The sequence below is a fragment of the Scophthalmus maximus genome, chromosome 5 (assembly GCF_022379125.1).
Source record: "Scophthalmus maximus strain ysfricsl-2021 chromosome 5, ASM2237912v1, whole genome shotgun sequence".
NCBI classification, from domain to species: domain Eukaryota; kingdom Metazoa; phylum Chordata; class Actinopteri; order Pleuronectiformes; family Scophthalmidae; genus Scophthalmus; species Scophthalmus maximus.
The window spans coordinates 5,226,476-5,298,564 of NC_061519.1; the positions used below are offsets into that span (position 1 = coordinate 5,226,476).

Consider the following 72,089-nt stretch of genomic DNA (forward strand, 5'->3'; position numbering starts at 1 on the left):
CTCACTGTGAAATTTTTTTTCTCAGAATATGCTGTTTGCTTGCTACTTGATGGGTTAAGACAAACAATCCAGATCTTTTGACATAGAGATCTGTAATGCCACAGCCATGGAAGAAACTCATTTCTGAAGATTGCATAATGGAAAACATCAAACAAAGACCTATAGAGCACAGTCTGACCACTGCTATGAATTAGTACACAAGGTATGTTAAACTGCAGGTAACCATAGCAACAATGTTTCTGTTTGAACCACATTGAAGCCAGCATCCTTTCCTTTACATTCTTACGCCTTTTTACCTCCTCACACGGAAGTTCGTGATGATATCAGTATTGTAATGTGAGCGGTGAATCATCAGTCACTGGGAGGAATTGGTTACTTCACTTCAATTTCAACAGTCTAACGATCTCTTCACCAGCTGCGTCGCTCAGCATCACCCTTTGTTTCGTTAATCTGCTGTGAAGTACGGGATACACATCTGTGACCTCAGCACTTCATACTTTACTCCGTGTTTTGAATCACTAACACTGTGTGGACTTGTTGAAAAGCGGGCAAAATAACCACTTTGCATACAACACCCACACAGAGGCTCGTGGCTTTCCAAGTTAAAATGGGGTTCAGATTATTTTGTTTTTTGTATTTTTTTTTGGGGGGGGGGGGTTTAAATTGGGAATAATGTGCCGTAGCTTTAGAATCCTTTAAATCAATAGAATCAAATAAAAAAAGAAAGTTGGGTATGGACACCCATGCATTACAGCTCATGTGGTATATTAACAGTTCCATGCACCAATATTGAGTGAATTGTACCGGCGTTATATGCAAATCAGTTTTTTTGATCATGAATGGAATATGAATCAGTTTATGAAGACTTTTGATGATATTTTCAATGTTTTCAGGATTCTTTTATTTAATTCCGCCATCATGCTTGTGTTGTGTTGAAATCCAACAAAGCTCCATGAATCAAAAGGTAAGTTTGACGTATTACTCTTGATTAGAGATGGTTCAGTTTATAGACCGATCTTGGAAATGGTTTGGTGAGATTGCAATTGCTGCAGAGTGTTGGAGAGGACACAGGCAGCTGTCTCTGTCTTATACACCTTTTAGGGGATGAGTTCTTTAGGGAGTAGTTAGTTTAATCTGCACTAAATGGAAAATTAATTAGCTCTAAAGCGAAAACTCCAATTTTCTTCTATCTTAGAAAAATACATTTTGACTGCAACAGGGGTTTCGGCTGAATTTGCCTTAATGTATGCAGTTACCTCAAAGGTGTGATCTCCTTCCATTATTACCATAAGCTCACTGTAATGTGGATGACGAGCAGGCTCAGACTGGCCTCATGGAGCCCTTCGAAAATTCCTTGTGGCCTGGCCAATGCGAAAAAGAAATAGTCTTTTTGCAATCACTCAGAACTGCAGAGCTGTCAGTCCTCCCCACCTGCTTTTAATGTGACGTTATGACATCTGCCTGTCATCACACACAATTGGTTTCAATGCAAGCACTGTATGCATCAACACAACGCTCAGCGAGTTCACAGAGGGCATGTGGAACAGCGGTGTGGAGAAAAAGTGAAGGTAAATGCTGGAAAATTACAGATATGCTCACGCAAACACGGTTAGCTGCAGGCAGCTGGGCAACTAACCTTTCTGAGTCGACTCTTTGTTTTTTTTAAACCCTATGAATGGCATCAACATTTTCATCATGCCATATAGGAAAAGCATGTATGCGCGGATGTGATAGGAAAAATAAAGAGCTCAGTTGTAGTTACTCGGATGTACCAGAGCTCCATGATGATCAACACAAAACGCCAGGTGTACAACAAACATGAATATTTATGCCTGTGACTTTAATTTCGAAAGTACAGCTGACTAACTACCGAAACTGACGACAATTGGCTGTTTTGAACTATTTTAGATTGTTACTGGATGTTATTTGTGTGTAGTAATGAAAGTAAAAGAACTTCCAGACATAAACAAGAGAGACTGGCCTGGGCTGACGTGAGAGATTCATTAGTCCAGTCCAGCTGTGTCTATGGGCAGCTATGAGTCCTTTGTGGCCATATGTTTCTCCTGACACCTGAAACATCCCAACCTGCAGACAACCCTGAGGGAACCAAACTGTGACCTCCTCTCTATGTTTTTAGGTGGGGGGAAATGTATTTAAAATGTTTATTTACAGTTGAAATCGTGTAGTGTAGTAGTCCGGCACATTTCAGTAAAGATGCATTCTTATGTCAGACTATAATCATCACAGAGACACAATAACTAATTGTATCATTTGCTAACCACTCACAAAACTTAATCCTTGGATTTCCATTCCAGAAGGGACAGATTAGTAGTCGCACTGTTTCAGTGAAAAATGTCAGTGTTTTCCTCTCATATTTACTGACAGGCCCTACACATTATACAGCACCGTGCAGTTTATGCAGATGCGTACACCAGTACAGGGCTCGCATATCAGCCTACAACCTTTGTCAGATCACAAAAATTCCATATCCTGTGAAATATGGGGACGTCTCTGAACTAGCTGCAGAGGAACATGGGAGATTAGGGAGGAAAAGTGCATTAAGATGCTCCGGTTGTAAATATATACGAGGAGGGAGCGAGTGCGAGGGAGAAGGAGTGTAGGTTTTTTAAGTTGCTGTCACCGGGCTGTCACCATGTCTGTCAGAACAGATCCATCACGGCTCTGACACGTCAGGCATCACATTTGCATGGAGTGCAGCAGGAGCCCGTGCTTATTATGCATTCTATCTCACACTAACCTTCCTCTCTACCAGATGAACTAACTAGCATCCGAGAGGCATATTTTATAGGATGGCATGAGCTGGGGATGATGGAGAGATGTTATTGGCTCTTCTGACAGTGTGTGTGTGTGTGTGTGTGTGTGTGTGTGTGTGTGTGTGTGTGTTTGTGTGGAAGCTCTGGGTGCCGCCATCTTCCCAGGTGTACAATGATCAGCCATCTTGTCAGGTGAGCTGCTGCTAACTAACTGTGTGTTGCTTTGTCTCTCTCGTTCTCTCTCTGCAGGCTGAGACCACACACACAGTAACCAAGGTTAGGGGGCAATGAGGACACCGTTGTGTGTGTGTGTGTGTGTGTGTGTGTGTGTGTGTGTTGGGGGGGGGGGGGCGCAGTATGGCAGTGCAGATGCAGTCAGTCCCTCAGTGAGGAAGCCTCCACTGGGACAGACACAGCTGTGGCAAGGCATTGGGTTGCTAACGAGCCTTATCACACAGGCACTAGACTAGAAACACACACACACACACACACTCTCTCTCTCTCTCTCTCTGATATGCACACTCACACAAATGCAGGAAGTTGAGCACAAATACACGATGATCACAAATCTAAGGCATGGGGTGATACAGTAAACTGGTATAAACTCTGTCTTACACACTCTGATAACACACACACACACACACACACACACGCACATACAGACACACGTACATGCTGAAAAAACACATTGTTTCCACACACACTCATACATTGTGTTATTGAAATACATGCAGTATGCACTCAAACTCACCCAACCACATGCAGCTACACATACATTCAAATCCACATACAGCACATGCTCTCTTATGTACACATGAACATGCACACCCATATATAAATAATCTTTATACCGCTGTTGCGCTTTCTGTGTATCACCTAGCAGGAGATACCTGTATGTAACCCTTAAATGTAAGTACTGAAGTGAATCAATTGAAAAGTTGTCCGTCTAAATAGTTCTAGTTATTAACACAACAAAGAGAAAACATGTCCCCTTACTTCACTTTACAGCCTGGCTTCTTCATAAGCTGACCCAAATGTTTTAATTACTGCACACAAAGGGGCAGTGAGGAATTACTTCAGACATTTCAGGTTCATTCTGTTTCAGTGTTACCTCCAAATTTAGACACAGTGGTAATTGTACTGTTGCACTGTCGCCCTGTTTCCAGAATCCTGCAATTATTTAGTTGAGTATGTTATCATAAGTGCTAAAAATGATGGAACAACTAAAACTACTAAATTGTAGTTGACCATATTTTTTGTTTTCAATATCCATCTTGCTAGTCTTTCGCAATATCTGGAATCATCTTAATGTTTTCTGTCACCATATTCCTTACATTTTTCATTTTAATCTGTCTGCCCAAATTGAGGATCTTTGAGCAGTGAGTGTCACATATTGTATAGATTGTAAGGCCTTATAGGGCAACTTTGTGATTTGTGATGTTGGATATACTGTATGAATATTACTAGAACTGACTTTTCATAGTTTGGTAGTGCATTCACAGGAGATACAAGGTTTTCACCTCATAGCAATCACGTATGATTATGAAATAACAGAGACACAAACAAAAAAAGCATCTATGTTCTTATTTGTTTTTTATTTTACGGTCACCAGATGAGCAGATACATCATTTTAGAAAAGAAATTGATATTTGCAAAAAAATTATAATACAATTTTTCTCAATATAGAATATATACAGAATGAAATGTAGTCAGACGGAAATAGCATTCTTCCTCCTTGTCATCAAGAAGAGAAAGCAGTGAGGGGTCTGTGCGGTCCTCCAAGACCCATCTCCCTAACCAATAAATATAAACTGTATATATTAATGTACGCTGCACTCAGCCGGGCATGGACGATACCAGGGCAAGTTAGTTCTCAACAATATTCCCTTAATCAGTTCTTGTACATAGCTGTGCTAAACACACGCACACACACTCACACACCCACGAGAAGCTTAACACACAAATGCACACAGGCCAGAGAACAAATTACAGTTGGGTTACAATAATGGGCCATCTTAACTCATGAAAAGATAAATGAGGAAAAGAAAAGAAATGTGTATGGAAATCCTCGTCATCGTCCTTGATCAGGGGGGAGAAGTGGCTTTCTGGTCAAAGCTCTATGGAGCTGGCTGAGTAGCACTTGACATTTGGCCCGACTCAAACAGCCAATTCTACACAAAGCAACCGAGCTGGAAAATCTCTCCCAGCTTCACAGATCCTGCCTACTCATCTAGCTCCCTACCTCCCATTCAGCGTCTCGCTGTATCTGTCTATACCTTTCTTCTCTCTCTTGTTCCTATTCTCTCTAACTTGAGTGGGACAGGTGCCAGGACAAGGATTGGCAAATGGCCCCTTTTCCCATTTTCACTCTGGGAGCGCAGAAAATAAAATGCACACGAAAGCTCCTATCCACGCTGTTTTGAAACAGGACAGACAACTGCACAATCACGGAACAAGCACAAGAAAAGACAACAGCAAAGTAAAACTATGGCCATTACAGTGTGGGGAATGCTTGTAAAGGGGGTGCCTGAAGGACACTGTAAACGCACCGCTTGCCAGCCGCTTTACCTTGTCACTGGGCACCACCTCTCAAAAACTGCCCTCCTTGAGCTTTGCAGGGGGAAGAATTATGACTTTGTGCCAATGAGCGAATACAAACACTTGCATAAATCATCCATCTTGTTTGGCGGTTAATTACTCTTGTTTACCCTCAGAGTAACCTCGGGATGGGCGGCGCGATAGGAGGGGGCCTGGGAAGAGGAGATAGCACCAAATAGTAATCTGCTGACGGTGTTCATCAGTGTGCAATTTGCAGGAGTAAAAGTACATAGTGGGCTTGAACCTGGGTGTTAGTGAATTAGACAAGGTTGCCTGGGGTCTGAGGACGGCGGCTCCATCAACATCCTGGCCTGACCACTGCTGCTCACTAAGCTGTTCTGGGGTCAGTCGGCGAAGGAGCCATGCTGAGGCAGCCCAGTGCAGGCCAATCAGAGCGCTCCTCAGGATGTACAGCAGTATCTGATCGTTGCTTATTTCATTACGGAGAAAGCTACATAAATCCACAAAATGGAGAGGAACAGGCACTGAGGGAATATTTGCATTTCTCCTCTCCTATCGTCTACCCTCAGTGCCCCCCTCCCCAACACTACCCCTTTCAATCCCTCCCCCATTTAGTGCAGAGTGACTTTAATCATCACTTTCGCCAAAACACATTAAGCTGGTGTGTCCGGAGCTGAAGAGAGGGGGGGTTGAAAAAACCCAGAGTGGCGCATTAGAGTTGCTATTGTGATGCATCACTCTGGCATTACTTTGGAGATTAAAGAAAGGATGTTGCATTTCAATGGAGTGGTGCTGATGGTTGCCTGATGGATGACTGTCCTCCAGCACTGGAAGGAACAGGAAACTAGACTGTCCACCAGGGAGAGAAGTCACACTGACCCTGGAGTTCCCTTATTTTCTATACTTCCATCCATTTACTTCTAGCTCCCTTCCCTGTTCTTCTAAAATAATCATTTTTTCCTTCATCCTTAAACCTCAAAGCCTTTTAACCCCAATCTGAAAACACCTCTACACTGAAAGATATTTATGCAGTTGTTTGATCATGTTCCCCAGTCAAAAACAACCCCACCTTTGTTGGAGGAGAAAATACTGTGAAGTGGATTGCATACATTAAACTTAAGCCAACACACAACATGACTTTGCCTGGTGTTTGTGTTACTGCATCTTTATGAAAGGATGGATGTAAAGTGCTTGAGAGATTAGGACGAGCAGGATGAGACTGGGAGGAGAGTTTTTTTTTTTTAAATAGAACAGAAGAAAAAAAAACAGTCATGAACAAGGGGGTCTTTAGCACTGGGCTCATTTGGGGCAGGTTCAATATGGAGATGGAAGGGTTTATAAACAGAGGGGGAAGAGATGAGGAGAAGGATGTGTGGGTGTAGGGAGTCCCCAGGAAACAAAATGACAAATATTTTGATCTACAGTCTCAGAGAAACAGAATCACAGTCAGTCAGTCCAAGGGTACAGCCCACCAGCAGCCTGGCCCAGAGGGTGAACTTTCCATTTATGTGTCTATTCAATCCCCAGGACCAGGGTTCACCCTGGCACCCAGCTCTGGTTGCTGTGAGCTGGTGCAGGGCAAGCAAATGCCCCTAAGCTCATGCCCATCCCCATGCCCACACCCTGGGAGAGAGAGCCATCAAAGTTGAAGTCCATATTCTCAGTTTCCATAAAGTCATTGAGCAGGATGGAGTCTACATCACAGTCCAGGCTATTTGGTATGTTCTCCATCTCCAGGTTGGCAGCCATTCTACTGAGGGAGTTGTGCTGTTGCCCCTGGTAACCAGCATTCCCTGGCTGGTGGTTGTGGTGGAAGTAGCCATGCCAGGAGTTGGTCATACCATGATGATGAGCTCCTGGGTACGGCTGGTGACGCGGGTGAGGCGCAGACGCCAGGCGACAGGGATCCTGGGGAACATCCATTACCCCGGCAGGGTTAGGTGGCAGGGATGGTGATGTTGGGAGGTGGGGTCGGGGCCCATAGTGGTTGGAGGTTTTGAGACTGTAGGGCTGCAGGATGTCAGTGCTTACCCGAGGGGAGAGGGCCTGTGGGGGAGGTCCACTGGGCATAGGATTGTGGGGGTTGTGGCTGTGCATGTGACTCTGGCTGGAGCGAGGGTTGTGATCATGGCTGGGGTTTACTTTATTCCTGTGACCATGCTCGTGGCTCGGACCATAGTCATGGGCAGGATGGGGCTTATGGCTGTGGCTATAATCGAGGCTGGCTTGGTGTTTGTGACCCTGATTGTGGTTTTGATGGTGGGTTGTGTTCTGGTCATGGACTGAGCCGTGGCCATTGTGTAGACTGGGGTTGTGAGCATGCTCTTGCCTGTGATTGTGGCTATGATTGTGGCTGCGATTTTGATTGTGGTTGTGCTGGTTGTGAACACCATTGGTTCCCTGTGTTATTAGTGTGTGAGTTTCCCGTCCCTGGCTTAGCACTGTGTCTTTGTTGCAGTATGAAGGACCTCCGGTAAGCAGACTCTGCAGGGCATTGTTCTCTGAGTAGCCTCTCATTTGGCGCTGGAAGCTGACTGGCTTGTTCTCCTGGATGGTCTCCATGGGAGTATGGTGGCGGAGCATGCCCATAGAAGGCTGTCCATACACGGGCCCACAGTAAGAGCCCTCAGCCTTGGGGCCAGGCACATAGGGATAACCATTGCATTTGATTTGTGGTGGTTGGGGGAAACCACTCTCACCAAGACTGATAGCCCCAGTCAGGTCGGTCAGCTGGGGCAGTTCCACAGTGGGGCAGTGGCCCCCAGTGCCAAGGGCTGGGGAACGGGTGCTGGTGGGGCTGGGGTACAATCGAGGGGAGGCTGAACAGGACAATCCCTCCTCCTCTGGTTCATCTGCCTCCGCCTCTGCCAAGATCGGGGACAGGCAGCCGCTCATCGTGGAGCCAGAGGAAGAGGTGCGGGAATGGAGATCTGTCCAGGTGTCGTACTCCTCACCCCCCATGCCCACACCTCCTTTCCCTGCTGGACTGCCATGCTCTGGGGACCCTTGCAATGCCGGTCCACCCCCCTGACCTTGTCCCCGTCCAAGGCCTATGGCCCCTGCTCTCTTTCGGCTGATGCGACCCTTGGTCTTCAGGTAGCGAGTGCCATTGTCTACAGAGGCTGCGCGTCTTCTGGGTCCCTTTCCCATCTTCCCACCTTCTGGGTTCAGCATCCACCAGGAACTCTTCCCCGTCCCTTCATTTTGCACTCGTATGAAGCGACTGTGCAGGGACAGATTGTGTCTGATTGAGTTCTGGAAAAGGAGAGAAAATTGGGAAAGAGGGGGAAAGAGGCAGAAAGAGAGAGAGAAGAAAAGAGATTAACATTAACACATAAGAGAACATTTAGGGTTAAATAAACATTTCTTGAGAACACGTAGTCATTTCAAATGATGGCCAAACTATCAAGGCTGCATGGCAAGCGAGGAAAAAGATGGATAAAGAAAGAGAGGGAGATGGAGGGGAGAGCCAAGAGGACAGGGAGAGTGAAGGACCAATCGATACCTCCCCTGACCAACCTCTCCTCTCCACACGTGCTCACTGAGTCATAATATGGACATGGGTGCAGCCTCCACATCAAACCATCACCAAGGTTACAGAAATGAATCACGCGAGGCAACCCAATCACAGACAGCCTGTATCGATTGCAGGGCCTCCAAATATGAGAGTCTGGGATCCAACCAGACACAGGGAGGGTTGGAGAGAGTGGGGGGGTCTTTGGAGCTGGGGGGTAGGGGGCTGATTTGGCAGGAGAAGCACTGGAAGAGCACCAGAGTGAAAAAAGAAACAGTCATACACACGCCTGGAATAAGATACAGGGAAAGTAAACAGGGAGAGGGAGGAGGGGAGGGACATGCTCATTTAACCTCTTTTTAAAATCATGGCACAATTAACATAACTGTAGGCAACGGTGGCATATATCGTGATGATGAAGCCTTCCTGTGATTTGGGGGGGTGGCAATTGTGGGCGAGTGTAGAGAAGGTGTGGGGGAGGGGGAGAGGTGGGGGGATAAGCTTCTCCAGACCCCTGTTAAAGTGCCTGAGTGACGGCTGTATAGTTAATCCAAGGCTCTGCAGCAGCATTTGAAGCTAGTGCCAACCTGCAGTGAGTTGATGAGATCTAAGCCTGCCTAAAGGAGAGCTTAGCAGGGATACACATCATCTCAGCTGGCCAAGTTAGTTTAAGTACAGCATGTTCATCCAAATCTTTCCTGTTTGTGTCATTATTCACACTCTCTCCAGCTTTCCTCCCATTGCTTTCTCGCCTTCTCTTTCGTTCCCTCTTTTGCCTTTTTTGCCACATTTTGTTCTTTTGGGAGAAACCAAACCCCCCTCCCTCCGCCCCCAACTTCTACCCCATGCACGCAATCGCTCACTTTTTCTTTTCCCTCCCTTGAGATATCTATCTATTTCTGCCTTGTTTATTACCTGCACATAGCTCACAATCTCTGTCTCCTGATATCTCGAGCCATTCTCTATCTTCATTCACCCCCCGCCTCCCGTCCAATTTTCCTGCTCTCAGCCCCATTCATCTCCCTCTCTGAGTCCCAGCGTCTCTTGATCACGACATTGCTCATTCTCTCCTTCTCTCCACATCCATCCTCTCATCACCTTACACAACCCCCCCCCCCTCCCAAACACACACACACACACACACACACACACATCTTTCTTTCAATCAGTCATTCATTCATTCACACTGAAAGAAAATATCAGAAAAAAACCAGCAGGAGATGCAAATCTGTGTTCAATGGGGGGCCAGCTTACATTTCACCCTTCAGCACAACACATACAGTCAGCATATGTAACCCCCCCCCCCCCTTACTCTGGCAGCATACAGAGCAGCATGGCTGCAAACTGGACAGCCAGCAGAAAGTGGTGATGGCTCTCTGTTGTTGCAGCTTAATATGAAAAGCACAGCATCCAGAACAGCAGGTAATAGGTTCTTGGCAAAATGTTTACAGGGGGAATTCAGCTTTAAGTGGGTTTCAGATCAGTCTTGTGTCTCGCTACTACTCTCATTCATGTGGAAAAAAACCCCTCCACATGCACCCATCCCCTCAGCATGACTCCTAACAGGTAATTTCATCCCATCCTCCATTCAAATCACACTGCTTCAGCGAGACACTCTTCACAGACATGAAAATTGGATGGGAGGTATGTTTTTTTTGTTGATGTTCAGAGGGGTCCTCTCCAAAAAAAAAAACAGGTCGGCAAAATTGCACATGCTCAACGTTTGGCGACGAAATACTCTGACTTCACTTCTCAGCTGCCACGCCATGGAACAGACTTAATCAAAGCCCAATTGAATGATTACGCTGTGTGAAAGAGGCCGCCAGTGGAGGCGACCTGCATCAGGTGATCTGAGAGCGGCACCCTGACAGGCTCCTCCTCAACGTGACGGCTCTGGCCGGGCGTAGCCATGGCAACAGAGTAAACCAAAAGAGGGAGGAATGACGAGAATGGAGGTGATGGAGGGGGGAGAGACGGGAGTGGGGTGGGTGGGTGAGGGGGGGTTGATGCTGTTTGATGCTGCAAGCAACTCCAAACAGCCTTTTATCTGAGTCTGTCAGATTCCTGCTTCCAATCCACCAGGGAGGCTCAATCACCAGTAGTCCCAGTGCCTCACTACCTGTACCAAGCTGTGATTAGCAGCCCTGTGTGTGTGTGTGTGTGTGTGTGTGTGTGTGTGTGTGTGTGTGTGTGTGTGTGTGTGTGTGTGTGTGTGTGTGTGTGTGGAGTAGCAGAGCTTATACAACAACTGCTGTTTCTTCACCTGTCAATACAATGTGCAGTCCTATAATGTGGCAGATCTCTGCATTGTCTCCTGTAAAGAATAACATGACAGTCAACTAATTAACTAAAGAAATATAGATGTGATAATGCATATGAACATGTTTGACCATTTTGGAGGATTTATTATTGCAACATACTGATTATTTTAACAAAAAATGTATATTGGTGAGGTTTGGCAAAATATCAGAAACACTTAACAAATACTTAATATAGAAAGAAGTTAAATCGTGCCATAACTTGCTGAATGTTGCTAGTTGCCATAATAAATACAATTAGCATATTTATGATGTCATTCAACTGAATTCGCATTCTGCCTAGTGTCACTGGCAGTTATAGCCCTTTATCCGTTTGCATCTCTTCTACTCTCGATGCTCAAGAACCTGTTCTCATGTACATCTGTTCAGGTTTTTGTTGTCAGACAAGGGAACAAGTATTAAACAGAGACTGAAAAGAAGCCCATTAGGACTAGATGTTAACAGACCGCTGTTTCACTTTCCTTTTTCGACAGACGGTCAGTGTTGGTTTCTTTTAACCAGGACCACATTTGCTCTCTAACCTACCAAAGTAGTTCTTGTTATAACCATGACATCAAACATTCCAAAGCTTTAACGGATTTTAACCCACACCAACAATCTTTGCCGAACCTTAACCACACAGCTTTTGCACCTAAACCAAACCGAACTTTGACAATGGCAGTGTATAGCAGAAAATGTGTTTTTGCAACAGTTCAAACATTGACAAATTATATTGTCCTGACAGCATGAATATAAGATCAGAAAACATGTAAATATATGACTCATTGTGGGGCAACTCATGGAATTTGGAATACCCATTGATTAAAAACCCTGTGGCAATTCTGGCTACGAGTGAAGAAACAATTAGTCACAGCATCAGCACTGTAAGTGAGGGGAGCAAAACCTAACCCATAAAAACGTGTGTTACAAGTTTTATGACTGAGTGGAACAATTATGAAAACACAACAACAAAACAAAAAGAAATATGTCCGCAAGCAATTTGCGGCTTATAACCTTTTTGCGCTCAACAAAAAGAAGCAGCTCAATCGGCCAAAATGCCAAGGACAGTCACGTCAGCTATTTTAATTCTCTTTGGGAGTGAGGCCGATCCAACAACTGTCATCGCAGAAATCACAGAAACACAAATTCAACGACGTGTCCATGTAGCAAACAACATCTTATTTTGACTTCCATATAGTAAAAGCATTTGGGAGCTAAAAATCTACTTCAGTGCTGCTTAGTAATATGTTCCTTTGAAAAGAATAAGCAAAAGTAAAAAAGAAGACTGGAATTTAAGACAGGAGATGAGGACATGCAACGGAAGGTGATGGTATGATGCTAAGAAAATGTTTGTGGTATTGTTGATTCATTGACAAGTGTGAAATTTAAGTATTAAGCGTATTGGTTCAGGAAACAGAGCTGGATGTCCTCATTGAGTTGATAAGATAACTTGCGTTATGGCCAGTTTCCTGCCAAGCCTCGTCCTTCGCAAAGTTTGTTTGATTGATGGTGGCCATATTTGTGTCCGATCTTGCCAATTTATGATAGAATTCTGTATCTCAGTCCTACAGGACTATATACCAAATTTGGTGTTGACAGAGTCTGACACCAAAACTCTGTCATATTACTGTTTTTCATAACATGCAAATTAGCAAAAAAAATCCATTATGGCAATGTTTATTGTCCAAGAGCCTTTTTTGTAGAGCACATTGAACTGAACTTGAGTGTGTCAAATTTCAGTTACTATCGAAAATTGCGATTTTGGGCCTTAATTACAGTATCATCATCTGACCAATTGGCTCACGGTTTATTTAAATTTTCATTTCATTTGGCCAAGTTTCATTTTTCTTAGCTTATTTCCAGCTCACGGCAATTTCAGTCAAATAGTGATAATAATAATGATCAAGGAACCTCATGATTCTGCTTGACTCTGTTACAGGATTGGACCGTCAAATGCAACGTTGAAGAGTAGTCTCCGGGTTATTATAGCAATCAAAGGCCATGTAGCAGGAGATGTCCGCGATTAGCACACTGTCAGCTCCAGTGGAGGAGCTGATCAGTGAAACCCTCCAGCACAGTGTTGAGCTGTAGAGGAACCTGCAGCCGCTCAGCCCTCCGTGGCACATAGCTGCCCATCCATGCTTCAGTGTATATATTAACTTGTCAGAAAAGACTGATTCTGAAGTGGAGAAGCCTGTTCCCACTGCTCTCACCCTTTGCCTTTCTGTTAATGCAGCAGGAGATGGACTGTTGCGGAGAAAACAGTGACTGAATCTGGCCTCACATCCAGCCTGCTCCTCCACAGGGAACCCGCCGCACTCTATCCTGCTCCACTGCTTTATATTATACATAAATACTGACTGAGTATGATCTTGACACACTGCTGCTTTTACTGAGTCAGGGGAAAGTCCGCCCAGTGGTGAGCTAATGGTCCATGGACACACAGATCTGTCAACCAACCAAATTCTTACATAGAGTAGCAAAAAATATAACACACAATCATTGATTTTCATGAAGAAAAATGTATGGTGGGAGAAAAACCATCCACTATCCAATCACAGCTTAGGGGGGCCGGACCACGGGCAGAGGTTATCAGCGATGACACCATCTATAAGAGATCACCCGCGCTCATTCTTCTTTTGACCAATTTCCCCCAGTGACCACTTGTGGTATTACAACAACAACAAATCCGCTGCTGCCCAAAATGCATTTTCTACTTTCCCACCATTTTGGAAGAGACATCCATAAAACCTCTCACTGTTAACATAGTCGATTATCATTCTCATACATAACATAGGTTATAAAACTTTTACAGGGCCTAGGAAAGTGAGTTTTATTTTGTGATGTCATCACAAGAAAAACAACTCTACTCACACTTACCAGAAGGTTTAGAACACAAAAAATGCTTTTGGTAGAAGTTGAATATAATAGTCATATAGCTTTGTTTTTATTAGTGTATGAACAGTTGCCATTAAGATTCATTGTGTTTTTGGATCAGGTCCTTCTCGGCCACCATGTTGTACTGCCATGTTTCTACAGTAGCCCAGAAAAGACAAACCACACGCTGGCTCAAGAGCGAACCTTTCTCTGTTCTCCTACTTGGAAGAAGGAGGTGAGGCCAGATGTGTGGTTGGCTGAAAATTGCAACTTCAATGCGAGATAAACTGTTAAATATAAACAGAAGAGGGGAAAAAAGGACACTGAAATGAAGCCCTTTGTTGTGCTACAGTTGAGTTACAGTTACCCAAAATTGTTTCAGGATGAAGAATTCTCCCTCTAAAGACTTAAATTGTTACTATAAAGAGTTTGTGGTTTGTTTCTTCCCGAAGAAGTCACATGTTATCAGACAATATGTCATTAGTGCAGAAATGACCTTACTATGGGCATAGATGTAATGCAAAGTCAGAATCATATATACATATATGTATGTGTGTGTGTGTGTGTGTAGTAGGTTAAGGTATATAAAGGAAACTCTGGGTCTTTGCTCCCCCCCCCCCCCCCCCCTAAATTATTTGTCAGTTTGTGATGTGAGATTAATAATTGGACACACTTCAGATGAGACAGAATTATTCCTCCTCGTTCACTGATGCTTGTGTTGCGTGCCCCAGAGCCGACCCTGACCCAGCTACAGGACCAACACAGGACAAGCAGGACTTCTCCGGCTTTGACAGTGGACTCTTCTTCTCTTCTTCTACAGTACACACCCTGCAATTATTGTTATTATCATTTACTGCAACTGATGTGTCAACCTTTGAAAGAAACAGACACTTAGAATTGGAGAAAAGTCTGACCACTGACAGAAAACCCACCAACAGTTGGAGTTTGTTCTCTTTTCCCTGTCACTCAGTTCCATCCTGCCTGCACTATATTCACACGTCTTCTAACAGCCGTAACCACCACTCATCCGTTTTTAGAGCTTGTTATCTGCGCAGCTGATTTTCTGTCAAAGGCTCCGATGCAGGTCCTCTGTTGCTCAACGGCAGCATGAATAGTGAAAGTAGAAATATTTGAAAGTAGTGTAAGACGTCTTCTGTGACAGCAGTGTAGCTAATGCAATACAAGGCCATCATGATCATTATTACGTCTTTCATTGTGTCACCCATTAACACAGTGAATTGAGGATACAATATTCTCCACTAGGCATAAAACTACACTTTTGTCACATTCAAGTATTCCGATGTTAAGTATAATGCTACAGAAAGTGTTACCAGTGAATCTGATTTTATTTAATGAATATTACACAGGGCAGGAAAACCTGGCCTATTTAAAAAAAAAAAAAATACAGCATCATTCCTATTGTAAAATAATGTTTCCATTTTTATATATATTTGTGCGCTCACTAGCGATACCAGAGCTATGGCAAAGTTTCTTTACTTTACATTCATACACTCTTGATTATTATTATCATTATTATTAACCCCCTTGTTCTTGTTTGTTTTTTTTATTCTGAGTTAGCAGGCGAACACTAATTACATTTTTTCCAAATGTTCCAGTATGTGTTGCGTGGCAAAAACAAAGATGTAACCCATCGCACCCTTTTCCCTCTCTCTGTCTCTGTGTTGGTTGCGATCCTCCCGACAGGGCTTTGTAGAGAAAGCCTCCATATTAATTCTACAGAACAACTTCTATTAAAACATAAATCTGCAGAGGCAAAGGCAGCCATTTCCACTCCTCTCTGCCGACTGTTAAAGATGTGGAAGTCAAATCGCATCTGCTGTTTTCTAGACTTTTCAGTCCAGGCAGTGCTGTACACACACGCTACACATGCAAACAAATGCATACTGCATATACAAATGCATACTGCATTTACAGTATTTCCCAACTTGACACATTCACCTCGATGTGCACGCACACACAGACTCACACATATTGCCCCCCCAAACTGGCAATCATGCTTAATCCCTCTCCAGCCTGAGTAATCCCCGACAATCCAAGGCTAATCCTGGTTAATTCTGGGCACTCCTCAGCTGGGTTTCACCCTGAAACCACAGAGGCAGGGTGGGGATTGGTCGGATCATGGCGACTGAGGGTGGGCGCGGTGTTGGCATAATTGGTCGGGCAGTCGCTGGGAGCCAAGAAAAACAAGCACAGGTTTTCACGAGCCTTCAAAATAAATCTGGATTGACCCTGTCCACGTCACATCACAGCCTTCCTGTTGTCCGTGCTCCTGGTAGAAAACATGTTTTTCCACCAGAGACCCGTGTGTTTGCGTGCTTCCTCGCTATTACAAAACTGAGGTACTTTGTCTGACTGCAGTGACAACTTGCAGCTGGGAAATAGATTAACCTTCTATTTTTTTTAATTTAAAGGAAAATATATAGCCTGAATAAAAACAGGAGCAGGACAGACAGTATGAGCCATTGCTCTGTTGTTGAGGGGCTTCAGAGAAGTCATTAGCCTCTATTCAATCAGCTCTACCTACCGAAGCTCCCAGCTCAGTTCTTCTTAGCGGCTATTGATTCCGATTCCAAAATGAAGCACTTAAGATGCCTTGATCAAGCTGCTCCTTAATCTAGCGTTAAGGAGATTGAGACCTTTTCAACTCCTGTCTCAGACTTATTACTTTGGCACAGGGGTACAGTGACAGTCGGAGCGCACTGCACTCTCACAGCCTCAGTTTCGGCTTTATAGTCTGTCTAAGCCCCTTTGGTGCGGAGCCGGCGGCAGGAGCACTCTTACTCTCTGCCATTTTGAAAACGCTGTCAATATACACAAAGCCAAGAGTGTTAATGAAGCAATATGTCACTGACTGGGGATGGATGGGGACGCTTTGTTAAGAACAAGCAGGCCCCTGGTGTTTGCAGGCCCAACCGTGTGCCTGTTCGACTGAGTTCGCACTCGCAAAACTGCAGGGTCTGTGCGCTCAAACTGTTGGTATACTCATGAGAGCGTGAAAGCAGAGGCAAAGAGGAAACGGATTTACCTTCTGCTGCAGCTCTGTCAGCAGCGAGACGGGAAACCGGTTGGAGAGGCGTTCTGCTCCTGGACATTTTTACAGGCTGCCTTTACCTCCCTATCCTCACAGGAGAGAGGGATTCTTCCGAGGATTCAGTAGAACATCGTGTAGTGGATTTTAAAGCGGCGCCTCCTGCACATTTTTAAGGAGTCCACCTTTAATTTATGACGCATTCCACGGCATATTCAAGAGGACGGTCGTGTTATAAAATTCCGTGCAGCGCTCCATTAGATGTGGTCCGGCACAATCCCGTCGAGCGCGCTGGGGATTTGCTCCACGCCGCCTTGTTGAGAAGTGGTGGGACGAGGCCAAAGCTGTTCTCTCCCCTTGCTCAACCATTATTTATTAATCCATTTCACACAGCCAGGAGTCATTATGCACGGTCCTGTCAATGGGTATCTCTCTATGCCCGCACATTTATGTGATAATAAGCAGGAGTGGGGGAGAAGATAAAAGCACTGACTGCGCTCATTGTGGAGCGCTTTCTGCAGGCGGGGAGACTTAAATGAGAGCAGCCAGGCTCTGTGTGGGAATGGGTCTCATCTGCTAAGCCTGTCTGGAGGCAATCGATGGAAATTAGTCGACGCTAAAGATTCACTTCCTGTGACTGATGTCACAGGCAGCGCTTGTCTCTTTGAAGGAAATGAAGAAGTGGGAGGCTGAGGGATTAAAGGGGTTGGAGAAGGTGTGAGAGTTGGGGTGGGAGCTAAGCTGGAGGGGGGGGGGGAGAAATGCTTTCCTTTTGGGGGACTGCGGGACAAGAACAGGTCAGAGCATCCGGAGGAACACATTGTGGCTAAAAACATTTAAGGGACACAACAGCACGGGCCGATCACTTACAATAGTGATGTGTGATCACATTTTCACAACAATGTTGTGCTGCTACTTTTAAAATTTCACAAACAACACGATGTTGAAAGCTGAAAGTACAGACGTATCCTTTTAGTAGTTTTAACAGTATCTAACAGTACACTTGTAATAAGATTCTGTGTTTTGCCATTCTCAATGTAAAGAACTCTTGGAGAAAAAGCCAGGGACAAGTATTTAACTGGCGATTCTTTAAATCATGACGGTGTTACACGAGCCACTAACCTCATCAAGGAATCTTTGAGGAATCCTCCTTTTTTTTGTGTGAGGCATGAATGATGGTGTTTTCTAGTACTAGCAGCAATTTCAGGTGTACACCGGCAGTAGCTGTGACAGCATGATCAGAGTTAGTGTCGCCAGCAGTTGTAGGTGAGGCCGCCTCCTGAAAGGTGCACCAGTTAGCTTCTCGTCAAAGTACAGCCGAGGGACTAGAGCCAACCCTCGGGCGACAGAAGGCCTTTCACTCCCCCTCACTCCCTGTGGATCCTCACAAGCCCAGGGGGTAAGACGGTGAAACAAGGCAGGCAGACAGGCAGGGGAGGTGGAGCCGAGGCAGCGTGCGAGGCAGCGTCTGGGGCCAACCTGAGAAAGGTAGACGAGAAGGGAGAGCCTGAGGGGCCAGGGGCGGACAGCAAGCCCAGTCCCCAGCGGAGAGGCCTCTAATTGGAGCTGCCGAGGCAGCCTCTCCCTCTGCGGATGGACATAAGGAGTGAGCGAAGGCGGAGAGCCCGGGGGCGGGAGGAGAGGGCAGATAAAAATAGAGCCGGCAGATTAACGAGCATCTGAGAGCGGGGCAGGGGATCGGAAAATCCTCCCTGCGTGCCAGAGATGCCCGGTCCTCAGGCCACAGTCAGCTCCGTAGAGACTGATGGACCCGGAGTGGACATGAGTGGTGCTTTCTTCCAGTTGGCTTTCCTTACATCATGACCCCCCCCCCCCCCGGGGGGAGGGAACGCCGCTATGGCCTGTTCCAGGACTTTGCTTAAATTTTAATGAATTACTAAAATAGTCAATTTGATGGGTAAAAAAAAACATTAAAAGTTGCTCTTATGATTTATTGACTCAATAAAAAATTATCCTTGTCTTTATCTTTTTTAAATCCCTCTCATTGTATACACTTAGATAGCACTACTGTACAGTGAGCTATTCAATATTATTAGAAAAGGTTTTATTATTAAAACAATAAAAAAAATTCCCATATGGCTCTTGTATTTTCCTCTTTTTTTATTGGCGTGAAGCTTCTCTGTATTTTCCGCACTTTGATAAAACCTACACGCTAACTGCTCACTGAACCAGAGAATTAAACAATGAACCAAAATCTTACTCTGCTCAGTGTCAAAAAAAGAAATACAACTTACTATTATCAACTAAGAGCTCAGGGAAGAATATAAATTCGAGCCGTTGCAGATGGATTCAATGGATCTTTCTAGTTTCAAAGCTATTCACTTGTGGCTGAACCACGGCGCTTTCGGACCAATCAGCGCCCTGTGAGGAAGGAACCACCAGCAGCTATGGGCCCGTCATCGGTGTGATCGCAGCCATATGAAGCAACTGTTCCTTAACAACGGCGGCAGCTCCTGAAGAGGTTCGCATAGATTCTGCTATCAGTTAGATGGTTTAGAACTTTGCGATTGAAAAGAGGTTTTCGTTCTCCTCCCAACTGACTTTGGAAACCGTAATAGACACGAAGGGATCATTCATCCAATCACCTGCTGAGTTTTAATTGAAGGCACATGCCTATTTCCAAGTAGTTTCCCAGGAAGCCTTTTCCAGACGGTGCATTATAATAAACCATATGGTGTGTCAGATAACTTTAGTTCTCATCGTCGTATTGTTATTAGCTATCACGCTACTTTACAAGGAAAAAGCTATAACGAGCCAGACTCCAGGCCTGTTCACCTGCTAGCTTCTCGTCATGTGAACTAGCCAGATTATTTTCCTAATTCTAAATATTTTCTAAATTATAATGCCTGTTTGATGCAGACAGTTTCTGATGCAATGCTCGTAAAAACAAAAAGGAGACAGAAATGCAGTACAATTACAGTTGTAAATATAGTTTGTCACCTCCACCTTTGACTCGCGCTCATAATAGGAGTCACCTTCACGTCTCCGTCCCACGGGAGCTTTCACACGCCAGGTGGAGCATTGTGACACCTATGGGAGCCAAGAGGAGAAGCTGACAAACAGGCCTGATCGCACCTGCCGTCGGGTCTCAGGGGCGCGCCACCCGCCTCGACACTCAGCTGTCACATCCATCCAACGCACTGACGTTGTGTGACACCTCCAAACAAACGCGCTGATCCACAGTCAAACGCTGATACGCTGGCAGAGACACGGGACAAGACATTCTGAATGGCACATTAATAAAAAAAAGAGGCTAGATTGACTTGAGGAACTAGAGAGAACTCACGCACAGCAGACACTGCCAAGCAGCTTGTTATAAAGAATAACAACCTTCTTCTGTCGAAATAATTCAAATGACACTGAAATCTCATGACAGTGAGTACTCAACATCAATCATAATAATTTGAAAAACGTTTTAAGTTGGACATCAGAATACATCCTGCTTACAAAACTTGGATTGATGCAGTGGAAAATGCCGCCAAACGTCTAATACAAGAGATCTGAAACCAGGCTGGAACACCACATCACTGGAAAGGTGACGTGGTGGTGAACAAGGTGACGCAAACAACTCAGAAAATCGCGGGACCAATGACGACCAATGTATGAACAGATCTGTTTGTGTCATATTTCACTTCAACTTGGATGGTGTGTCCTTTCAGAATAGATCATTAGTTTCCTCCTTAATTGCTTCTCAGTAACCTGATACCTACTCTGGGGAACACACGCCAATAGCAAAGCTAGTCAGGTAATAGTAATTACAGCTCATTCATGGGACTCATACACTCTCATTGTCTTTAATACATACATCAAAGTATTGGGTGGGTCAATTAGTCATTCTTGTTTTAATCTATCCATCTTTGGAGACAGTCTTCAAAAATTACGGGAATGTGAGATTAATTATTATTTTGCAAGAATCATCTTGTCAAATCACCCATTCATACTTATTGATGACTCAAATTCATCTTAAGAGGAACACATCTCTCATCAGAGCTATGTGCAATTTTTTTTTTAAGTACGCCGACAGACTATACAGTTCACTTTAGAGGATGGAAGCTGGGAAATTTAAAATAAAATTGATGAGAGAAGGCAGGAGTGTACATGTCCTCAAGTCATAAAGTAATCCTGTACTATTAATTGACATCTGAGCAGGAGTCAGAACCCTCACGGACACTGTGCACATCACCCTTGCAAAAGACAAAACCATAGAAGCGCACACACACACACACATGCGCACACACAAACACACACACACACACACACACACACATCCCGTGCTTCAGTAGCATGGCATGCTGGGCCGGCTCATTACTACAAAGCCAAGCTACTAGTTGCTAAGGAGACCTGAGGGAGAGGGAGGGTTCCTGTTGCCATGGCAGCAAGCCTGCATCCTGCCAACTGTCTTCGCCCATGAGACCTGACCATCGTAGACAGAGAGAGAAAAGGCGATGGGGAGGAAAAGTGAGGGCAGAAAGGAGTGAGGGGAGAAGGGCTGGAGGGGGTTATGGTTAGGATGTTGAAAGAGGAGGACTTGCCTGCGAGGCATCGGGCGTGTTGGAGAGCCACAGAGACTGTTGAAATAATGCATGGGGAAAATTGATGGGGTGAGAGCAAGAGAAGAGGGAGAATCTTGGAAAAGAAATATCTAACAGCGCCAGTTCTTTCCCATGGTTAATGTGGTTGCCGCATGGCCAACCACAACTAGACCCAGGCACTGACAAGATGACGCTAAGTACCCTGAAACCAAACCCCTTCTTGACTCCCCACAATCCCCAACCCATAATGCCACGCATGTCCCCGAGTGAACCACCCGCCTCTCGGCTCTTACTACGCGAGCAGGAGATCTGACAGAGCTCTTGGATGAGCGTTCACAGAGCCCATCCGTCATGGAAAGAAATCTGCTTTGGTGAGAGTGAGCTGTAATGAACGTCGGATGGGAGGGAGAGAGAGAAAAGCGCGAAAGAGGGAGAGCATCTGGGAGGGATGAGCGGGGAGAGATTAAACTGATTGGGGAGCGCAGAAGAAAGGCGATGAGGAGGTCATGCGAGGCAAAGGAAGAGAGAAGAAGTCCTCAGTCTCAAATTCAAATTAGCCTTGTTGGTTTCCAAGGACACTGAATTGTTTCCATCCTCCATTTCTCTCTCTGTCGCCGTCTCTCCCCACCCACCTCCCCCTCCCCCTCCCCATGGCTCTTGTCTTTTTCTCTCCTTTTCTCTCTCTCGGACTTGGACACCGGCTCTTACTAAATCCTTCCTTTCATTGCCAGGGACAGGTCTGTCACATTGAGGTGTACATGTGTGTCAGGGGAGCTATGATTGCGGCGCTACAATATATTAACACCCAAAGCTCTCACCCCTCGCCACCCTCAACACACACTGCATTGGCTTCTGCTACCTGGTCTGAATCCAAACAGTCTGAAAGGTTGGTTTTAGTTCAAGTAGCAGAACTTCAACTCCAGGTTCAGGTTTTTTTCCAACTGTAATTCAAATGAATCGGTGCCCAACCGGATTGTCAGACAAAACATTCATGTTGGACGGTTCCGCACAACCGTGAGGATTATGCTTCTTGATGTGTTTTTGATGAATAATGAGAATAGTTTTTAGAATAATGTCTTTCATTGTTGTCTGTGGTTAAGTTGGTGGTTGTAGCAAAAAAAAAAAAATGGTGAAGGTATGGTTAGGCAGGATGGAATTGTATACCTGCGTTTCTAACCACACTTTCATGTAGACAAACTTGTTTACATTGTTTACATACATGCATACTGTAAGTACAGTACTGTGTGTTACTGGAGTACGCCCCTCGAGGGGTGTGCAGGTGTAGGTGGATGTGCAGTGCACGAGATCTCGGTCAGACCCACCCTCGTACTTCTGGTTTCACAAAACCAAGACGGCGCAGGTGAAAATGCTTCGAAACAGCACTTCACAATCCGATGGGTGACACCACGGCGGGTCGCCACGTGGCAATGACACATCATACAGATGTGGGCATTTGTGAAAACTTTTCACGATACTGCCTCTACACTGCCCCCTACCATTCAAGCGCATGTCGCTAATTGAGTGAGGATAGCATTGATATGTGAGGATGTGCACAACCAATGCACCAAATAGACAAAAGATACGGGAGGCAGCTATAGGACATGAACTAATTACTAATCATGGTATTGGATATACGGGAGACAGGAGAGAATAAATAGGAACAAAGAATGACGAGCAATATGTTCAAAATAAGAACATTTACTGTCACGTGATGAATTTGGACACACGCCGTGTTCCCACATACTTTTGCTTCCAACCAATTTCGTGCAATGTGCAAACATGCTGTAACTGTCCCAACCAATTCAAAGAACTCCTCTCTCTCGCTCTCTGGTTTTGATTCTCTCTCTCTCTCTCTCCATCTGGTTCTCAGTGTGAGGGAATGTGGAGTCTGTCTCATTGTCACAGACGCTGGGAAACAAGGAGCCTCCTCGCCCTGATCCCCCTTCTCCTCATCCGATGCTCTCCTCTGTCCTCCCTTTACTCTGTCTCTCTCACACACACACACACACACACACACACACACACACACACACACACACACACACACACACACACACACACACACACACACACACACACACACACACACACACACACACACACACACACACACACACACACACACACACACACACACACACACACACACACACACACACACACACACACACACACACACACACGGCAGGGCACAGACATGTCTTTATTGACTTATTCATGCATGGGTTTGTTTCGGGGGCAGAGCTCCTGTCTGCCAGCCTGACAGACACCCAGTGAACGCTCTAGACGCCCCTCCTCATCATTCGCCCTCTCTCTCTCCACGCTCACACAAACTCACATCATCCCATCCCACCCCCCCCCCAACCCGAGCATGGCACAGGGAGTACTCATGGAGCAACCGGGGGTTCACTCAGGTTTCTCCTCCGCCGTTTCCCCTCCTCCTCCTGTGTTGTTTCTCCCCCTCCTCCTCTTCACTTTTTACTTCCCTTTTCTCTCTATGCCGGGGAGAAGGCGAAGGTATGCCCACATTTTCCCAGAACAAAGACAGCCCAATTAAGTCAGTTTGAGTTAAGGTCTGTGTGGCAGAGAAGGATTGGATGCGAGGAAGCTAAAGAGAGGAAAGCGACGGCGGAGGAGTGAACGGTGAGGAGAGGGGAAGAGAGACAGTCTAACGAACAGGGAGGAGAGGGGGTAGAAAAAGTAGAAGAAGTGGGGGAAAAAAAGGAGAGCGCAAGTCACTTTGTAGCGGAAGCGGGTCGACTTCGTTTTTAGCTCCTCAATAGGAGACTATGAAATATTAATAACTGCTCCAGCCATATACTTCAGAGGCCTATGGTAAAACTTAAAGTCTAATGAGACGACGCTCATGAATTGCTAATGGGGATGCTGGAATGTGTCTTTTTTGTGTGAGTGTGTGTGTGTGTGTGTGAGCGAAGAGTGAGGCGGGGGGGTCACACTGGTAGCTGGGGGGGTGGCGTACACCACAGCGTTCAGTCTTTCAAAGAGCAGACGAGAAACTTCATTAGAGGCTTGAAGTTCTGCCGGCTGCACATCTAAGCGTTGTTGCGTTTTCTTGAACTGAGAAGTAACTCGACCGTACGACCGCCACTAACAAAAGTTTAAAACTGTCCTGTTAATTGAAACAAAATGGAAATGGATTCTGTTGGGGGGGGGGGGGGGGTTTGTCTTGTTTTTTTAAGTGTGTCAATCTTTTGCAATATCTCCATTTCATTTACATGTGCAGAGGCTATCATGCATGTTTGAAGGACAGACATCGCTACAAGAAAGTAGTGTTTCTTGTTCTTCATGATCTGTCTCATGAAGTGTCAATGTGGAGCTTTGTCGATCCACATGCGACAACAACGTCGGAACTGTAATCAGGTTAGAAACTCTATCTAGATACAACCTGGAGATGAGCTACTGTTTCAAAAGTCAGCAATGGACAGTTTTAATAGTGTTAGAGATGTATTGTTAGATACTATATATATCACAACTACATTACACTGTGTTTTCAGGCATTCATTTACTGCTCATAGGCTACATAAGTGCTGACAAATACAATATTCAATACCACTTTCTGACAAGTTGCCCTCGGCAAAGGGGTTTATAAGTTGAACAAAAGAGCTTCATTAATGATTAATCCCATGTTTAGCAGTGCTTTATAGGAAAATTAGTCAAGAACACCGTTAGTGTGAATGTTTCTGGCTGGTGTTGGTCCTCCTCGAGCAGGTCCTTTGTCATTTCAACTGCAGAGCATCCAGAAGGCAAGCCATTCTTTTTTTTAATAAACTATTTAATAAGATTTACAAATGGAGACTTCATGGATTATTATAAAAACCCATTGTCTAGGTTTGTACACGGCTTGCACACCTTTGCTGATAAACTTTTGACCCTATACTCAACGTGTGACCTTAAAGACTTATAACTGCATAACTCATGAGCACTGGCTGCCAATGACTCACTAGGAAGAGAGAATTTTTCACAACCTGACGACCTAACCGTTGCTGTCATTTGTGGCTTATGACTAATATTAAGTATTAGTAAATTGTTTTATTGTTTCTTTAGTTGCAGCTTGTAAACCCTTGAAAGTGGGCCTTAAAGTAAGAATTTTTGGTACCTAATATGCCACTTAATAGAAATACCACGTCTTGACAGAAGCTAACATCCCCTGCTCCACGTCAGCACTGCTCTGTGTTGCTCTGTACCGCTCATGTTGGTGTACAGCCCACATATTTCACACAGCAGTGAAGTACCTGGCTGAGTCTCTCCAGTCCGCGCCAGAGCCGGCAGGCCTCACGGAGCCTTGCGTAACTAAGTGTAATGGCAGGTCTGAGCCATCAGCTCGGGGATTGTGGGCCGTGTGCGAGCTGGGACCGGGGGGAGCCCAGGGGTGTCGCCCTGCACCGCAGCGTTGCTTACTGACCTCATTTCTTTCCCGCCTGAAACTCCCCTGGCAGGGCGCTTAGATAAATAGGTACTTCATCAAAAATCAGATGTCACCCAGCCAGTGTCTCCCAGTGATTCACGATGGAATGCTTACATTTATTATAGAGGTGATCCATACCACACAGGGTATCTGAGAAAAGTGATAAGAATAAATTACCCTGAATTGATTCAAATAAGATATTATGATCAGATATCCATATGCATGACTGTTTATTATTAGTAAGGGCCAATTAGTCATTAGGAGCGGGAGCAGCAGGAGGATACTGTGCCAGTGCTTGAGTGCACTCTAATGAAGGAAGAGCAAGATTTGTCGGCTCTTATTTCATTGAGAAAGTAGGCTACATCCACAAGCTTCATTTTAGTGGTGTCGCTGAATGTGAGAAGTGGCGGGCGATTTATTTCAGAGCATTATCTCCGATTGGCTAATGTGTGTACAGAACGTTTAATAAAGATCTGGTCTGATCAGGGTGTGGCAATCAAAACACCTATTCATCAAATCAGAAACCAGAGAGAGGCATTGAAGTCCACCAGGGTGGAAGTGGGTTTGAAGACAAAATTTGAAATGATGCAACAAGACGAGGTAAATTAGTTGATTCTATGAGCTGGGTTAAAGTGAGTAAATAGGTTTTCTGAAGGTAAAAAACACCAAGGCCAATGATTGTTTCCATCAGTCAATAAGTTGAAGGGGGTGATTATAAACATGTAATGAACAGTTTATAACAGACTGTAACTCAGTCGTAAGCAGATATGATGTATTTGTTAGCAATTATATGAGCTTAAGTCTATGACAATATATAGAATATTATAAAATATCCTGTCATAGAGAAATAAATCACCACAACACACAGCTACATTACAGTGTGTCTGAGAATCTCCAGAATTGGAAACAGTAGACTTTTAACATTTTTGCTTGATGAATTACTCGGAAATCAAAATTGCTGTGATCAATCAACTAATTGATTAACTATGTTTAAGGATTAAAACATACATTTACATGGATATTTAATTCATGAACCAATGCAAACAGATGATTCCATGTTCTGAACACTTACTGATAAACAGACGGCGATGCCTAGTTATGTCATCATGTCAATCCCGCATCATTATTTATATAACTAATACATCCCCATCTCTATGTATTACCTTTTTTTAAATGATATCTTCATCAACGCAAAAAACTATCTACTTCAAGTAAGCAAAAACCTATATTTCCAGACACTGTGGGAATTTCATGCCACTCTCCAGTCTGTCCCATTCAGTGGATTGTCATTTGCATAAAAATGCATGGATGGTATAAGTCAGCTGCTCCATTAGCATGCTGTTGTGTGGAGGAGGAGGAGGAGGAGGATAACGTACACACTGTGGTCTAGTTGTGTGTTTGTCATCTGCTCTACATATATGTCTGCCGACATGTGACTGAACTAATGGCCGTGATTTGTTAATGTGGATCCATCTAGTGCTCACGCAAGTTGGCGTGCGTGTGTGTCACATATGCATAGTAAGTATGTTGCGTTGGGATGTGTAGGACTTCATTTCTCCGTCTGTGTTAGTGCGTGTGTGTGTGTGTGTGTGTGTGTGTGTGTGCATGTGAAGGGGAGGAGGGGTGCAGCCTTTCCGCATGAGTGGGGCTGTCAGTGGGCATCAGTCAGCCAGGCAGCGACAGGCGGAGCAGATCATTAGCAGAGACGGAAAGGGAAAGCGAGGGTAAGGCAGAGTGGGGCAGGGGGAGAGGGAGTGCAGGGGAGAGCGGGGACCGGGTGGAGGGAAGGCCACAGTCCTGTCTTGCGAGAGTCGCACAGACAGTCACGCAACCACAGCGCTGTGCGACCATCCTGTCCCGCTCCGTCCTCACATCATGCTTCATGGCTGCAGCTCACATCATATCTGCCAATATCTCTGGAGTGGAGCTGCAAATGGTTTTTGATGATATTCAATAGTGCTCAATTTTCATGTCAAACTGTTTGCCTGTTTCCTAGCAGAGTGAAAAGACAGCGCTCGGTTACAGCATCAGGATGGTCATCGTACATTTGAGCTGCGCTCCACTGAAACAGATGCAATAATTCATATAGCAGCTGATTGCATCATTGCTATAATGGCGTCTGGTCAATATCATGTATTAGATTCATATCAAAGGACTTCTGAGATAGTGTTGATCACATGTTCAGTCGACAGAACCGCATCCTGCTAATCAGTGAAAACTTAATCAAATTATTGTTGTGTTTTTAAAAGTACTGTAGCAACACCACTAGAAGTTACAAGTAAAGGTCCTGCATTCAAAATGTGAGCATTTCTGTGGTACATGTGTAATTTAATGTTGCTCTTTCAAAAATATTATTCTGGCCTGGATTCCACCGCAATCTTTTGTTAGACCTCGGTGGCCTGGTTAACACAACTTCTATTAAGCGTGACATTCCCTGGTTGAAATGCGGTTTTCCAATAAGAAATTGTGAAATGACGTCATCAGGGTCATTTTCTCAGGAGACAGCCACAGAAGACATTAAACAACAGTTATCACAAGCTGAATCATACCAGCAACTACACAATTGACAACGGTGTGTAAAATTGGCGGAGTGCCCTTTTTTACGTAACACTGGATTTCAACTACTGAAGCGATGACGTTTACTTCAGGCAGCTTGTAACGTAGCCAGTTCAGGTTGATTGTTGTTTTGACTATAGTTGACCAGTTTATTTGTCAGATTTTGTAAATCGGTCATAGCTTGTAGCTTTGAAGTAAATGTGGCGGAGTAAAAACTATTTCCCCCTGAAGTGCAGTGAAGTTTAGGTGGAGAATAGCACATAGTGTAAATACTCATCACGCCAGAAAAGCTCTGCATTTGAAACCTTAATCAAATAAAGGAATTCAAATAAACTGTATTTAATGCATCAACTGCAAAAAACACTCCATCAATCGTACATTACTTTACTGGACTATTATTACTGATGCGTCAGTGAGTAACCAGAATCTCATTGTTTGTCGCTGGTTGACTAATTTTGTCTACAGTGTATTCTGGGGTGTAATTGAATCTATAAGAATGCAGCATATTTTATGATCTTCAAATTATCCAGCAAACATAATTTGTCAGATAAATGTGGTGGAGTAAAAGGAGATAATTTCCATTTAAAGTCTATTAGGGCGGGGTTATATGGTAGCATTGAATTGGCACAAAGTACAAGTACCTCAAGTAAAATAATTGAGTGAATATATTTAATTACATTCCACCACTGCTAAACTGAGTAAATGTGAGTAACTTTGTTTCCCGATCAGAGTTGGACAACAGAGTACATGATGAAAGCCTTTTATCATCATCTTAATCGTATTCATCATTCCTCATTATTCATAACCTTATTCATAACCACTGCCAATTAAACATGGCAAAGTCCTCACTGGGCCTCATTATCAAAAAAATAAATAAAAACAGACACAACATTCACTGTTTTAGGAAGCACCTGGAGGTGTATGATGCTTAGTCTCGATATGTTTCAGCGGTCTCAACATCTGTGACGAGAAGAGAGATGAAGCTCATGAAAGATGAAGCTCCCATAAAATGTCACGCGAGAGCGAATTGTTGTGTTTGATGTAAACGCGATGACAAATCCAGATATCACCTCAGACGATGCATTTAGCAACATCTCATGAACGGTGACAACACGCTGCAAACTTCCGACGTCACCGTGTGAAACGTTCTAATTCCACAGCCTGCTCAGTAACCGACTCCATCCGTCCTCCGTCCCAGACCGTGCGGAGGAAAGACCTTGTTTAATTCCGCCTCCCTCCTCCACTTCTTGACTGCTTTGCATTTTGCCCTTTCATCGTTCGCCGGCTGGGCCCATAACTCATCTTTTAGTGCCGCGTCTTGCCGTGGCCACCTTCCACTCAACAACACCATTAAACAGGCAGATTAATGCTGCCATTAAATCCACACATCGACTTTTGGTGGCACTCATCACAGACAGTATATATGACTAGCCGTATCAAGGATTTGATGAAGTCAGACTTTCAGAGGGCCAATAAATCTGCCGGGGAGGCACAATCTCACACGTCGCGAGTTGGGGGGCTAACAAAGAAGGAAGCAGACAGTGGACAAATAAGGCTTTGCAGACAGTAAACATAATAGACATGTGTTTTTTTGGGCTGTGCAAATATTTAACCTCATATTCCTCAGTAACGGTAGCAGACTAGTTGCATAGGCCTCGGGTCTTCTCTTCAGGAATGAATAGACATGTCATTGCTGTACGTTCATGTTCTTGTTCATTTTACATATTTATTTTGCATGACTTAGTTTAATTGATTCAACATAACTTGAAGGCATATGCACCATGTGAACACAATATGATCAAAACTATGAAGCTAATATAATAATAATAACAGTACCTAGGTTTTGACACAGCCCCCCTACGTGAGACCAAATGAGTTCACACTCTACAGTAGAATTGTGTCGCGGTGCAGGTTCCTTAACAAATCTGCAATAATTAAATCAACCAACAACACGACGCGCAAGTGAACCCGGGACTCTGAAAGCCCCTGTGGTCTTGATTTCATGGTGATACACGTGATTACCCAACAACTAATAGGTCAATCTGCATTTCACTGCGTTGTGGAAATCTAATTTCCCTCCTTTGATGGATGTGTCCTCGACACATCCGAGACACTATAAAGCCATGCCAGTGGCCTTTAGGGATGGAAACAGTTGTCACAGCCAACAATGTGAAATGCGTGGACAGCGCCAACAACGTTAATATTCTGAGGAGTCTTAAATGAAGGGTTAAAAATGTGTTTGTTTTTTTATGTACAATTAATAAAATGAATAGTTTGGGGGAGACTAAATGTATATGGAAGTGTCGTTACTTCGTGGGTTCCCTTTAGCACCGAACTAACACACAGCCTTGGTTCGAGGTAAGCAAGTTATTTTGTTAAGACTCAAAAGTCCTCCTAATGTCCGTCCGTCCAACGCTGCATCTCCACTACATATCAAATATGAACAGGTTCAAATGTGCTCAACAAATTTAACATCAACTTATCCTGAGGCACCTGAGATGATTAAAACACCTTCAGCTGCAAACTTTGAATTGTTGACTTCAGTCCAACTTCTCATTCACCGCAATATACAATGTTGTTTTTCGACTATGGGATATATCTCGCTCTGAAAAAATGATGTGAGGTGGCATCAAAGCAAAGTAAAAAAAAAATGAACATATGCTCGGTGGGAATTCCCGCGGCGATTACATTGCGGCTTTTCAAGCGAAAAGAACCATAATCATTCAGACTGTTTACGACCATGCTGAATTCAAAGTAATCTGGCTACTTTTGTTCATATCTTGTGGTGCTCTGGCGCTACATAGATCGCTACAAGTCGTACATGCGCAACTTAATTAGTTTTCTTGGCTCAATTAGCCCTTGGCTAGTAGCCTTCTGAGAGAGCCAATCATTGTCGTTCGACGGGACAGTGTTCTGAAGGCTCTGAAACAACCCTTTTCTTCTGTCAAGGTAATCGAATTGGAAACAAATCAACCTTATCAGAAAATTCACTTAACTGAGCTGACCTCGCAGCAGTCTTTTCACTTATCTCTTCTCACTATTAGCTTTATACGTACCCATTAGATGGGTTCAGACAATTCTTGGTTGCCGTGACTCCATTGCAAAGCTTCAGATGTAGCAAAAAAAATTTAAGTGAATTCCCCATTTTGAGGGAGTTGGTTTTTTTTTTTAAGGCATGCCAGTCACAAGAGCTGAGGGCCCGCTCAATAAATCATCTTCTAGTGGCGACCAAACACAGTGTGGACCTTATGCTAAGCTAGGTCACTGCTGGCCACAGTTGAATTGCTATCGTCATATTACTTTGAGGCACATCTATTTTCTCTCGTGAAAGCAGGACGCCAGCGCTCCAAAGTACATCGAAATCGAATAAATTCCACCAGACGCACACTATCTCGGCTTTAAGTGCCATTTCTGTGGTGGAGGGGACTTCAGAGGTTTCGATCCCAGAGGGGAAACAGAGAGCGCGAGGGAGAAACAATGAGACAGAAAAAAGTCTGGGGGTTCATTCGAGGGCTGGCTGTTGTCAGGCGCGGCGTCAGCCATCACATGGGCAGAATGCTTAACGCCGAGCGCTGAATCCTGACCTATTTTCATCAAGCTGACACAGAAATCCACCGAGGGGTCGTCTTACGCTGCTAACCCCTGTCGGCCTCCTCAACCGCCCTCAGCAGGCCATGACACACACACACACTCTCACACTCACTCACACACACACACACACACACACACACACACACACACACACACACACACACACACACACACACACACACACACACACACACACACACACACACACACACACACACACACACACACACACACACACACACACACACACACGTACAATTGCAGTAGTGTGAATTTGCGTTGCTGTGATTTAAAGCCATTTTAATGATGTTTGATTAATAATCTCCAAAAAACACTAGATTTTTTTTTTTTCTACTCAGCTCCGGCTTTCACTGTATTTTGTCCAAATATGTCGTAGGACTGATGAATATTTACTAGTGAAAACACTCTCTTCGCTGAGCCTTCTCTGAGCTGAGGCAAAAAACAGGAGGCACGTTGTTCGTCCTCGTGCGTCTCGGCTTGACATCGGTAGCAGACACCTTCACGGGTGTAGCAACTGCTTTAACAGACTTTTAGCAAAGACAATGAACAGATAACTCGATAACAAATGATCCTGCTCTTAAAACTCTAATATTCACCTGGCTTGTATCAGTTACGATCAAAGTCCAATGACAGACACCTTCAATGAAAATGGATTTCAACTGCCAGAAAATGACTGTTGATGACGACGGGACCTTAAAAACCATGGAGCTATTCACCGATGTGCTTTGTTGCTCTTTGACAATAACTTCCCTATGTGAGTAGGTTTGTGTTCATACGATTTGATTTTGATCGATGCCCCAAATTGCTACAGTATATACAGTAAGAAAGCCTGTTGTGGGCATTCATAAAAATGTCACCTTGGAGTAAAAAGGGTAAATTCTACCCCACCGAGTTTCAAGCCCCTGAGAACGTTCTCCGTTTGAGAGCGTTTCTTCTTCACAGGACTCAAAGAGGAAACCTTTTTAAACCAGCGGTCCTCGGACCAGGCCCAGTGAGCGCACACTGTGATTTTCTTTTTTTTTCACCATGAAGGCTTCAACGCTGGCCTCCCTCACCTCGACGGGCTGCAGGACCACTGAATTACTTCTCTTTCAAACCAAGAGATCTGAGTCAGAGAGTCTGCGAGCACAATGTCCAGCCAGATACATGGCCGCATTCTCTCAATTTCTGAGTCCAGTAAATTTATCCAACAAAAAAAAACTCTTACAAACCACTCACACTTAAAAGCCCCTCGGGTGAAAAACCGCGCGTCCACCTGTCGTGACCGCATCGATCTGGAGCCCAGAGATCCCGTTTCCAAGCAAATATCCGTCTTTGACGTTACAATGGCGGGCTACAGCTAATTACTTTTTCTAAAAGTACAAGCGGCGCACAGGCGATCATCCGCAGCAGCAGCAGCAGGGTGGATGCAATATTGTTCATTCGCATAAATCTTGCCTCAGCATGACCAGCAAATGTTTAAGTGCGGTATTTAGACACTGATAAGTTATGGCAGGTTAGATTATACTCCATCTGCGGAGGAGAGTGTCCCATTCCCACTAACATAAGCATTGTAAATCTGTTCTGTATGACTAAATTTAATTCTCGCATCTGCTACAATCACCTGTGGGAAATCTCGGAGACAGTAAATTCACTGTGAAACACCGGGGCATTATTTAAATGCAACATAAGTGCGATAGTACTTGTTGGGCAGCAGCACATCTCTCTTTCTTTTTTTTCTGCAGGCCCTCCACACGTTCGACTCGACCGAACATTTTGGGGTTGAAAAGCCGTGGACCAGGGCGCCTGGCGTGGCACTGAGAGCTTCACTCTCCAGCAGCATTAATCACAGAGCTGTTGTCCTCATACTGATTACCTGCCATCAATCTTAGTTTGTGGAGCCCCCCCCCCCCCCCCCCCCCCCAACTGGAGAAGATCTCTTGTGAAGATGTGATTACACATCTAAGTGACTCGCAATATGAGCACGTGTCTGTCGCCTGGCCCTGGCAGTCGATACTCCGTGATGGTCAGAAGCTCTGAGGGATTTATCTTCTCATCTCCAAATGTCCAGTCACCTGCTCCAGCCCCGACTTCAGAGAGGGGACCCGCTGCACTGGGGTGGGGTCTGGGAACACAACCAGTGGAGATCCGTGTGTGTGTGTGTGTGTGTGTGTGTGTGTGTGTGTGTGTGTGTGTGGCAGTCATTTGCAGCTGCAGACAGGAGGGGGAGTGACTTTCAGAGTGTGTCTGAGAGGCACATCCTGCCTGCAATTAAGGTGGAATCAGAGAGAGATCTGCGCTGCCTTGATAATGAGCCTCATCTGAATTATTAACTAGAGCTGTACCCCCCGGACCTGGACTCCCATCAGGCCTTACTACACAACAACAAGAGCAGCTGCACGCACGCACGCACGCACGCACGCACGCACGCACGCACGCACGCACGCACGCACGCACGCACGCACGCACACACACACACACACACACACACACACACACACACACACACACACACACACACACACACACACACACACACACACACACACACACACACACACACACACACACACACACACACACACACACACACACACAGTCTTCAGATCCATAGAAACCTCTACCAAACTCCTTTTAGTGTGTGCAGGAACTCAGAAAAACTAATCCCATTTGCAGTGGAAAAAAAAGGAAATAAGGGCAACACATTACTTGAAGTGTTGCTCATAAAGCATTGCATCAAAAGCCCATGATCAACACACTGTGAGTGCGTGATGATTTATTAAAATTGGTACATAGCATAATGAGAACAATATGCGGAAAGTTAGGGGGGTTGAATACTTCATGAGGCAACCGTGTCATTAATCATATTAAAATTTAGTGCAATTTCAGATGCATGATTACTTTATAACTTTTTCTTGCCTCTGACACCAGTGGGAACATAATCAAGTTGTTGCTGGTGTGGATTGATGGACTGGGTTTGTTTGGACGAATGTATTTCAAATGTAACTCCTTGCGTCTTTTTTTAATATTTACCTTAATTTTGTGTAGTTATATATAGTAGAAATATGAAGAACTCACTGATGTACAATACCTCAGCTTTCCAAAAAAGCCCTCCAGCTCATACAACGCAGCATGTCGTATGTGTTAAAGACAACTACATCGACCGTTTCCTAGAACAGTGCCTCTACTGGTGACAGACGGTACACCACAGATACTTTTTGCGCCTCACAGCATTGTGGGCTTTACCAACGCATAGTTAATGAGCTTGTAAAGGTAAAGGTGACATGGCAGAGAATCAGCAAAATTACTTAGCAGAACATAAGGAAATCTATTTTACATACACAAAGTTGACAGACTAAGGCAGAACGACACAATGACGTGTCATTGATTTCCACTGTGGTAAATTATGTAACTTGAGCGAGTTTCAAGATTCGGCTTGTAATGTTTTCCTGCCATACAGAAGTGAGTGGAAACCAATGGCTGCCTTGGAAGGCAGGGAAAATACATGACAAAATAAATGAATCAAAAATTGTGTAGCATGCTTTTGAAACAATCTTAATTCTACATGACTTGTTTCCGTCTGTGAAAATGAGCATTGTAATGTGATACGTCCTACTGACACTATAGATATGGTCCACAAACTATTTCACACTTTAAAATTCCCCTCAAATTCAAATGCTACTCAAGGAATTCCCTGGCATGCATTAATTACATTTCTGCAAACAGATTTTCATATCATATGGAAATAAATCAAAACTTCCATGGCTGTCTCCGTGGACAACAGACAAACTGAAGTAATTTCTCAAACTCAACAACATAGTTGTCAAATGGTTAGTAGGGATGTAAACTGTGTGTGATCTACAGGTATGGTCTGGTCCTCCGAAGCCTTATCAGCAGTGTAACAGCGTTACTTGCTGACCCGCTCCTGAGTCACCGTCTGACAGTCGCGTCAGAGGAATGAATGTCTCTTTGTTTTTTTGACGAGCTGCCTGTTTCGACGTCCGAGCCGGACGCAAAGGACATTCAGAAGCTCTGACGCCTGGGAGACGACATGGAGAGAATATGTTCCTGCGCCGCCATTTTACGACACGCCACCAGGCACGACTCCCAAGATCCGCCTGCCTCCGCTGGGCTGTTGTGCGTCTGGACTCGGTTTTCTCTCTGGAATTTCCGCCCTCAACATTTTATCCCAGCTGATTGAAGTGTGAGGGCTGAGGGCCAGAATATTATGTTCTATTCTAACCACCGTGACTCACTTAAGCAGAGAACACCCGCCCCCACTGCCGGTGCGTCCCTTGTTTACATCCCAGCCCTCTCCCTAGATTCGAGTGCTATCTGCCCGCGTTCTATTCAAACGCCGTTTCTCTAGCCCGCCATCAACTGACGAGGCCGCCGATCGAAATCTGTCCATCTCCACATGGCCGCCTTTTCCATTCGGGACCTCAGCGACTCTTCCCAACTGCTTCCTCCCCATTCACAGGACTGATCAGATGAAGTTTGCCATAGTCTCCGATTCAACATCCAACCCCCTTCTCCTTCCAAATTCCTCTTCCCGTTCCCCACCCCCAGTTAACCCAGCGCCAAGCCCGCCAACTCAAGAGCTGCCTCTCCTTCTGCTGCGCCTTTGTGATAATAACAATAACTGTGTAGCGGTGCAGAGGGCTTTCTGTTGAGCCCGCGCCAGGCCGGCTGGCACGGGGAACCCTCTAAGCCTGTTCCACCATCTCCAACCAATTCCCCTCTGTCTCGGCTGGCGCTGGGGCATCACACAGGCATTAAGGCTGCTATCAATGTGCTCAGCAGCAGGGGCCACCACCACCACTCTCACACTCACTCTAGCTCTTCTCTTTCTGCCTCCATCCCTCTCTCCCACTCAAATCTGAATCCAATTCAGAAAAGGTTTCGTTGGCAGGACAAATAATACCTTTGTGCTTCAAAACGTCTCTTTGCCTCCTTTCTCTCTCTCTCTCTCTCTCTGTACTGTGCACCTTATTTTCCATCTCTATCGCCTGCAAGTGGAATCCCAGCAGAACAAGGTGATGACCATCAGTGTGGGCGGCAAAGAGTGCTGTACGGTGCATACAAGCGGATTAGAAGCATATTAGAGGAGGTATCCCACTTTTCTTCGCAGTACACAGAGATACAGTATAGAAGAACCAAATTTAAGCACATTTTAAAAGTAAACGCTTCAAAAACAATCCAACAGAAAAGTCTTTGGGTATTATTTAACATCACTATTAAACATTTTTCCAAGGGAATGCCACCCGCTTCAGAACCAGTGTAGACAAAACACAATCAAACTGAAATCTCTCACGCAAAATCACTGGACAAAATATTGTTCTGGCGTGTTCTAGCACGTCGTTTTCATGTGTTACCCCATCGCTTGTACTAAGAAGCTGATTGAGGAAAAAAGGGTTTTGGGGCCTTTAAGATTCTTCCGCGTCCGTTTCCTATATTCTTTTAAACGACTGACTGCTCGTCCCAAGACCTGGTTGATATCCTTACTGTATATTTAGAGTCGCAGCTATTTAATAAATCCGCAACATAGAAGTGTCGACAGTGCACACAAGCTTATGTCCTATATAATACAGTTCTGCACAGACCCTAACCTGACTCCGACCCAAAGCTATATATTTTCTTTATTTCATCCACTACCGACCATTAGCTTAGCAGACTAATGAAAGACCTTGGCTACACTCTGAGTCCGAAATCACTCACTTTTTTATTCTCTACTGTAAATGAACTGTGTTTACTTCCTGCCTTTTTATGTGGCAGTGTCAGAGTGTAAACTTTATGCCCCTTACAATAACCTCTGAAAGAAGACTCCGTGGCATGTACGGCACTGCCCGCTGACAATCCCACGAGGTGCGTTTTATAGATGCAAAAATTACAGACGTGCAGCTCCACGGCTGTCAGCGTGGATTCCGAAAGGACGGTGATTTTTCGCAACGCCTGAAGTCTCAATCTACCGCCCGTTACAGAGTTCACTTTTGCGTGTGTTTGAATGTGTGGAGGAGGGGGTGTATCGAACATAGTATCTCTCCTTCCTCCCGCTGGGCATCGTGCACCTCCGTGCTACACATGACGCACGGATGCAGACGATTGGCAAAGTCAGAGAGACAAAGAGAGAAATGTCCATGAAATTACATGTGAAACGTACAAACCACACACAGCATCCAGAACACAGCCCGGAACCTGATACTCAGGGGGTCTGGGTCAGTAGCAGAAATCTGCAATGTACAGGTGAGCAGGGATTATTAATATGAATATGTCTGTGTGGACGTACAGCGCTAAACTGATAGACGATTTTCAGAATGCTGCCTTCACAAGTAAATATCTTTAATACAAGTCTAGATTGTGTGATGATCAAAGATTTTTTGCCGCTGTGTCTCAGGTGTTGGATACCTAAAGAATTTCTCACTGTGGGATATGTCCTGCAAAATTAACCAAATATGAAGAGAAAAAACAAGCAAACTGGAATCTATGTGTCTATGAATATACTGATATAACTGATCTTCACGGGTATTGCTGCTCATTACATCACGGCCTGATCACAACGGTCTTCCACCCACACCGTGCCTTCGACATGCTGCCTTGCGAAGCCTTCAGGTGGAGTCAGCCAGCTCCTGCAGTACCTGCCTGGCTGCGTGGAGTACAGCCTGCAGACAGGCCGCAGCTCAGCTCATCCATTCCCACGCAGAGCCACTCGTCAAGTCAACACAACAGTGTGTGTGTGTGTGTGTGTGAGTATGTGTGTGCATAACCCCCCCGATCACCACCGCCCCCGTGACCACCTACAGAACCGAACGTACTTCATTACTTCATATGACCAAACACGGGCGCCCACCTCAGCTGCAATAACAATCAATGGACAAAACACTCGACCGCAAATGACTGAACCACAGTCAGAGAAATCCATACAATAGCCACTGTGGTGGCCCTGCTGCCAGATGCCGAAGCAACGAGTACTGTATACAATATATATAATCTGTTTACACACTCACATTGTGGAGACTTGTTATAGAATACTTACTTACTTGGATTAAGCAATTCGTAGTAATGGTTAAGGTAAGTGTACGTCTCCAGGACATGAATGTAAGGAAGTGTGTGTGTGTGTGTGTGTGTGTGTGTGTGTGTGTGTGTGTGTGTGTATGTGTGTGTGTGTGTGTGTGTGTGTGTGTGTGTGTCTGTGTGTATGTGACCACAGTTCAAGAAAATACACACACTACCATTGTAGACATGAAGTGTGTAAACGTGTGAAAGAAATCCAATCCGAGGCTCTAGCCTTTGCACTTGACACTTAGGGCAAGTGAGAGACACCTCGACAGACTGTGGGCACAGTGTGTGTGTGTGTGTGTGTGTGTGTGTGTGTGTGTGTGTGTGTGTGTGTGTGTGTGTGTGTGTGTGTTGAAGACAAAGGACCCAGCGGCTGAACTGTGCAGCAGCTCTCAGACAGTATTACACAACCGCTCTTAAAGATGACTTTTAATAGTGTGGGTCTGACTTATTTTCCCTCACACACTTATGCCATCCATCCATCCATCCATTCATACCCCCCCCCCCCCCCCCCCACACACACACACACGAATAAAGAAACAAACAGGAATGTGAAAGGGTGTGTATATGCTTATATTGTACACAAGTGTGTGTTTGTGTGTGAGTTGATACCTCTGTGCTTCATTTCTCATTAGAATCGCTGCCAAATGTTACAGTTCAACATGTGCGTGCGTGCACCTCTCTCTCTCTCTCTCTCTCTCTCTCTCTCTCTCTCTCTCTCTCTCTCTCTCTCTCTCTCTCTCTCTCTCTCTCTCTCTCTCTCTCTCTCTCTCTCTCTCTCTCTCTCTCTCTCTCTCTCTCTCTCTCTCTCTCTCTCTCTCTCATTATTATCATATTTTCTTGTTGCCATTGAGGGGTGTTATACGATGATTAAATCAAGTTGTTTTTTTTGCCACGACCTGGAGCCTTGCTTTCCACCAATCAGCGTCCCTGACATACGGGCCAATCAGAACCCCCGCACGGAGCTGGAATGGGAGCAGGCCTCAAGCTGGTCATCCCTGGGCAGCACAAACAAGGCCCCGGAAATTAAACCCAGTTTTAAATCCAATTTTTAAAAGCCCACCATACCATAAAGATTGGACAGGGGTTGCTGCTGCAGCTCCGCTCAGACCTAAATCAAATGGTGATTTTATTGAGATTAATCTGTGTCCTAATACTGCTCAACTGGAGGCTGGTATGGAGCCAAATGAGATGTCGGGACAGGGGAGGGCAAGAGTAAACCTTGTGTGTGTGAGGGAGAGAACGATGGAGAAACATAAGGAGCAGCAGATAGATGATCAACTCAACTTCAAACACCCAGATATATACTGGCTGGCTGTGTCCAAAAGGAAAAAAAACACATGGGAAGATAAACTGCAACTTAAAAAGTATCAAAAGTATCTTAAAGGAGCTGCTCCACATTTGTGCTCATGAAGTTGCAGTTGCATAATGTCCTCTGTGTCTTTGGAGTTTGGAAAATAAACATGTCCCTGATGATGTCACAGTGATTTCATCAGGGTCATCTCAGCTTGTGCTCCAGATTTAAAAAATGTTTTTAATGGATCTTGCTTTTCTGGAGGTCGGCCATGGATATCTCAGCCGCTGCCGCTTTGATTTGAACCATTCTTTCTTTAAAAGTGTCTCCTCTTCCTGGAAGCGGAAAACTGAATCGCTTGAGCGACCCTTTAAACATGTTTCCTGGCCACCTTCAACATTATCATGTTAAATGGTGCGTCTCGTTTTTAAAGCTCCCAGGCAGAGAGCAATGGCTGCTGTCAGATTTAACAAGAAGGGAGTTACCGAGGCTACTCCTGCTCTGCCGGTCTCAACTGTGGCTGTCTGTTGAAATTCCCGTTAACTGCCAAACTTGACTCTTTAGTTCAACTCCCACTACAAACGCATGACATTAAAGACAAGTGGAAACACAGCAAACCAGATTCTCCTTTTTTTGTTCCTTTTCATAAAGGGAAAAAATATTTATGAATATCAAATATTATTCAACCATTATTTAGGCCCAATTTTGTGTTTAAATGTGACTGAATGGCCCTTTTACACAGTCTGGATTGATGGAATTGAACATGATGCCAGGAGACCAGATTTGCCAGATATTGTGATTTAGAAATTCTACTTTCCTTTAAATGGGCTATAGCGTTCAAAAAGGAGGCACGTGGAAGAAAAACTTCCACAACTTACTGGGTAAGTATGTGGAAGAAAAACTGAACGGCTTGGAAACAATAGGTCATTAATCGTCACAGAATTTCTAAGTAGATTACAACAACCAATCTATTAGATTAACCTCATATTAATTTGAATTTAAGGGATAATCTGTGGTTACATCTGTTTGCTGTGACACCCCATGTCATCATCTCTTGTTATTGTCCTTTTAAGCCCCTCGCCTTGTGCCATCCTTTCGCGCAGCCTTGTGCGTAATTCAACGTGCGCACAATGGATGGCGGGGGGGGTGGGAGGGGATTTATCCCGAGCATCCAACCGGAGGCGTGGGTGCGCGCTCGAGCCGAGGCGCTGCGAAAATCGGACCGGGGGCACACTCTGTCCCCGCTGTGACCCGGTAACGCGGAGAGACACGGGCTCGAAACCAGCCACTTTGCGAGTGCGTCACAGCGCGTAATAGGTGCTTATCCAAGGGGAGCCGCGGAGCGAAGGCGTTTGGACTCCGTGTGGCTTTGTATGTGCTCAGGCTGCAATCCCCAAATACGATGAACCCAGTGAACCCTCATCCAACCACGCGCACCGCCCCTTTCCACACACTGCGCTGCGGAGTGACACGGGGACACGCCACTGACATAAATTGTTGGAACCGACGGTCAATTATGTGGCTTTCAAATATGCAGAAAAGGAGGGTTTCTTTATGCAGACTCTGGCTGAGGCTAAATACAGTGTAGCCTCTTCCAATTAAAACCTTCACCATGTGGTGTGAGAGCATTCTTTCATGTGGCCTACCTTCCATCCTGCTGAACTGTTGCTGTCGCCTTTATCCTTGAAATAAGGAACAAAGCGAACCATCCAGTCGTAAATCTGGGACAGGGTGAGTCTCTTCTCCGGGGTGCTCTCGATGGCACGGGTGATGAGGTCGGCGTACGACAGGTTCCCCCACGCGTTCCGCCGGGACGACTTGGCTTTGCGCAGCTGGCCGGCAGCGTCGAGCGCAGCCCCGGACATGCAGGCGGGAGCGGCGACCACCGGGGCCGGGGCGCCGGCCGGATGCTTGATCTCCGCCGGCGCGCCGCCCTTTCGCTCAGCCCGGCACGCGGGCACGTTGTACTGCTCCACTTTGACCGACGCCAGGGCCAGGCCCCGGTCAGCCTCTTCCCCCCCGGGGAAATCCTCCGGACACGGCAGCGGCCAGGTGCACGGCCGCGACCGACAGCGGGGCTCAAATTCCGAATCGATATCAACCTGATGCGCGTCCATGGCGCTGTTCTCCATCATCATCAGCATGTTGATCTCCCACCGAAATGATGCCAAAATCGGGCAAGGTCACTATAACAACAACACAAGAGCTCGCGAATTGTGATTGTGTGCCAGTGAGTTCAAATGGCCATAAACTGGTCCCTTGAAGAATTAAAAAAAAAAAAAAAAATGTATTGTTTCACACAGAGAGAGGATCAACCAGTACTGAAGAGCCGGCAGCGGCGTGGCATATTCTCATTCTCCTCAGCGCAACAATGTGGCATCCCATCAGGACCGATGAAGGTGTATCCGAGGCATCAACAACAGAATCAGTCTCTCTTCCATGTTAATGGCACAACGCCGGCTGTGTGGCTGCACGCGGGACACAAGTGGCGGTCACACGTCCGCGAGGGGAAGACAGACACTTGGAGAACGTCTCTGCGCTCGCTCCGGCCGCAGCAACAGTTGATCCCTTCTGACAGACGAGGTCCAGGGCAGGTTCAAAAGGGGGAAGGCGCATCAAATCTCACCCCCACAAAATAAAAATAAAATATGAATAGACTTCACAATTCTCTCCAGGCTCTGCTCCAAAGCTCTTGCCGACGTCTCTATCTCTCTCTCTCTCTCTCTCTCTCTCTCTCTCTCTTGCAGATTCAGGCTTCAGATCAAACTCACTGCGAGCGCAATTACTCCAGCGTAGTAGCGGCTTCTAATGAGTCCTTTACACGGAGCCGTGGGTTTCCAGACCGGAGGAGAGAAGCCCCCTCGCGGGTCTGATGTGGAGCATCCTCTCCGTGCGTCTCCTCTGGACGCAAGCCCGACGCAGCCCGTGTGTTGAGGAGTTGGGGTTTTCTTTTTTTGCTCTACCTTTGTCTGCGGCTTTTCCATTCACATGTCACATGGGCATATCTGTCCCGGCGTGTCGCTCTGCACCGTGTGTCTCCGAAGGCTCCATGCCACTTAACTGGAGCCGGGAATAAGTGCTGCCTCCATATAATTGGACGCGGCCCGGATCAAGTCACTCCCTCCAGAACAGGTTTCCAGAGGAGGAGGAGGAGGAGGAGGGGGGGGTGTGTGTGTGTGTGTGTGTGTGTGTGTGTGTGTGAGTGTGTGTGTAGTGATGGTGGGGGGTGGGATTGATACTCCCATCAATAACATTTTCAAAGGTAAAGTCATTCATATTCAGACAAACTCAGCCACATACTCTTTTTATCCATTTTATCTTCCTCTCAGGTGACAGTCACCACCAGTATTCATTCTAATTCTTGCTAATTAAAGACTCCTGTGAACTTTATTCCCATACTGTGTGTGTGTGTGTGTGTGTGTGTGTGTGTGTGTGTGTGTGTGTGTGTTTCCAATTAGCAATAGATTGTGCATCAAATCAATTAACACGAGCCTCTTCAAAGAAACTCGTGGCTTTTAATAGGTTGGAATGATTGAAATTCTGCCTGCCTCGCTGTGCTGTGCGGAAAAACTCTGCAAGGCAAAAGAAACCTGCACGTTCCGTTTGCAAAAACTATATCGAAGGTGAGACACGGTGTGTTTCCACACAGTTTGGTCTAACGAGGCCGCCCACAGCTCCGTCAGATGCGGCCTTGATTTATGGTATTTATCATTTATGTTGACCTTTGTTCAACATTTATGTGTTTTCTCGTGTAGTAATCCATACGCAGGGCGCCTCATACATGCAGTAGCTACAAGGACGTTGTTTACGTTTATTATCAGTATTATTTTGTATTTAATCCATCAAGAATAGTGTATTTATCCTCTCTGTAAAGTGTAAGCGTTGTTACATTAGTTATATGAACTAAATACTTGTATCTAGGTTTAAAGATATCCAGTGGTTTTTAAAAAAAACAAAGCCAATGTGAACATTTTCCTGACATGAACATCATTATTAAATCAAAACCAAGGTGTGTTCACTGACGTTTTGTCTTTTTCCGTCCAATGGCAGCGGTTGTAATAGTTTGGCAGCAGACGCTGTCTGCACGTGGCACCTACTGTAAGGTCAGGGAAAGACTGTGGCTATGGGAAAATTGCTGTGGCTGTGGTCAAGGAGTGGTCAGGGATTTTAAACCCTCGGTCAAGGTCAGAGAACGACTGTGGTTATGATTATTAAAAAGGGTGAAGGGTAATTGCATCCTGACCTCCACACCCTTGTGAAAAAAAACCAACCTTTTATTTAATAAAAAAGAGAGAAACCTTTTCAAACTTGCCATCATTTTCCTCAAATGCTCCTTTTTTTTTGGGTCAAATGGGATAAAATCACAGGGACTGAATGGAGGAGCTAAAAGTCCCTTTTGTCCTTTTCAGAACTGAATTTGTCTCCTACGGGTTTGAGCAATGAGAGACGTTCAGCACTGCTCCTTCTATCCAGTAGGTCGTTGATGATTAAAAAGGTACCCCCCCCCCCCCCCCCCAGAGCTTTTATTTCTCTTACTAGGATGAGAACACTCCTGTAAGTGGCAGCTACAGCCGTGCGTTCTCCCAACTTAACCTTTCCACCATTAACATTTTCTATACATTTGACGTTAGAACTGTTTCCATTTGAATGTCTTTTTGCTTTGGCCTTTGTCTGTTTCCCCCCTCTTGATCATTAATCGATCAACATATCAAACTCAACTGTGCAAATCAACTGTCGATCGTTATCTGACGAGGGGCTTCTCCCCGTCCACATCCCGCGTCCCGGTGATTTAAACTCACAGGGTCAAAGACTCAAGCGACCAATTCCCCGCGCCGTCTTTGTCACACACCATTTCCCTTGTGGTGCGCCTGAGTCCATAAAGCCCGGCTCCATCAATAGCCGCTCTGTGTTGCTGTGAGCTCCGGTGGAAACCCCCCACACTGAGAGAGGCTGCCACTCTCTGACAGCCGGTTGTCAGTGACAACCATAACCTCAAATGCACCTTAATGGAATGCTTTCATGAGGGGCTAAATGGGCCTATCAACGCGAAGGCAGCGGACGCTCAGGCTTCAGTGTGTGCATGTGTGAGAGGGTGCGAGAGAAAGGGAGAAGAAGTGGAGAGAGAGAAAGAGAGAGATGCTGTAAATGGGAACAAACGGAGGGAAAATTCAAAACACATGGCCCTGCGGCTTGGAGGGGAGATTTTTTTTTTATGTGCCGCAGAGAAGTTGCAACAGGAATGTGTTGTGACTCCCATCATATGGAATGAAAACAGCGAGGCCGTGCCAGCAGGGTGGATATAGGGTGTTCACGAGAGCAGCCCGTGGCTTACAGCGAAGTCCTCATCATCACGACTAGGTGATGTGCCGCCGCATGAAAAACATGAGTCACACAGCACGGACACGACATGAGGTGGAGGGAGAATTACATGGTTTCACACAGGAGGGTGTGTGCGTGTGTGTGTGTGTGTGTGTGTGTGTGCGTGCGTGCGTGCGTGCGTGCGTGCGTGCGTGCGTGCGTGCGTGCGTGCGTGCGTGCGTGCGTGCGTGCGTGCGTGCGTGCGTGTGTGTGTGTGTGGATTTGTCAAAGAAACTGTGGCCATTTGGGCAAAAAAAATATGAAGTGACTACAAAAAGAGCCTGAGCAATTTTTTTTTTTAGCTCCTCCAACATGTTTTCCCAGCCATGATTTGTCAGATTAGTGGTTCAGCCAGAGTGGATCTGTGCGGAGATTCATGTTCATCCATTGTCCCTTTATTTTCCCAGCATCAAGTATTAATGACACGCATATTGAATGTCTCTTCCCAAATGAAGGGAAGAGCGAATAACCGAAATCTGTTTACGCGTGCTTCTTGATGTGTTTGCCACCAAACCCACAGTCGGGCAAGAGGAGTGAATATGAATTACAAGTCCGGGGAATGTTAGATTCGGACAGTCTGAAATAAGGGGGAGACTTACATACCGAGCACAAGCAGTATCTCAGTCAAAAACAAAAAATGAGATGATGTAAGTTGTTTCTTTGAATGTTTACAACAACCTATGCTTATGGTCACAGGACAAGGGACTCGTTGTGGTCACACACATGAGGACTGGCCGCGGTGTAGCGTGACACGGTGCTATGACATCACGTAGGGAGCCAGCTGAGGTGGATGGCTGGACGAACCAACAGCATCCTGACTTTAGCCCTATTTTTTCTGAGATCACGAGTAGTTTTAGGTGCATTAATATAACTGACCCTTAAAGCTGCAATCTATCAATATCTTTTTGGAGTTGCGACAGGTCACCTTTTTTTGTTAGAGTCACCAAACTGTGGAGCAGTCGGCTTATTGAGCTCAGACAGGCAACATCCCCAGAGTCTTTTAAATCTCTTCTTAAAACAGTTTTTATCAGGAAGCTTTTATAAATGTATAAATTAATTTCTGTTTTATGAACCAATTGTGTTTCCCTCCGTTTTAATTTCTGTTCTTTTCATTGAAATCGTAATTTTTTTGCTAAGCACTCTGTCACTTTCTTAGGATAACTTAGTTATAGATGAATAAGGTTTATTCTTTTATCTTTATTATTATTATCAGCTCTGTGAGGGTTTTCAGCTTCTCTCAGCTCACTGTTTCGGTTTTAACAGGCCACAACTTTAGTCCTTCACTTGGTTCAGTCCGCTCTGAGAGAAGTTCCAGTCAGTAAACATGCCTCCAGTGAGTGTTAATGTTGCTTCAAAGGGCAAGTATTTGAATAATATATTCACCATACCAACTTTATAAGGTGATAATATGTCATTGTTAAGTTTAAGGCCAACTTAAATTCACACCCCTTTTCCATTAATGCAGCTTTAACCTTGAAGATGGAAGATAAAAAAATAATTTAAGAAAACCTACATGAATTGTTTTGTGAGGCGCTGACATCAACTACTTTGTCATTTGAACATGGAAACTTGTGAAACACACGAACCAGTGTCTTCGTTTAACATCCCTGTCTCCACGGTGACGGAGAGGGGGAAGCTGTGTGCTCTTATACTTTGGACGGAGCTGTTTCCCTCTGCTTCCAGTTTTTATGCTACGGTTCGACACTTAACGCCAAACAATGCTGGCGCTGGACACAGAGGGAGGAAGTGTTTTATAAAATGTGGTACTGTTCCTTTAAATGCACAGGAGCATGAGTACTGTCTGTTTATTTTTGAAATGACATGAAAAGTGGTTCATAAAAAGGGAAAAAGTGATTTTTCTTTTGCTTGACAGTTGTTTGCATTAGGCTGATCACCAGGCTGGGGCTGTTTCTGTTTTTAACTCTACTTCTCTTGCCCTTCCAAGGCCCTGTATACCTGGGAGCGAACACTAATTGCCTCTTCTCCACAGGTCTTCCTCCTTCATTTTCATGCCTTATCCAGCGAGCCAGTCAGTCAACCTGCAGGATTATTTATGTGTTTACCGGCGGGGGGGGGGGGGGGGTGCCACTCCCTGCCTTGGGAAACCCTGAGGCTTTCAACTGTTGAGTAACACTGTCTGCTGTGGCTCCAATCAGGAGCGCTCCTCTGTGCTCATAATGAGGCAAAACAGAATGGATCAGACAGAGCTTCGGCCTCACACAGTCCCTCCAATGAATCATTCAGCTGAGTCTCAACCATGGGCCCGTACATATCTCCAAGAAACAACTAGACAAAACCCTTCAGCTCCTTCGAGGTGCTCGAGCCAGGAGCTTTTAAAAGTCGAATTTATTCCAACAGTTTGCCTATCATCGTTGGTAAAAAAGAACACTGCATTTATCAATTATTTTGATTGCGGAACAAAAGCAACATCACAAAACAGAGGTCAGAGTAGTCAAGAAACGTGGAAGGACACACAATTAGACAGGTTGAAACAAGGCTCATGGTTTGCCAAACTATTTTTTTTAAAGAAAACGGGGCTGTAAAACAGAAACACTGAGCTCAAGGACACTAAAATGCTTGTCGTGTTGGGTGATAATTCTCAGGGGGTTCTTCACAGATTGTATATAGAAACGTGGAGACAAATAATTGTGATCGCCCCCTGGTGGCTGGCAGCAGTATAGGTCATAAACCGCGCCTCCTCCATGTTAGCAGATGGGACATGGACCAAACTAAAATGTCAAACATATTACATCAATTTTTCACCAAGATGGTTTCTGTCAGTTTAGGTCATTCTTATCACACGAGGTATGCCGAAGGGTTAATTTCTCCATTTTTTAATTAGTGATTTGATGCTATGAAAAACACGGTGAAATATTATGTGACTGAAAGCTGAGACTGACTCACGATTGGTCGGGCGACGACCTCCATACCGCGGCTCCACCCCACAATCACGACTGAGCCGACTCTGGCTCCAAACGACGTCACGAGGGATATCTTGGCTCCATTTTCACACAACAGGAAGAAGTGGAGACGCGCCGTCCATCTTCATGCCCAGTCTGTGTAACACACAGTAAAACAGAACAGTTGTGAATATATAAAGATGGATTGGTGCAGCTTTAAATCTGAAAAAACTATGTTTAGCTGCAAGAGCTAATCAGCCCTGACAAAGTTGGGGTTTTTTTACATCTCAAGCAGTTAATGAGCACATGTGCAACCAAAGAAAAAGGAGCCGTGACTGAAATCTCCTGCATGCTGTTACAACTCCGTGGCGCCTGCTCGGGAGTCTCTGGGTGAGGATATAAACCAGCCTTGGGAAAGTCAATTACTGTACTCAACTTTGTTTCAGTCTTCAGTCTGGAACCTGCCATCTTCTTTTTTTTTCCCCCTCTTTCTTTTGCTTCATCACTCCATAATCCCTTCCTCCAGCCTTCCCCTTTCTCTGCAACCAAACCCAGTAACATCAGACCACTGGAACTGTTTTCCAGCGGGGAGTCACTTCTGTGTGCGGAAACTGTGGGAGCAGAGGGATGGGCATCCCGGTCCGTACACTGCCGATGGCCATCCCAGGAATGCATCCTCTCCGTGGGTCTGGGCCACAGCCAACCATGTGGCCTCCCAATGTCACCGAGGCACCGAGACCAAAAAAGACGGAGCACTTTTTGAGTTTCTTTTTCCCCCTTCAAAAAAACAAGAGGCTTCAGTTTGCTCCTATATTTGCAGTACACGTCGAGGCTTTCTAATACTGCACTCGTGGATCCTTTCTCATGCTTTTTAAAGGTGCGAACCGCAGCGGCGCGTGCCGCTCCCGCCCGCCTCGCGGCCCTTGGATGAATACAAATACGGTTTTGGTAATATTTAAAGAATCCCCCTCGAGCGGCGTCGAGTGCTGAAAGGATTCAGCCAGGTGCAGTGACAGACTTCTCTCTGCCGTACCTGACACAAAGTGGTTTAGCTAATACTACCCAACACCTACTGTTAATCCTATTTCAAATTGCACTCTCAAGCATGAAATCCACTCACAAGAGGGAAGAGGGAAAAAAAAATACACAGTGATACGGTGCAGAGGTGTTACAAAGATAATCTTTCCCCCGCCACTTTCCCCCGCTGGCTTTTCACAGCAACAAAAGCGAGCAGGTACAATTAAGTATGGGCAGGTCTTCTGAGGGGTTACAGGCAAAGGGAAGGAGGTTTTGGTGAGATGAGGTTATGTGGTGAATAAAACGGGTAACAGTATCACACTGTGTCAAGCGGGTTGTGCCAGACATATGGCAGACATTGGTGGTAAGGTTTTTTTTTCTTTGGCAAGGCTTGATTTGACCCAGTCCTATAAAGCATCCTGATGGCGGTTGCAGAGAGTTAATCACATGAACTCTTCCAGGCCTTGCGGTCTGCTGACCCAGCACTGATCCCAGAAATCAGCCATTGGTCTGGGCGGCCATTTTTTTTCTTTCCGCGCAAGATGGCCCGTGCATGACCGTCCTGACAGAGTTCACAGAGAGGAGCAAGAGGAAGAAAGGCCTCCAGGCTAGACGTACAGGGCTCATTCTTGACCTCAGGAAACGGGTGTCGAGAAAAAAGGCTTCGCTGTTTAGCGGCTGTCCTGGAGCTTTTGATCATATCACATGATTCCTCATCAGCCGATGGAGTCGGTCCAAGTGTCACGGAATCACGGCTGCTCAAATCTCCCGTCTTTTTTCCTCCGGGGACCTCATCCTCCAAATTTGAAAGAGAAAGTCTTTGGGTGTTGAGTTTCAAGATGTGGGCATTAATCAGACAGTGAGGTTGGAATGAAAAGGTATCAAGTTGCATTATGGTAAATGTAGGATGCTTAACTTTTGTCTGCTGCGAGTTCTCCACATTTATGGACATGTAACACGAAACACATGTCCATAAATACTCAGTTCCACCTTTTGGCTGAAACATGGGCAACTAAAACGACCATTTTCTCAATGATTGGGAATATTTAACTACGAAATAACTACCAACTCATGTCTTTGTTTCCAGGGGACAACTGTCATTTGCATGATTGCGAGATGTCGCTTGTCAAGGAAAAGTCATCAGGGATTCCTTTTTGACCTAACACATGAAGGCTGTTAGTTTTCTGGCAGCCTCAGTCCCACTAACGAGGGGTTTAGATGAAAGATATCGTTAATGTTTGGGCTGATACTCGTGATCTGGATCATTTTCTTGTTTATTCTTGGCAAAAATGAAAAGTTGAACAGTGACTAGAGGGCACTCAACTTGTAAATCAAAGCCCAGCACTGGCCCCAAAGCAGTTGTTTTCCATGCAGAACTTCTACTTTTCTGACTAAAAGATGTCAAAAAACTAGCTGAAAATACCTTGCGAGCAGGGCGGATTCCGGCCAGCGAGGGGGCCGCAGGCTGACAGCAGGCAGGGAAGTGTGGGAGGCCTCTTGTGACAGGGGATGGCAGGGTGGGTGTCACCAGGTACGATTCCCCCTGTCTCGGCGTATCTCCAGAGTTTCGGCTGGCTGATCAGGGACGACGGGACCGCTGCTCCCAACCTTCAGTCAAGCTGTCACGCCGGGGTCACGGCAGGAGACAAAATATGTGAGTCACACACTGTACAGGCCAGACACACGTCGGCTACATGCTTCGGCGTTCAGTAGCGGGCACTCGTGCCGCATGCGAAGTCTGACACCACCTGTTCATCCCAGCCCGACCGCGTGCGCACGTGCGTGCGTGGGCCGGCGGGAAGTGATGTGGTGCTGAATTTAATCTCTCTATAATTTCTATTATCTTGGTGGTCACGGGTGAAGACTGGGGAATTAAAATGGCGGAATATAACACAACAACTTGGATTAGAGAAGGGGAAAAAATGAGGGAGTTCAGAGGGTCGTATATCATTAAGCAATTGAGAAAGTTAATTAGGCAGCTCTGATAATTATTGCCATGGCAACCTGAGTGCACTCATGCAGATTTGATTAACGAGGTGCCATTTATCCGAACGGGCCCGACAGCGAGGCCTGCACAGAGCTTGAGAGACCCCTAAAGGTGGAAGACATGTAATGTCTGCTCCATTCACAGCCCGGTGTCCTCTCTGATTCATTCCATGGATGTAAAATACAGACCAAAGCATCTGTTGTAGAAAAAAAAAAAAAGGGTAGAAAATCTGGCAGTTTTTTGTATCACTTATATCAAGGGGGAAAACTATGCAGTGAAACAAAGCTTTTGTCTCCTATTCACCCTCATTCTCCCCAAAACCTCTGAGAGGTCATTTGAAAAGTGAGGCAGCTGAGTTTCCCCTTTAAAGTAAATCACATTTTCGTATCCATACGAGTCTGTCAGAGGCATTTAGTACCGCATTCAAAAAAAACTGTAGCACAAAGGAAAAAGGATGTGATTTGCAGCCAGGAGTGTGGTGTGACGTGTTTGTGGATTACAGTACACATATTGCCCTCTGGTGGAAAAACAACAACATTTAAACCTGCTCTCCTGCTCCAGGATGGATGTGTGGAGTCTCGCTTGGCATCAGGCTGCAGATTGTCAGGAACAGAAGCACTTCATTATGTGGTGAGGACAATTATTAATGGCTGCTAAGAGGGCACAGCACAGCGGTAAAGTGAAAAATAAAGCTACACACACACACACTACTGCATTTGAAACAATGGACCTGAGCCATTTCAAAAGAAATACCTGTCACTAATCAGGACAGAATTCAGAAGCAAAGAACAGGTAGGTGCTCAAAATCTTCAGAGAATATCTTCATCAACACGGGGGGAGGGGGGGGGGGGGGGTGACACATTCACAGAGATATGCTATCAATATCAGTTTGCAAAATGAAAAAAAAAAAACTTAATTAGCATTCTCAAGGGTTTTTTTTCTCCCTTTTTTTATTGCCATAGACGGCACCCTCGGCAGCGTGCAGACAAAAGTGAATACATGAAAGTAAAGTACGCTCAGCGTGAGATTCCTCCAGGGACCTGCAAATCCTCATCCACATCATTTCACACGCAGCGAATGAGAGGTATGGATTATAGTTTATTATACAAAATATCAAGCAGAGACGTATTCTAATAGCAGTCATATCAATTACAGCCCTCTCACTCGGAGGGTTTATAAATATCTTACAGTGGCTCTTTCTTGGAGAGCCACGTTCTGGTTATAAAAATAGAAGAAGAAAGAAAAGGGGGGTGAAAAACATTTATCTCACTGTCACAATACCAGTTTCTTTGCAGAGTTCATTTGAAGTCAGTCTTCATCCGCAGTTCACGGCCTTGTCACGCTCCGTTACAGCCACCTCTACTGTTCCCTTCCTGGTGTGTCTGACATTTTCTTCCTATTTCTGGGAGTAAATCATGTGGGAACCAAATATACAATACTTCACACAAGAGTCGGTGATGACGAAAGAAACACAAAAACCTTTAACATTGAATTTCTGGGAAAACCCGGCAACAACAGTAGCTGACCGACAGGGTTTATACCGTGTTACGAGTGTAAATCCACACAACACATTCCAATAAGATATCTGATGAAACCGCCAAACTAGGTAAAATAAAGGAGAAAAGGTAAAGGAGGACTACAAATATACAAATTAAACAGTTAGCATAGCTTATAGTAAACTATTCATCTTGCACTGCTCAGTGTAAATCCAATTAGGGACAAAGATTGTCGTTATTCTGCCTAAAATAGACAAGCCAAAATCTAATTCCAGGAGAAAAATAAATATATAAAGGTCTACAATACTATGAAAATTTTGGACTAACTTATAGATGATAGATTTCATTTGTTTCACGATAAATCAGATTATTTCTCTCTGTATGCCTCCACAGTCTGCCCAAACTAGCTTTTTGGGGAGGAGGCTCAATCAGATGTGGATGATATAAAGCACTGCACGATTATAAACCCGTTCAAAATGAGTGAAAGTGAGACAACGTCTCGATTGAACAGCATTGTGAGCAAGCTAGAGAACGAGCTGGCATTGGTTAACGTGTTTACTCAAAAACTACTCAACCAATTTCCTTGACATTTTGTGGAGGGCCAGCTTTGGTCGCCAGCCCATCACAGAGCCAACATACAGAGACAAACAATCATTCACTGTCACAATCACACCGATTGGCAATTATTACCAACACCGTTGAAATTCAAAAAAACACTAATAAAATCTGAAATAATATTCAGATTTCACATAAGTCTGGAATCACATTAAGATTTGTTAAACCAACTTGTTTATTCTTGCTTGTTAGACTTTGGATTTTGCTTCCTGGGGGCGGCCGCCTAGTGTTCAACAATGAAAACCCGGCCCAAGTTATAAATTATTAATGTCTACGGCTGTCAATCTTCGGCTTTGTCAGATCCCCAGAAATGCAGTTTTTCTTTTGCAAATGCATCTGGAGCCGCTCACATTCAGACTTCTTGCTATGAAAAGGAGGGATTGCCTTTTGAATCCAGACTTTTTAACACCCTGCTGAGAGCAAACTTTGGCAAACAAAAGATTGAGAGCTCCGTCTCCTCTTCAGGCGATCCCAGCAGGCCTTTCAGCTCTTCAGCTCCCCTGGTGCAGAGCTACTCTGGGTCTGGGTTTGATTTTGTCTAAGAAACTAGACACCCAGAACTTCATGGCGGATTCTCAACGGAACCTGCTGGGGTTTGCGTGGTTTCAGTATTCGTCCCATGAAAGTCCAGAGTGCTGGAAAAGAAACACCAGAGCCAAAGACCAGCTTCTTTTCTTATGCTAAAAATAATTTGGCAACTGTGAGACTCGGAATACTGAAAGGTGGCAAGACAAAGTAAGTGAAGCCTTTTCTTTTAGGGTTCAACGGTCTGCATTTGTTTTAAATGTGGTCAGATCTTCACCAAAGTTACAACTATGATTAAACACATTTCACCCATTGACTGACGATATCAACAAAAACTAATAAGAGTCAGATTTACAAAAGTCCAATGAATAATACAAGGTGTGGGTTAGAGCCACATTGGTTTATGTAAAAAAAACAAATGAAATATCAACTTACGATCAAGAATTGTTGATTTCCACGAGGCTGGAAAAGGTTAAAAGTAATCTCAGAGTTTATGTCTTCATCGGGCAGACAAACTGTCCCGGGCCTGAAAATTAAGTACAGTGGAGAAAGCACCATGCTTTGGCATCGTCTTGGCCCAGGAAGCTCGCCATCATCTGAAGGAAAAAGAAAATCCCATGTTTATCTTGCAAGATAATGTCAGGCTGGCCGTCCGCCAGCTAACGCTGGTGATGCAGCAGGAAAATGATCCGAAACACACTAAATCCATTCCAGAATGATAACCCACCTTCTGGATTGGTCCCGTCCAGAGCCCAGATTTGAGCCCGTCAGAGATGTGAGAGCCGCTCACACCAGAAGTTAATAAGGCTCTGAATATTTCGTGAGATGAGGAGGCTAACCAACACAGTAATCGGCCTTCAGCAAGCTATGCCACAACCCGTCAGCCATTATGACCCCTATCCTGTCCATAATGAGGACAAAGAGGACTGGCCTGACCCCCCGCCATGGCCAGACACAGCGGACTGTGAAGAGCTAGCAGCTCCACCAACGATGGACCGGTTGGACAAGCTAATGGCGGAGCTATAGCTGATAAAGAGCCAAGCTATGTCAGCTAGCCGCCACAAAGCGTCACTAGTGAAGGTCGGCAGTCAACCTTTGCACCTCCAAACCCAGCAGCTAAGCAGAGAGCCTTATTCTCCACAACCCAGCAGGCTATCCACGTCAGCAGCCGCCACAGCACTTCCAGCCTGCAGTGCAGCCTCCACCCCCGAGGCCTATGTACCACGCTGCTATGTCGACGCCACCACAGCTCCCATACCAGTACCAGCCTGCGTACCAGCCTCAACCCATCAGGGCAACATCCTATGCTGCTGCTTATGCACCTCAGCAGCCCCCAAACCACCACCAGCCTGCATACGTACACAGCTACATCCTAGAGCCCCAGCCTATGCAGCAACCTATATGTCTCAACAGCCTGAGCAGCTTCCAGTCTCTACACAGCAAGCCCCATGGACGCAGAGACAGGGCCAGCATAACCACAGCTGAACAGACCTACAGGGGCCCACGCCCAACCATACCCTACTTCAGCCACCGTGACCCATGTGAGTTTGCATGTATGAAGATAGCTCTGGAGAACCTCCTGCCCGTAGCTGGGACCGAAATTGTTCAAGTATCAGATCTTGGTAGATCACCTGAAGTTCGAAGAGGCAAAGTTGATAGCAGATTCCCACCTCAACTCCGCCACGCCCTACACTGACACCATGTCAGCCCTCCATGAGAGATTTGACCAGCCCCACCAGATAGTTCTCAAGAAAATAACCAGCGTCCTAGACTCACCTGATGTTCGCCGTGGTGACACAGCCTTCGAGCGGTTTGCCCTCGATGTCCAGTCGCTGGTCGGCCTTCTCAAGACACTGGGCACTGATGGTGATGTGGAACTTCGCTGCGGGTCTCATGTGCTGTGTAAACTACCCCCAGAGCAACGAGCTGACTTCCGTCGATGCCAGGGACTGTTCCCACCCTGCTCAATCTGGCACAGTGGCTCCAGTATGAATCGTGGTGTCAGGACTACGACGGACAGACATCGTCCAGAGGGATGAGAGAGAAGCAAGCGTCCAGGTCAGAGGGTCGTCAGGGACAGCGGTTTGTTACTGTCCTCCACGGATCTAAAGGCCCAGAGGACAGCGCTCCTACGGGAGGCTTCAAGGGGAAGAAGGGGAGAACCAAGCCCTACTGCCCTTTCTGTGAAAATGAGGACCACTTCCTCAGCCAGTGTGCAGAGGTCACAAAGCTGACCAAAGAGAGGCTCACAGACTGGATAAGGGTCAACAAGAGGTGCTGGCGCTGTGCAAGGCCGCACCAAGCAGCCCAGTGTGACCTGAAGAAGCCCTGTGGCCTGTGCCAAGGGAAACACCTTCAGGTCCTTCATGAGGTCAACGATCGACCATCGAGGCCATCGATCAAAGAGGAGAGTTGCCTGGTGAGTTCTGCCACTGAGGTCCTGTACGTCGACCGACCACCAGAGGACAACAGAGTCTTACTGAAGGTCGTCAAAGTCCTCCTTCGTCATGGCAATCGTACTACACCCACCTATGCCATCCTGGATGACGGATCCGAGATGACTATGCTCCTGTCAGCAGCTGCACGAGAGCTCGGCCTACAAGGCACACGTGAGGACCTGCCCCTGCGGACCATCAGACGAGATGTCCAGACTCTCCGCGGCTCTGCAGTGTCCTTCCACATCTCTCCTGCTGCTGATCCAAAGATCAGCTTCCTAGTCTCCAGGGCCTTCACCTCAGCTTGCCTTGGTCTGGCTGACCAGTCCTACCCGATGGACCGACTCAAGCAGAGGTACACCCACCTGGTCGGTTTACCAATCAAGCCCTTTCAGAGTGTCAGGCCCCTGGTGCTTATTGGGTCCGACCACCCACACACCAGCAGAGTGGTACATTCCCCATCACATGGTGAGCCACACCGACAAGAACAGAGTCGTCTTCAATTACTCCTATCAGTACAGAGGCCAGAGCCTGAACAATTCACTGCTGCCTGGACCCACCCTTGGAGGATCGCTTCTGGGAGTGCTACTGCACTTCCGGGAAAACGCCATCACCCAGACATTAAGGGGATGTTCCATCAAGTCCGCCTACTCTCAGAAGACCGTCCCCTCCTACGGTGAAGCAGTACGACGCCTGGAAGGAGCTGCTAGAAGCTACAGCGCATGAGCTGCATGGGGCGGCAGATCAGAGCGGCAGCTGTACTGCAGAAGATTACCGCAATGCAGAGATCCTCATAATCAAGCGATTCCAGCGTGAGAGCTTCCCAGACAAGCTGCGGCTCCTGAAGGCAGGCAAGCCTGTCGCATCCAGCAGCAGACTGCTCACCTTGTCACCTGAGATAGATGAAGAGGAGCTCATTCGTGTTGGTGGTCGACTCCATCATGCCGAAGACCTCGAGCAGACAGCAGTACACCCTATCGTGTTGGATCCTGGCCACCCCTCTACCAGACTCCTCAATCAAGATTTAGACAGTCGTCTGCATCATCCTGGGCCAGAGAGGGTGCTCGCGGAGATACGGCGCTCATATTGGATCCTGCAGGACCGTGAAGCGATACGTCGCTACCAGCACACCTGCACAGAATGCCGACGCTGGATTCCCAAGATGGCAGACCTGCCGCCCGCTCACCTGCGCCTCTTCAAGCCATCCTTCTTCTCGACAGGGATGGACTGCTTCGGGCCATTTCAAGTGAAGGTGGAAAGGCGCATGGAGAAGAGGTGGGGTATCATCTTTAAGTGTCTCACCACCAGAGGTGTACACTTGGATCTCCTGAACTCCATCGACGCCGACTTGTTCCTGATGGCCCTCAGGCGATTCATCGCCCGCCAAGGGACATCGGCTGAGCTATACTCCGACCAGGGAACCAACTTCCGGGGAGGAGAGAAGGAGCTGCGAGAGACGTTCGCTGCCCTGTCACCAGATCTGCAACAGAAGCTTGCCAAGCAGAAAATTAGCTTTCACTTCAACCCCCCTGCAGCACTCCACTTCGGAGGAAGGTGGGAAAGGGAAATCCGTTCTGTGAAGACGGCCCTGTACACCACAGTGGGAGCCCAGCCAGTCCCAGAAGAAGTACTAAGGACCGTGCTGCTGGTGGAAGGGAGCCTCAATTCTAAGCCACTGGGGTACATCTCGTCCAGCCTCACCGACCTCGATCCCGTGACACCCAATGTCCTGTTGATGGGGCGCCCGGATGGATCCTTACCCCAGATCGTGTATCCAGAGACCGAACTCCTGAGTCGTCGTCGCTGGAGGCACTCCCAAGTTCTGGCAGATCGCTTCTGGTCCAGTTTCCTGCGGAACTACCTGCCCAGCCTGCAGACTCGCCAGAAGTGGCACTCTACAAGAGCCGACATTGCAGAGGGCACTCTTGTGATGCTGGTAAATCCCCAGCTCCCACGGGCTCTTTGGCCCATGGGCCATGTCACCAAGGTCCACCCTAGCGCTGATGGCCACGTCCGCTCTGCAGACGTGAAGATCGGAGGTCGTGACTACACCAAACCAGTGGCCAGGTTGGTCGCCCTGCCAGCTGTCCCGACCGTTGAGGACGACGACAGCACTACCGTCACCCTGCATAAGACACTAGAGACTTTGTCACCTTTCTTATGAGCGAATGTACTCCGCACATTCGGGGGCGGCTGTGAGAAAGGCTCTGAATATTTCGTTCATGACTATTATCTTGGCTTATTATTTCTACTTTAAGAGCAGAGTTAAGCTGTGAGCAATATGTGCCTGTCACTTTAAGTGCGCAATGCATTCTGGGTTGTTTTCATTCAGTAGTACAGACAGGGGAATTCACAGACAGTTCGCGCTATAACGTTCATATGAGCAACGCTGCAGTGCCAGTGTGTGTCTCTGAACGCACACGCGCAAGCCAAATGCACTCAGTGACTGTACTGTACCCTGTCTGTGTCTACAACGGATTAAAGTTGCCTTAAGACCGACTTCACTCTCCTGTCAAGTGTGTCCTGACCGACACCCCGGGGGCGAATGGGGCATACCCCTATTGTTCCAGTCACCTCATACAGTGCTTCACACAGCCTCTCCAACACCAGACATCCTGAGCAGCTCTGAAGGAAGAACGATGCAAAATGCCTCCTGGACACCGAGCGGGTTGGATCTGGAGCTACTGGAAGAGCTCTTATTAAATCAAAGGGTTTGTATTCAATAAATAAATGAAAGATTAAAGTAACTTGTCTCTTATTTTTGTCTTTACTTGACTTCAAATTGATGAAGCTTGTGAGGACTTCAGAGAAACGCATGTGGCCTTTAGTGCTTTGTGAAAAGTCATTTAAATACATAAAGGACACAGGATATGCTTAGATATTCTTTATATACAGTAATCATTGGCAGGGTCCGCACAAATCAACACAAACTAAATGATTTGGTCAACATAACGAAGCCTGAACCATACATCAGTATGGTGACAAATAACAACATCAGGCTATGGACCAAAGCTATGAGCAACAGCAACCCATAAATTAATGGCAAAATTTTACAAAAACTGTACATTTAACTATAAGAAATGTGTCCGACATTTTGATCAGCTGCAGTCCAACGATATTTTGATGTCACCAGCATCCAGGCGGCCTAATAAGGGTCTGTTGACTTGAAATGGTGCTCATCGATGGTAAGGAAGGCGTGGCCTTCATTTAAAAGAAAAGCCAAAGACGACCTGTACAAGCACAGGGACAGATTGCAAAAGTAAGTTTCTGTCTTCCAGAACTTTTTTGCATTTTCCTTGCATTGTGGGTTCCGGTAATCCAAAGATGGGAGGCTCCATACAAACAAAGACTCATAAATGTATAAACAAAACACAGGGCATGGTGAGTTTGTACCTGATGTCCGCCACTCTGAGATGATGCAGCTGAGTCTTCAGGTCGATGTAACTGATGCCTACATCACGGTCGGACGACTTCCTGATTTCATACAACACCTTAGACAGGAATTAAGAAATGACTTTCCAGCCAGTGTCTATTGATTAGTGCATTAAAAATTAAAAAAGGTCTTCACACAACCAAATGTGACAACATCCATATATTGGTATACCTGATTTATGGACCAAAGATATTATCGTCAACCTTCATTATCTTTCAGTTCACCTATGTATTTGCTATGTCAATTTCATTTTTCAATCAGCACCAGTCATCAAGATTCATTTCCATGCCTACCCAAGATAATTCACAACTTTCACTGTGAATGGTTTTCATTCATAAAAAAGAAACAAAAACAAAAATTCATGAGTCATTTTTGATATGTCTAATTGGGAAAAGCATAGGTGTAAATAATAAAATGAAGGACAGCTGGATTCATATGGCTCCTTCATTTTCAGGCTCTTGAATTGCTCATGTTGGCTCACTTAACAAAATCAATGTTAATATACATTTTCTTCCAACTTTGGCCAAGTCAAAATGATTTTAAAAAATTAGGTGAAATGAACCTTTTAACCCACTAACCTGACCTTGGATTGAAGACAAACCATTCTTTAAGACGCCTTTAGGATGTCCACTGCCGGAACTTCCAGACCATGAGGCGACGGTGTTCATATTCACGTCGTACACCTGAATTGACGGACATGAGCACGTTTAAAAAAAATATTGAAACATTTTAAGAATTGCAAATGTTCCTCTGAGCAACAATAAGAGCGGACGAGAATGTTCTTCCCTGCTCGCGGAGACTAGTTCAGAGGGGTTGTTTACTCTTCAGAGGTCTCCGTCTCTGGAACCCTGTGTTTTCCAGCCGATGTTTTGACTGCAGGTTACCTTAGACGTTAAGGAGCTGAGGCACCGGTTAGAATCTAGACTATAGGTGAGTGTGTCTTGAGGTATAGATTACAGACAGAGAGCAACACGACAGGCAGAGAAGACTCTATAGGACGGTGTCTCCTCAGTGGGTTAGACAACGACACGTGTGGCTCTCAGGAGGTTAAATACCCCAAGACTGGGAGTGGGCAGGTTTGCGGATGACACTGCACTATCCAGGTTTTTGGATGACACTTGTGATGCGAGTATCCATCAAGAAACCTTAATATTGAGCATCTGAATAAACACTTCTGTGCAAGACATCCACGGCTGCTTGATTATCGACTTCGGCGTCATCAGTTTTTCCATTACAATAAACATTAAGCAGGCAAAACTCACCCACAAGGTCCAATACCTTTCCAGAAAGCTGCATATGGGCTTGTACCACCTCCAACATGTGGGATGTGATCTCGTTCAGGTCCTCGATGCAACGGATATTCATGGCCATCAAATACCTTTGACCCTAAGGCAAAAATAGAAACTGATATTGTTATACTTGATCACAAGACTCAAAAAAGAAAACCTGTCCTTAGCCTGTCTCATCACTAAACCCCGTCTTTGCATTACTCACTCTGATATTGCGTGGGTTTCCTGTAACCTTCACGTACGATCCCGGAGAAGCAACGGCCACAATTGCGCCGTCCTGTGAGAAATTTGAAACTGATCATTTACCACAAACGGCCCAGTCGGCAGTTTTTCCATTTGTAGCCCTGAACAGAGCGGACTGCTGCCACTGGCCTCGGTGTTCACCCACTGCTTCACATTTAACGGGGGACCGGTCATGTCGTCCACAGAGTACCGGACGCTGGTCGCCAAGGGGGAACATTCTCGGACGACGCCGACGACAGACACCTGCAGCAAGAAAAGCACAAGCAAATAAGATGTATCCTCAGACAAAAACACACTTGAAGAATTAACCGATTAAAAGCATTGTAACTAAATGAAGGTACTCTTACACCATTTCTATTTTTTAAACTCATAGTCGGTGTTGTTTTATAACTTTATGACTAAATACCTGCAAAACTAATGACAATCGATGAGCCCTTGTACCTGGTTGAGTTCCAAGTCACCGATTGCGAAGGCTCCCTTGTCGACTTGAGAGGCGGACAGAAGCTGAGACACTGTGCAGGGCAGAATCTGAAGAGCGGCATTCTGTGGCGAGAGCAGAGCGGAACAATGACTGAATCCGATCTCACCAAATTGTCATCTCGTCCTCAGATCTACACACTGTTGTAACTTGGCACTAATAGAAGATGGACACACTTTTGATGTCACCGCACTGTGACTGGTGAACCCACCGGTGGACTGGCTGCAAACTGTGTGAAAGAAAAAAAGGTAAAAAAACCAAACTGAATTAGGTTAATTTCTCAGCAAAAAACTATTTAGAAAGTGCAACGACAATCGGCCTCATGCAAGAACCGTTTGTAAGAACAGGTTTGTTCTTAAATTGTGTTCTTTGGGAAAACTTGCGGCATTCACCAATTCTCTCCTCTTTAGAGTATAATTTTCACATTAAAGCAATCATTGACATATAAATTACATAAAATATATAAAACGTTAATATAAATATGTAAATGACACCTCTGTATGTTGCCATGACTCAAGGGCGACTCAGCATCAACAGTTCTGCTTTAGTCCGTCACTTAACTGCTGCTGACGCTGCTCAAAATCACTTTCATTTCTGAAATCAGGACTTTAATCTCCAATCTCGTAAAGTTCTTTTTTATTATATGATGCCTTTTTTCATGAACGAACACTTCCTGACATGACACAGGAAGTATATTGTCACACGTCATTTTCTACCCTCGTGCACGCTCGCTCAATTACGCACAGGTGACATTCATCATGTTTACGCAGTTAAGTCACACAACTTGCTGGAGACAGAAGTGTTTCATGAATTCGACGTTGCCTGTGCATACGAAGGAATGTAAGAGACATTTAAGACACAGGGATGTTCTTGCACGAGGCCCAATTTCTGGAGCGACGCAATCTTACCTTGGCTCCACATGACAGAGTATCTTCAATGCAGCAGCTGCAGCGGTTCTGTAGGAGGTCTGATGTGAAGCCTCTCGGATCAGAGGACGTGATGGAGCACAGGGAGTGTGCAGCCATCAGGTGTACTGCATTAGCGCAATTACCCATGGTGCATTGTGGGACAGGAGGGGGGGAGCCTGAGGAGTAAATGATGAGTTGTGATGCCATTCACATGCTCCGCTTCTTTCAAAGCACGTCGCTCGTTATTTCAATTCCTTTTTTATTAAAAATCCATCCATTCAACAGTGATTGAAAGGTGTTCACGCCACTTTAAATAAACTTCATTTAATCTCTTCCAAATGTCCTACGATTACATAAGGCGCACGTTAGGAAAAGGGCGATAGGACCAACTTTCTGAATCCACACACACTCTTTCACAGTCAATACAAGAAGATGGCACAGCGCCGGTCTTCTTTGTTTACCACTGGAGTGGAACTCAGCAGCAGTGTTTAAAGATGCCTCTAGTGGCCTGAAGCTGCGTTACACAGTATGACTGGTGATTGGACTGAGAAAAATATATTTCAGCTACACTTCCTCAGTGTATTGCATTATAGTGTTCATCACTACTTGTATCAAATGGGGAGTAAATATATGCGTCAATATGACCTAGTCCAAATGTAACGGAGTGTTACAATTAAATTACATTTTAACCTTAACACAACAAACACAAACATCGTTGTTATCTCTACCTTCACCCACTGTGATCTGAAAGCAGCTTCAGGCCACTAGTCACTCCCGTAGTATAGTATCTGGCTGCTGGGGGCAGCACTGAGCTCACCACTGCTGAGCACCACTCCAGTGGGCGAGTGAAAAAAGAAACCCTGCATCGTCCGACACCATCTATGTATCGATCTTAGGCTTGCATTTTATATGACGTCAATTGGTCCCACACAGTCACTGAAACAAACTGCCTACGACCAGGTGAATGATTACCTTCAACATTTTTAATGTACCAAACTTTATGAGCCACACAGTGACTGAACTGCCCCGAGTGCCAGGACACGGTGTATGACGGTCCTGGATCAGATATGCGCTAAAGTGGTGAACTTGCTTGTGTCCCACAATTCCAAAAGGAGATTGTTCCATTACCAGATGGTCCGGTACCAGACGAATCGTAGACCAGCTTTGCTTTCACAAAAATCACAAAACAATAGGCCAATGTAAAACATACCAATATCACTAGCACACCGACAGTATTAACCTGTAAATATATCACATCTTTTCAATGATTGAAGTAAACTGAGGCGCGATTAAGAGCTGAAGAAAAACTGAATCCATCACAGCAATTTACAAACAAGTCAGGCTCTTGAAAACAGAGCACATCCAGTCAAATGTACATCAACCTCGTTCGTCCCCCGTTGATCCTATACAGTATTTACACATGTGCAAAGAAAGTGAATACAACAAATCATAGGATGAAATCTCTGGATAAGCACAGACCGAGAATTTGTTTGGCAAACCCTAATAAGAAAGTAAGTGCCGCCCCCCCTCGCCCCGTCTCTAAAAGGGTGAAAGGAAGAATACTGGCCAGAAATGCCTCTACCCATCATTCTTCTCGGTCTCGTGTCAAACAAAAAAACGCGTTGACTTTCTGAAATAAGGCAAATTTGAATCGCATCTAACAGGAGATTAAACGATTACAGCTACAGGGGGAATTTAAGGCCGTATAGCAGATGAATGTTGGCAACAAGTTGAAGGATACTTGATCTGCCGCCAGAGATCAAGAGCAACGAAGGAGCAACGAAGGATCCAAGATTGTTTAGTTTTTTGGGGGGGATTTTCGTTTAAAAAAAAAATGTGCAAAAGTGCACAAATTATGTATGACCTGAATGGCAAAGGGGGTCCCGAGCCTGATCCCCTGCCAAGTGCTGCAACATCTTAATAGGCTTAGAATTTGCCTGTCGGAAGCATGAAGAAAGGGATTACTGTAAGATCCGGAGCCCGAGGAAACGAAGAGCAGTGACACAGTGAAAGGAGATCAAGTTAAACACAACAGTATTGTGTGTCAAAGGAGAAAATGAAAAAAAGGAAGAAAAAGAGCAGAGATCATCTGGCTCATGGTGTCTTCCTCTCTCGCTTCTTGCCTGAAGGTGAGAGGCACTGCATGCATAAGTAGACCGTGGCAGACATTGTGTTCGGCTGATAAACAAACGAGCGACGCAGTTATCACACCCGATCCAGCCTCGCAGAGCTCCTCCACGTGATGCCGACTGGAGTTACTGTAGGACTGAACATAAAAGCCCCAAAAAATCTGCTGCAAAAGTGCTGTCACTGAATCCCTGAGCCCCGTTGGCTCGCTCGGGTCTAAATGGACGCAGAAATGAATATTCATCTCATTCAGCAGCTCACTTTACATAATTAAATGAATGTTTAGGCAACACGGGGAGTTCTGTCCAGCGTAGGTCTGTCTGTCACGTGTGGGCGAGTCATTCCACACAAGTCTTCTTGAATGTCGAACACACTTCTACTTTTTTTGTGGTGTGCTCAGTTTTGGATTTTCTTATCAATCATTGGATGATCCTGGTTTAGTAAGACTTGTTTTTTTCCCCTCATAGTTGTGGTCATTATTTCTATTGGCTATGATGACATTGTATTCTGTCGGAACATGGCCACATTGCTACAATTAAGTCCAATGGGGCAAAAAGAAAATTTAAAAACACAGGTTGTAAACTCGCCGACAGATGATCGTCAACCACAGGGAGGAGACACGAAACACTAAATCCAATACACATAAGGAACATAGTGTGCACCTGCACAGTGACTAGTTATGGTCGCCCGAGGATGACGAGGAGCTTATTCTGTTAACTGTGGTGGAAGTTTGTGGTGGGGAGGCTGTGTAACAGCTGTCCCACATGCTACTGTATATCGTAGTTAGTTATGGTAATATAATGTCTTATCATTTATTAGACTTAGGGAAGTTTACCTTAAACATGACAAAGCAGATAAACAATTGTGTGTCCAAATATGGGAAAACGTTAAAAGCTTAATTCTGCCTTTTGTGTTGTATTTCTAAGATACATTTCATGTGTTTCTATTATAAAAATCGGAGAAGCATTGTGTTTCACTGCAGCGGACAATTACTTTCATTATATGCACCTCTATCGATTACACTTGATAAAATCAATGATCGCTGGGTCCGTAGCCTTACAGGAAACAGTCAGCAGAAGCCTTTTCACTGTTTCCCAGTTTAAAGTCCACATGGGTCTGTGTGTCTTAAAACTGGAACCATGAACTGATGAGGCTGTGACGTCTTACCTGAGACCTACATAACTTTTTTTAATACATCATTAAATTACATCGAGTTAGTTCTACAAACTCAAACTCAATGTTAATAAGTTTACATTAGCTTGCTACAGCTAATTAAATTTCTTCGTTGTCATTTCAGTGAGTGGTTCCCCACAAAATTACCATAAACGGTATAGCAAAAATATCCTACGTGACCTGGACACAGTGTGGGTCAATTAACTTAGTGAATGTATCTGTATCATCATCATCAATAGGAATAATGGCCAAAACCATGAAAATAAGCACACCGTCTGAAAATGAGCTCGCCCCAGTTGTGACCAACCAGATTCTCCCTCTGGACTCTCGTCCTCACCGACTGCGTGAAGCGCTTTGTCATTAACATCCAGTGTTTTGTGTATAAGGCTCCATATAAATAAAGCTGACGTGTCTCCATCATGATACATTCTAGTGAACTGGTTATGGATGTGTCTGGGACCGATTCACTTATCTTGACGGTTGCAACAGGGAGAAAGAAGAACAACGCCAACTGCAACAACCTGCGGGGTGGACACCGACTGATAAAGCATCCTCTGCCCACACGGCCAACGGACAAAAACAAGTTATCTTCCAGCACCAAAGTTTGGTTCTCTTACCCTCCAAGACTGCCGAGCGAAACTGAACTTGTCTGTAGATGTTTTGTCTCCAAATACCATCATGCTATATGTTTGTATTACCTGAGCATTCAGTGCATGTCTGCATTTGATGCAAAAACAGAATCAAATCTGAATGTACATATTGATGCTGGTGGTGATGACAGGCAGAAATCAGTTCTGCAGTTCAGATGTCAGGTTCCTTCACATTCGGGTGACTAGGTTTTCATACTGGCCCTTTGGACTGTAAAAAAAAAAATCACAGGATTATGTCTCATATTGCATTTTTTAACAATTAGCACCGAGTCCAAGATGGTATTTGTAGACAAAACTGTTTTGACTTTCACTTCAAAGCAAATCCGGGACTTTTCGGGTCATTCTTCATCATGCTCGAATGATTCTGTATGGACGAAGTGGAAGCTGTGATGTGATTAGCCTGAGACTAAGCTGCAGTTTTGAGGAGCAGCAGCAGCAGCAGCGGGTGTCAAACCTCTCCTCTTCATTATAAAGACAAAGCCAGCAGAGGACTGTATGCACTTGGAAAGTGGATCAGGTTTAAACCATGATACAAACAATGACTATTCTAGTTATTGTTCCCAAGTCAAAAACACAATAATCCCCCCGTTATGTGACCATCTAGGTTAACAGTAGTTGATGAGATGTGTACATGTGCTTGATCGACTGAGTCTGTGGTGCCGTTGCGCGTCCATCACGTGTCCCAGTCCAGCTCTCTGCAGGCAATACGGACCAGTCTGAGCTCCAGCTCAAAGGCGTCGGGCCGTTCCTGAGGATTGGCCGACAGCATCTCCCTGATCAGCTGCTTCATGTGGCTGTTCATGCTCTTTTTCCGGGCGGGGATCAGCAGCTCCATCTTTGGGTTCTCCAGCAGCGCCTCCCCTAAGGGTACAATCTCTGAGCCCTGCTGCACATAGCTCCCGAGCAGCTCCTTCTGAGTCTCCACGTCCACAAAGGTGATGCGCTCCACCATGGCCCAGATGATCACCCCCAGGGCAAAGATATCTGCCTTGGCCGTGTAGTGGCCCTCCCAAACCTCCGGGGCCATGTAGAAGTCTGTTCCACAAGCTGTGGACAGGAAGCACTTGTTGACGCTGGCCGGCTCCTCTGGGTTGAGGCCCGAGGTGGAGCAGACCTTGCTCAGGCCGAAGTCGGCCACTTTGAGGGTGGGCTCCGACGACCCGGCGGGCGTGCAGGCCTGCGAGATGAGGATGTTGTCTGGTTTGAGGTCACGGTGTATGATCTGGTTGCGGTGCAGGAAGGCCAGGGCGCTGCCCAGCTGCAGCATGAAGCTGGTGTTGGTCTTGCGACTGGGCTTGCGGGACAGAATGTAGGCGTTCATGTCACCCCCGTCACAGAAGTCCATGACAAACCACAAGTAGTAGGCACAGCACGGGTCAAAGGTGATCTCCCCTTTAAGAGACGTCTCCACCAGCTACAGTGGAAAGACAGAGAGAGAAAAACAAGTCAACATGAGACCACTGGTGAAGTCTCAGGAGCAGTCAGTGTCTGCACGCTGCACACACTTGAATGAGCCAGATCTTGATAGAATTAAGGCAAAAAATGACATAACATAGTATTAATAATGACATTTTTCGAGCCTTACTTCTGTGACAAATATGGTAAATTCATGACAATGAACCATCAACTTCAGCTTTGTACTGTGCAAAAGAATTGACAGAAAATTCACAGAAATCATTTTGAATCCAGTGTAGTACTTCAATTATCAAGTCATGATCTGATTTCTTTTGGATGTTAATTCTTAAAAACAAGCAAAAAAGATGAAACCTGTCTAAAGACACAGAACTGAACAGTGACGGACCAAGGTGCAGTTACACACAACAAGCTCTGACAAGCCACAGGTATAAATATAGTCAACTACCTTTTGTACTTTGACCATTTTATTTTGGCCCACTTCCAATCAACTCAAATGGAGGCGGGCTTTACAGCCAGCAGGGGGCAATCGAGATGTTTTGACTTCATTTTTGTGGGCGGTCATGTCGTCCATCGTTATATACAGTCTGTGGTATGCCCTGCCTCAGTTTGACTAGGAGTGAGGCGCTCCCTTGTGCCATAAGCACAAAAAAAGTGTTAATGAAGCCAGCAGCATCGGCGTGGTAGCAGAAATTTTATTCTAGGCACGAGTGTCTCTAGCAAAGATAAAAGCTGATGTGATCCTGCTGAACGCATGAGAAAAAAATAATCTACACAGCCATGAGTAAGCCACGAAACAAGTCGCCCAACAGCTGCATTTATAGGATATTAAAACAAACAGAAGCACTATCTCAACCCCACAGACAACGCTGCATCAAGCATAACCAAAATCATTGTTTCACATTAAGTCTGCACTAACTTACATGTTCACGGATAGGGCGCAAAGCTCTGCAGTGCGAGGAGAACAAAACGTCACTCATACCTAAACAAGGCCAGGCTGCTCCGGCTTTGTATTCATAACGTGTCGTCTGCCACCTTCCATCGTGGGACATTTTTTAAGTCAAAGCTGCGTGTGAGGCCTCTCATCTTTTATCCCCGCTGCAGGAAGTGAGTTCATTTAATCTTCCCCTTTCACAGTGGACCGCAAATCTGCGAGGCTTCATCCATCTCACACTAAATTAAGATTAAAGGGGATGCGATTGTGGGACTTGATCGATGGTGTTTTGGACAAAGCACTGAAAAGCTACAGGTTTGCAAAAGAATAACGTACACTAAAAAAAAAAATTAGTTTGAGTATAACTTATTGACTTAACTTGCAGAGGGAATCAGAAGTTGGTTGAACAAAATTAAAAGTGGAAGAAAAGAATATAGTGTGTAACCACTTAACAAGAATAGGGCCAAGAATGGGGAATATCTGGTGCAGTTTGCCTCTCAGGTTTTGGTCACATTGGTCGAACAATGGGCAGAGCACATTTGATTTTGGGCGTTAAAACAATCCACCTCTCGCCTATAAAACACTGCCTTTTCACAGTCATGTACGAGGTGCCCACAGGCCGGATTTATGCTCGCCGTTCCCGTCCGTGTGCACGGGGGCGTTGACGTCAAGTTGACGGCACTTCCCGTGGCAGCCGTTGGTCTGGTTTTGCGGGGTTGCACACCTCCCAAATTTTATAACTTGCTCGTCTGGAGCATTGGCAAGATGGACCAGCTGTACATAAAAAAATACAGAAGGGTTGTTGTGTTCAGGTCATGCTCGTGCGGGCCCGACCATGCAGCACTCTGCAGAAGTGATAGAAATTCCTAGTGGAAACATCGTTGTAAAAGAAAAATGGCTGCAGAGTGTTTGATAAGCCACTAGCCAAGGAATCCACTACACCAGAGAGAATAGGTGCAAATTATCCCCCAGTTTGTGCGGTCAGATAACTCTGTCCTATTATCATTTGTTCTTCTGTAAACATGTACTGGAACATTACAGAGCAATAAAAAAAAAAGAGCTGGAATAAAGGGATTCTGGGAAAGTGTCCAATGCTGGCGCTGCAGAAAACTGAATGAATGGTTTGACAATAGCCTGAGTGACAGTGTTGCTGAGAGACTATAATCAGACTCTGGCAGAGCGCCTGTGAGGCTGCAGGCAGGTTGAGGGAGGGGGGACATGGACAACACTGATCCAACCAGAAACTTCCAGCTCTTCTGCTGATCCACATCAGCCAGAACTGAGATCCTCAGTCTTTATCTTCAAGTGCCAATATTTAGAAATTGCCATTCGAGTCATCTCAGAAAATGAGTTCAAATAACACACTAAGTTTGCCAAAAATAAAACATCATTGACCTCCATGTTTACCTTATTAAAGTATCTCAAACTGAGTAAAGCAAATATATTTCAGCAGTGCATGGAAAAAAAGAAACATCCCTGTGATCATCTAGAATACGACACAGGATGTCATGATGCAGTGGATGAAATTCTTTTCATGTGACTAAAGCCTTATATTTTGGTGACAAGGTCATCATCACTGAATGATACTGAAGTCATTGTTTTTTCTGAAGTAGCACTTCTGTGACTGTCGAATATTTGCATCGATGCTGGTTATTAATAGTTTTGATGGTGTGAATATTTGCAAGAGAGTATTTTTGCATGTATTTGTAGTGTGTACAGGACTTTAGTCCACACATGACCTACCAACAAGTGTTGCCTCCTTCCTCTGATACCTGCCATCATCAGCCAGCAAAGAATCACTCGTCAGATGTTAAAAAGATGTGTCATTGGAAGGGGTGTAATGTAAATGATGCCTTAACTGGGGGACATGTCAGGAGCAGATCACCATCAGAAAAAATTAACTGATAGATCAATTTACCAGCTTTAAACTTGAGTTTTGTTATAATGTCAGGAGGGTTTGGGGTTTATTTTCACTGTAAACTTTCATTATAAATGAACAGAAGTATATGAAAAAAACGTTTAATGCCGTCAAGTCTTGCTGATTAACAAGAGCCACAGTTACTGGCATATCTGATGTAGCACACACACTAAACAACACAAATTTGTTTTATTCTGACTGGTGTTACATATCTATCTGGTGTCAGCTCTTTGTAATTGTCAAGAAGTTGACGGACTGGTTGTTCCTCTAGCACTATTATGAAGACACACCTGCTCGGTCTGGCAGTCCCAAGGATGAATTTGTCAGACAAAGAAATGACCTGGTGACCTACTTGGTCAATCAGCTCAGAAAGAACCAAAGAGAAACAGACTTCATTTCTAAATCCACGTGGATGTAATCTAATCCATTTATTATCCGTTCACAGGTAATTACCTGCAGCCACAGCATCGACACAGTCCATCACTTGAAATGGCTTCATCAGGCTTTCTTAAGCACCTACGACACCTCTCAGAATCACTGAACCAACTGAACCAACTGAACCAACTGAACCAACACACCTGAGAGACATCTATCTTCCACTAGCACCGTTCCAGTGAATTCTTTATCCTCACCTCCAGGTAGAG

General features: G+C 45.3%; 3 protein-coding genes across 5 annotated transcripts in view; all 3 read right to left on the bottom strand.

The window, feature by feature from the left end:
- Positions 1-4,348: 4,348 nt before the first annotated feature.
- foxo6b (forkhead box O6 b) lies at positions 4,349-43,615 on the bottom strand. The gene is made up of 2 exons (XM_035634317.2): positions 42,193-43,615; positions 4,349-8,588 (listed from the first exon to the last, which is right to left on the bottom strand). Exons 1-2 carry the CDS (start codon positions 42,688-42,690, stop codon positions 6,870-6,872), a joined length of 2,217 nt encoding a protein of 738 aa, XP_035490210.2. The 5' UTR covers positions 42,691-43,615; the 3' UTR covers positions 4,349-6,869.
- Positions 43,616-52,663: 9,048 nt separating this feature from the next.
- Positions 52,664-63,369, bottom strand: LOC118310934 (replication protein A 32 kDa subunit-like). 2 transcript variants are annotated; one of them, XM_047332031.1, is made up of 9 exons: positions 63,231-63,369; positions 62,499-62,551; positions 62,286-62,387; positions 61,974-62,087; positions 61,807-61,878; positions 61,591-61,698; positions 60,891-60,995; positions 60,273-60,370; positions 52,664-55,040 (listed from the first exon to the last, which is right to left on the bottom strand). In XM_047332031.1, the coding sequence occupies exons 1-9, from the start codon at positions 63,241-63,243 to the stop codon at positions 55,037-55,039; spliced, it is 669 nt and encodes a 222-aa protein (XP_047187987.1). In that variant the 5' UTR covers positions 63,244-63,369; the 3' UTR covers positions 52,664-55,036. The 2 variants fall into 2 exon arrangements, with proteins under 2 accessions (XP_047187987.1, XP_035490215.1); XM_035634322.2 differs by lacking the exon at positions 52,664-55,040 and adding an exon at positions 59,749-60,109.
- Positions 63,370-64,195: 826 nt separating this feature from the next.
- The window catches only part of pdik1l (PDLIM1 interacting kinase 1 like), a 9,960-nt gene continuing 2,066 nt past the window's right edge, over positions 64,196-72,089 (bottom strand). For both annotated transcript variants that reach the window (XM_035634318.2, XM_035634319.2), the window contains exons 2-3: positions 72,078-72,089; positions 64,196-68,594 (exon numbers count right to left, since the gene is read on the bottom strand). The exon at positions 72,078-72,089 is cut by the window's right edge and continues 284 nt beyond it. In XM_035634318.2, coding sequence (XP_035490211.1) covers positions 67,854-68,594; positions 72,078-72,089 — 753 coding nt within the window. In that variant the 3' untranslated portion in view covers positions 64,196-67,853. The remainder of the gene's footprint in view (positions 68,595-72,077) is intronic.

Bases quoted from the DNA above. Each gene is read 5' to 3' on its own strand.
- foxo6b (XM_035634317.2), bottom strand. From the start codon at position 42,690: ATGCTGATGATGATGGAGAACAGCGCCATGGACGCGCATCAGGTTGAT. The intron at 8,589-42,192 runs GTAGGCCACATG...CTCCTTTTCCAG, and splicing joins ACAGTTCAGCAGGATGGAAG to AACTCAATCAGACACAATCT.
- LOC118310934 (XM_035634322.2), bottom strand. The intron at 62,088-62,285 runs GTACAAGGGCTC...TTCTTGCTGCAG, and splicing joins GTGACTTGGAACTCAACCAG to GTGTCTGTCGTCGGCGTCGT. The intron at 61,879-61,973 runs GCCAGTGGCAGC...AATTTCTCACAG, and splicing joins AGCAGTGGGTGAACACCGAG to GACGGCGCAATTGTGGCCGT.